Raw genomic sequence first — 72,089 nt, 5'->3', positions numbered from 1 at the left:
GTCAATCGCCAATAACCTTTGCTCAACTGCACGTGCAAGCAAATCAGAAATTTTGTTTCTGCTTGGATCCACAACCTCCAAATCGACCCGCAGATATTATAAAAAAAGGTACATACGTGAGCATGCGTGTGTGTATGTGTGTGTGTGTGTGTGTGTGTGTGTGTGTGTGTGTGTCACATCCCCTCCTAAAACACTGGACAGGTTTCAATTGGGTACACATATCCCTTACTGTCAGACAACAATCGCTGGGGTAAGAACCACCTGCCTACGACAGTTCAGGAGATGTGACGTCATACACAATAAGATTAAGAAAAAATGCCGCACCATGCGTGATGTTTAAATTTATTACGTCTGTGCTGTTAACTCTATCCGCAATACACTGAGCCGCTAAATTCACCTACAAAATTACATCACGGTACCACCAAAGTTCGGGAGACATGACGTCTTCAACACTGAGAGGGTCGGAAAACTACCGCATTGTGCATGACGTTTACGTTTATTACTTCTTTGGTACTAACAATATTTTTAACATTTCTGCAGACAATATTGACATACGCCGCTGAATGTGCCCACAAAGTTATTGCGTTGAATGACACACCACGTTATAAACCCTGATATGCATGAAAAACTACCGCAACATTCATGACGTTTAATTCTATTACTTTCTTTGTACTATTTTTATCCGCAACATATTTCGCAGGTAGTAGCCACATACGCCGATTAATGTAGTTATAGAAATATATCATTGTACGGCACATAATTCAAGAGAATTTGTTCCCTACTACTAAGACACACCTGCAGCCGAGTCGATTAAGGAAATCCCTAACACCTGGCAATGCACTTGACAGCTTTCAACTGCGAAGCGCAAAAGGCTGTAGGCGGAAATGATGGCTGTCTATACAGCTACGAAGAGGCGTTACCATAGCGGCGTTCGAACAATCGCAATGGAGACAGACACGCGAAACAGGTATGCCCAGTGTACAGAAACTTTCAGGGGTCACGATTCTTAATCTGGATACTGTACACATATATTAGTGCATTCTGCGTGTTCCTTTGCATGACTGACTCATAATTTCAAAGTGTTCTCACGAACACATGGAAACGAAATTTTTTCGGTACTTTTCCAGAAACACAATTCACCTTTTTTCTTAGACTCGAATCGAAAATTGGCTAAATGAATGCCCGGGCAATCCTGGGTTTTTCAGCTAGAATTTATAACAGAAAACTTGCTCCATAGTATTCTGTATTGTAAATTTACTTTATTTAAATCATACAATTATCTATTTTCGAGTATAAGTAATTCTCAAGCTCATATGTAATGTTACGTATTAAATGCCAAAATTATCAAATTCTTTTATTTTACTCATGGAAAAGGAGACATCTTATTCCATAATTACACTAGAAATGAATCAACATCATAAACGTTACAATCTCACATGTCACTGCACTCAGAAATAACGGACAGTCACTTGAAATTAATAACAGATGCATGTTTGAGAGAAAAGCGAAATTGGTTTAGGAAATGACGCTTGTGCAGCTACGATATTTTCGTCATCAAGAGCATTTTAGAAAACGACGAGTAGTCAATTTTGAAACACATGTTGCTTTCTTCGACTCTGAGAAAGTCTGTGGCTCGGACGTTAGAAATAGACTGTGGACAATAAAGGCCAAGCGAAGCTGTACCATGCATCTTACCCAGGTGTTCAATACCATTTATAGAAAAATCAGAATAACTATAAATACAGGTCCTTCAAAAACAGACAACGTAATAATAAATTGAGTTGTCACACGAGGATGTAGCATGTCATCGACTTCTTTAACTTTTATACTGAAGACCTCATATGATACTGGAAGGAGACAGTCCATAAATGTATGCAGCTGAAAAGGAAATGCGCTTAGAAAAATATTATAAATTGTACAAATTACATTTATTGATGACCATCTTCAGAACATACTCCGAAGTTTATGTATCGAGAAGGATCGACAGAGAAGAACTGCAGAAGTCTGCAAATGCTGTCAGCTGCGAAGATGGTCCACCACTGAACTGAAACCGCTAAGTAAAAATGTGTTTTGTGGGATGTAAATTGTTTTTCTCCGCACAATTGTGAAAATCGGTCCTGTTTGTCTCCAAAATGTTTTCAAAAATACGTGATGACATGGAACTACGGTCTAAATGCTGCAATACAAAATATAAACGTAGACTTCACAAAACTCTGTGGATAAGTTATAAGAGTTGCGCATAAAATATTACAATCAAATACCTTCTGCAAACTAAAACGAAATTTATGGCCCACTACGAAAATTCCGAGTTCGATATAAGAATGTAGTAAATGAGAAGCACTTACATTACTGTTTTCAAGGGATTTCCTTTCATATGACCATAGATCAGTTACCTTCAAAAATGGCTCTGGGCACTATGGGACTTATCTGCTGTGGTCATTAATCCCCTAGAACTTAGAACTACTCAAGCCTAACTAACCTATGGACATCACACACAAGCATGACCGAGACAGGATTCGAACCTGCGACCGTAGCGGTCACGCGGCTCCAGACTGTAGCGCCTAGAACCGCACTGCAACTCCGGCCGGCTAAGTCAGTTACGGTTTTGTCAGATTTCATGTCAGAGAAGTAAAGAATTATGAAACAGAGTCTTACGATACTTGAAGGGTACTTGGGTAGAATCTGCTTTTTTCTTTATTAGGCGACGCAGTACACTTTCTCGGAAAACAGGCTCCCAGATTAACGTCTTTCATTATTTTCCACAGACGTAACATCTCAGGTAACTTTCAGGCAATACAAGCAAAGCATTTGCCAATGCGTAATCAATACACAGAAATTATGATTAAAACTCATAACAACTCTTTTAAATTTCAACATACATGACGTAGTAAATGGTAGAATCACCGGTAATACTGGTAGCATTGGTATGAAAACATGAATGAATGTGTAATAGAGAAACCGGGAGCCATCGACTTATCTTTGTTTGTTTGTTTGGTCGGCTGTTTGTTTTGCACGTAATGCGAACCGCACAACATTCACTGATTTTATCATTCTGTTTTTCATATCCTTACGTAAGACAATACCTCAGAGAGAAATAACTGTCATAGCAAACTGATGTGCCACATATATGGGTAACAACAAGAACTGTTTTGCAAAATACCACAAAAAGTTAACATCCTTGGTGTACCAGTGGTTTCGTTGTGAAACCTTCATACAGTGAAAATACTGTACAAGCAGAAAGAATTTTCACTCTGCAGCGGAGTGTACGTTGATTTGAAACTTGCTGGTAGTTTAAAACTGTGTCGCACCTGGGACATTCGCCTTTTGTGAGAAAGTGCTCTTGTGACTGTGCTATCTATGCACGAATCGTTCGTTAAGAGTAAGGAAAGGAGATATGTTTGGCATCCTGTGACTAAATATATCATGTATGGAGTTAAATTAACAAAAACTGGACAAATGACTTTTAGCCACAAACCATTGGAACACGTCATTCAGACTGCTGATATAACACGTTTTAAAATGTGTGAAATTTACATTTTTGAAAACAAAGTAGAAACTTGTAGCAATAGCTGCATTTACGCCGTTTATTTTCTCTAACTTCATCCGAAACAAATCTAAATGATATATTAGCAAAAAGAAAATGTTCTGCTTGAAGAACTTGAAAACAGTTTATGTTGTATTTAAATAAATAGTATGTTCTTGTGGATATGAAGGTATACACTCCTTAGTCTGCCCTTTCATACAGTCACACGAGGATGTAGCATGTCATCTACTTCTTTTAACTTTTATACTGAAGACCTCATATGAGACTCGAAGGGGACAATCCATAAATGTGTACAGCCGAAAAGGAAATGAGCTTAGAAAAACATTATAGATTGTAGGCATTAGGAGTAATTTAGAATGGAATGATCATATAAAGATGATCGTCGGTAAAGCAGATGCCGGACTGTGATTCATTGGAAGAATGCAATCCGAAAACAAAGGAAGTAGGTTACAGTACGCTTGTTCGCCCACTGTTTGAATATTGCTCACCAGTGTGGTATCCATACCAGATAGGGTTGATAGAAGAGATAGAGAAGATTCAACGGAAAGCAGCACGCTTCGTTACAGGATCATTTAGTAATCGCGAAAGCGTTACGCAGTTGATAGATAAAATCCAGTGGAAGACTTTGCAGGAGAAACTCTCAGTAGCTCGATAGGGGCTTTTGTTGAAGTTTCGAGAACATACCTTCACCAAGGAGTCAAGCAGTATATTGCTCCCTCCCACGTATATCTCGCGAAGAGACCATGAGGATAAAATCAGAGACATCAGAGCCCACACAGAGGCATACCGACGATCTTTCTTCCCACAAACAATACGAGACTGGAATAGAAGGGAAAACCGATAGAGGTACTCAAAGTACCCTCCGCCACACACCGTCAGGTGGCTTGCGCAGTATGGATGTAGATGTAAATGTAGATTTCTTTATTAATTCATTGTTTAATGTAATTTAAGGACACATTAATGATGGTTGTGCTAAGCATCTCTGTTTGTTAAACATTACATTTCATTTCAGTATATTAAACAGTTAGCTAAAAATAGAAGCATATCTTACTCGGTTGTGAACTTCACTATGTAAGGCAAAGGTCCCAGTTTCGTGTCTTGGTCTGAGACACAATTTTAATCGGTCACGAAGTTTCAGTAATGTTCACCACTTTTTTCTGAAAACATTTGTCTTTATATTAATTCGAAATGTATTTTAATATACCTACATTACTAAAATAATAATACAGCGAAAAATTTTAATTACGAGGTGCATTCAAGTTGTAAGGCCTCCGATTTTTTTTCTCCGGACTGGAAAGAGATAGAAACATATGAATTGTTTTAAAATTAGGCCGCGTTCATTGTCAATACGTCCCAGAGATGGCAGCACCGTACGGCAGATGGAATTTTACCGCCAGCGGCGAGAATGAGAACTGTTTTAAATACTTAAAATGGCGACGTTTTCCTTACTTGAACAGCATGCAATCATTCGTTTTCTGAATTTGCATAGTGTGAAACCAATTGAAATTCATCGACAGTTGAAGGAGACATGCGGTGATGGAATTATGGATGTGTCGAAAGTGCGTTCGTGGGTGCGACAGTTTAATGAAGGCAGAACATCATGTGACAATAAACCGTAACAACCTCGGGCTTGCACAAGCCGGTCTGACAACATGATCGAGAAAGTGGAGAGAATTGTTCTGGGTGATCGCCGAATGACTGTTGAACATATCGCCTCCAGAGTTGGCATTTCTGTGGATTCTGTGCACACAATCCTGCATGACGACATGAAAATGCGAAAAGTGTCATCCAGGTGGGTGCCACGAATGCTGACGGACGACCACATGGCTGCCCGTGTGGCATGTTGTCAAGCAATGTTGACGCACAACGACAGCATGAATGGGGCTCTCTTTTCGCCGGTTGTGACAATGGATGAGACGTGGATGCCATTGTTAAATCCAGAAACAAAGTGCCTCTCAGCTCAATGGAAGCACACAGATTCACCGCCACCAAAAAAATTTCGGGTAACCGCCAGTGCTGAAAAAATTATGGTGTCCATGTTCTGGGACAGCGAGGGCGTAATCCTTACCCATTGCATTCCAAAGGGCACTACGGTAACAGGTGCGTCCTACGAAAATGTTTTGAAGAACAAATTCCTTCCTGCACTGCAACAAAAACGTCCGGGAAGGGCTGCGCGTGTGCTGTTTCACCAAGACAACGCACCCGCACATCGAGCTAACGTTACACAACAGTTTCTTCGTGATAACAACTTTGAAGTGATTCCTCATGCTCCCTACTCACTTGACCTGGCTCCTATTGACTTTTGGCTTTTTCCAACGATGAAAGACACATTCAACAGCCGTGCTGCTATTGCCTCAGAGATTTTCCAGTGGTCAAAACAGACTCCTAAAGAAGCCTTCGTCGCTGCCATGGAATCATGGCGTCAGCATTGTGAAAAATGTGTACGTGTGCAGGGCGATTACGTCGAGAAGTAACGCCAGTTTCATCGATTTCGGGTGAGTAGTTAATTAGAAAAAAAATTGGAGAGCCTTAGAACTTGAATGCACCTCGTACTGCAAACAACTGATTACAGCGATGGTTCCTCCCAATAAAAAACATTGAATTCCCATTTCCCACTCTCGTCCAACCATTCCTTAAACGATAGTCTTCCGTCTCCCTTATTCTAATGCTTTCTCAGTGAGACATGTTCTTTCTTTGAGTGTAGGACATGTTTTGCGGGTAACCTCTGTTCCCCGTGCTGTTCTCCGGATGTCATCCGCGCCCGTCCGTCGCGCCTGCGGTACAAGCTGTCACATCGTGTCTCGGGGGGCCCCTGTCGCAAAATCCAAGCAGCGACAAACCGCTTGCCAAGACCAAAGCAGCTTGCGGGAAGAGCTTCAACTCTCCATCTGATGTGGTCGCACGCCGGGCGTGAATGCTTGGCAGCTGCGGCGCCGAGTGGGTAAAGTTTCTTGTGCAAGTTCTCAGGGATACTCTAATGAACTTCCAGAGCACAAGCTGGAACGCCAAATATACCGGCGAACGATTCGTGTCATCACTTGTCCGAAGTTCGCTGGTATTCAGATGCCACTGGTGTGCAATTACAGTTCTCAGCAAAACGACGAATGCGAGAAGTACGTTCAATGGTCTCTCCACAGACGTTTTTGTTACGTACTGTGCATAAAGAGATAAGATTAAGTAATTGGTATCGATAACAAAACCTAATGTTGTTTCAGTACCTCGACAGTAAATTAAGGCACTGGCAGTTTATTTACATATATATTTTTTTTCATACCGAGTACGGACAGCCGGCCGGAATGGCCGAGCGGTTCTACGCGCTGCCGTCTGGAACCACGCGACTGCTACGGTCACAGGTTCGAATCCTGCCTCGGGCGTGGATGTGTGTGATGTCCTTAGATTAGTTAGGTTTAAGTAGTTCTAAGTTCTAGGGGACTGATGACACAGCAGTTAAGTCCCATAGTGCTCAGAGCCAATTTTCGAGTACGGAAAAGAAATTATTTAGGAACACAGTGATATATGGAAATTACGTTATGTTTTTAGAAACAGTTTTGAATATTCTCGGTAAATGACAACAGCCAAACATTTGCAGGACAAAGATTTATTGAAATCCTTGACCACAGTTACGGTATATCTAAATATACCTTCATCAGGAGCAAAAATACACTAAAATCACATTCTGCAATGGAGACACATAAAACAATCGTGCCAAAGGCGTCGTCAGTAGTTAAAATTAAAATATCACCTCCATCTGTACAGCATAATTATGAAACTACGGTCAAGGATTTCAATAAATCTTTATCCTGGTACTGTTTGGCTGTTATCATTTACCGTGAAGATTTTCAACAGTTGCTGCTTCAGCTATGTTTAAAATTTTGGAATCTTGAGTACAACAACAAATACAAACATAAGGAATGGAAGTGGAAACGAAGTCCCATGCTTCTTGACAGAGCGTAGGGGAACGATGCGGGAGACCCGCACCGCCGTATTCCCTAAAGAAAATAAATAATAATTGTAAAAATACTTTTTGTACTAAACACACGAGCCATTATTATAATTCATTATTCATTCTTAAATCAAAGCACTCATTTTTTTCATAAAATTAAACTTTATGAATAACGGGCAAATTATGGAAAATACGCGTTCCTGAAACAAAAAAAATTAAAAAAGACAAAAAAAATTCTGGTACTGTTTTTATATTTAATATTAACGTTATATGTTGCTGAAACAAGGCGTGTTAATTATAGATTCCAAATGATATTCTGGTTTTAATGCTCCACTTGTGCTTTCTGTATACTGCATAAAATAATAGAACAGATACATTTTAACTCTGATTAAACTAATTGTGAAAATTTATTATCGTACTCTCTATATTCCTGATATTGATACTGATATTTCTTGTGTTATTACGAATTCCTCGAATACGTAGTATCGTTATCATAGATTGCAAAACAAAAGAATTAATAGTTACAGATTTTGCTAACGTCCGAACATTCCAAAGTCATGGGTCGCACTTAGTTTTAGCGTTGTATTACGACTGCGTTATATACGTCAGTTTCAGATCTTCTCGTTGTTTTCGCCATCTGAAGATCACGTCAGTTCGTATCAGGATTGTTTTCCCCGGTCTGCACCCTTGTCCATTATTCTTTCGTTCTCATTTTTTGTGGTGTTCTTCACCCTCCTGTCCATTAAGTTTTTGTCCTAAGTACAAATCTGTCCTACACAAATATGCCAGCCTTATTTCTTTATTTGAAACTTTCCATGTTTATAGGCATCTATATTTCCATTTCTACTTCTGAAACTACACACATGAATAGCAACCCACCCGGCGGTGCCTGACGGAGGGTACATTGTGCCACTGCAAGACATTTCCCTTCCTATTTCAGAGCGAGAGAGAAACGACTGCCTGTATGTCTCTGTACAAGCCATAATTTCTCTTATCTTATGTACGTGGTCCTTATGCGAAATGTACGTTAGGTGCAGTATAATAGTTCTGCAGTCAATCTCAAATGCAGGTCCTTTACATTTACCCAACAGCGTTTCTCTAAAATAACGACACCTTCCCTCCAGACATTACCATTAAGTTCCCGAAGCATCTGTATTATCCTTGAACATACTGGTAACAAATCTAGCACCCTACCTCTGTGTTGCTTCGATGTCTCCCTTTAATCCTACCTGGTGGCGACAACAGCATGGATCGCATTGTTTTCTAAATCTAGTCTCCTTTACAGATGAACCACACTTCGCAGATCTTCGTAAGAAACAACACACTACAATTCGTTTTCCCCACTACAGTCATTACATGATCGTTTCAATTCGTATCGCTTTGAAAATTAAGCCTACAGATTTGATCGACCTGAGTGTGTCAAAGTAGCATATTGCTAACGCTGTATTTGACCATTAAGGGGTTGTATTTCCTATTCATCTGTGTTAACTTTTCTAAATTTAGAGCTAGCTGCCATCCATCGCACCAGCTACAAATTCTGTACACGTCACCTTGTATCCTCTTACTGTCACTCAACGGCGACGTCTTCCCGTACTCCTCGGCAACATCAGCAGATTGCTGCTCACCCTAACCGTCATATCATATATGTATACAGAGGGTAATTGTTCCCTGGGACATTCCTGACGATACCTTTCTCGAACGCTGGCTGCCGAGAACAACGTCCTGTATCCTATCACTTAAGAAGCTTTCAAGACCATCAAATACATGGAAACCTAGTCCATTAAATTTCGGGCATGCAGCCACGCAAATAAAATTTCCTCCACTGATATTTCGGCCGCGTATCGTGCGGCCATCCTCAGAGTGAGTCATAAGACTGACGACAAGATTTTTTTTTTCTTTATTGTTATTTTAATCACCTCATACAAAGGCGGGCTGTCAGCAGCATATTACGCTGCTCTTCAGCCGCGAGTGGTACAATATACATCACATATAGGTGGTACAGATAATACAATTAAAACGGCGGGCAAAAATTGTAGACACGAAAAACAATAAACATGAAGCCTTTCACGCTGGACGAGAAAAAACACTAACACCTGTTGACATGGTGCACAAAACACGGACGACTGCGACGGCACAGGTGAACAGTGGTGGTGTGACGGCGAAAGAACACTAAACACAAAACGAAGGCACACACACGAGACACTGATGTCGATGATCTCCGGCGCGTGAATGTCCACTGATCGTGTACGAGTCCGGGGACCTGCCAAGAGAGGAGGAGGGTTGGGGGTGGGAGAGGGAGAGAGGAGAGCGGAGATTCCACGGGCAGGGGAGACAGGGGGAAGGGAGGAAGGGGGAGGGGAAGCCCGGGGGAAGATGGGTGGAGGAAGGGGATTGGGGGGAAAAGGAGAGAGAAGGGAGGGAGGGTGCCTAAAGGAAAAGACACAGGAAGTGGGGGGAGGATGAAAGTTGATAGGAGGGGTAGATGGAGGGGAGGAGGACATCATCAGGGAAGGGGAGCTGGCAGAAGCCACCTTGGAAGAGGGTAAGGAGGGTGGAGAGATGGAGACCAGGTGGGACATGGGAATACAGGCACGGCAGTGGGCGGGGGTGGGAGAGGATGGGCGATACAAGTGGGTGAGGAGGACCGAGTTTACGGGAGGTGTACAGGATCCGTATCCTTTCAAGGAAAAGGAGGAGGGGGAACGGAATGAGGTCATACAGGATCCGCTTGGGGGAGGGGAGACGGATGCGATAGGCGAGGCAGAGAGCATGGCGTTCAAGGATTTGAAGGGATTTATAAAAGGTAGGGGGGGGGGGGGGGGGGGAGATCCAGGCCGGATGGGCGTAACAAAGGATAGGGCGGATGAGGGATTTATAGGTGTGGAATATGGTGGAGGGGTCCAGACCCCACGTAGACGACATTCGATCCGCTTATCGATGTATCATCAGCATTTTTAAATCGAATAGATTTTCTCCACTTCAAATTCGTGGAGCATTCGATGCAAAACCTAAAATGTAAGTATGTGATGTGGAAGAAGATAGTAATTCCTTCAGATTTACTGCGTTTTTGCCCTATGTGGGTGCTTTTCCTCGAAGATAGGCCATATTCTTGAGGAACACTGTGTTAAGGTGATCTTCCGGTCCCCCACGAAGATTGCAGCTTTACTCGGCTCTGTGAAGGACGATTTACAGCTTTGTAAAGCTGGTGTGTATCAGATTTGTTGCGAAAATTGTGAGAAATCGTACACAGGTCAAAAGAACATGCCCCTTTCATAAGAGGTGTGTGGAGCACCGAAGATACACACGCTTATTACGGCCATTCAAGTCAGCTGTGGCCGAAAATTGTACAGAAACAGGGTATTCCATGAATTACAAAGATGTGAATATTTTAACATCCACCTCTTCTTTTTGGGAATCTGTCTTCAAGGAAGCTATGGAGATTAGATTACCTAATAATTTAATAAATAGAGATAATCGTTTTAATTTGGACAAAGGATGGAATCTGGCTCTTGGGGTAAATAAACTGCAGAGATATCGTCATAGTGTCACCGCCGCCTATCATATATCGATAAGCGAATCTAATGTCTGTACGCCTTCGCCACAAATGGCGCATGTGTAAACGTATTTCTCTGCCGCCGACCAGCACCTGCGAGCCGCATGCGCAGTACCGCCGCGGTGGAGCATATAAGGCCGCGTTTGGCACCTTGTCGTCAGTCTTGTGACTCACTCTGAGGATGGCCACACGTATCGTGCCGAAATATCAGTGCAGGTAATTTTATTTGAGCGGCCGCATGCCCGAAATTTAATGGACTATTCATTAAGCCATGAGAAGTTGAAAATGCATTTCTGGCAGCCTATTTCGTGTGCTCGTATTACTACCTCCGTTAAAAGTCTGTAATGGGGAACCGTCTCGAATGCTTTAGGGAAGTAGAAATATGGGATCTGATTGTTGCCAGTCATCCATAATTCGTAGGATGTCATGGGAGATAAGAGTATTCTGGGTTTCACTTGGACAATGCTTTCTAAAAACATGCTGATAAGTGGACAGAAGCTTTTCTGTCTCAAGGAAACTTATTATAATCAAAGTGAGAATATCTTCAGGACTTCTGCATCAAACCGAAGTTAAGAACATTGATCTGTAATTTTTTTGGGTCAGTTGCTTTGCCACACTTATACACACGTGTCATCTATGCTTTCTTCCAATCGCTTGGGACTTTGCTTTGGGTGAGAGATTCGCGATAAAGGCAAGCTAAGTAGGGGGCCAGTGCCATAGAGTGCTCTTCGTAAAGGCGAACTGCGATTCCATCCGGACCTGGAGACTGATTTATTTTCAACACTTTCAGTTGCTTCTCTATACCAGGATTTCGTATTACTATGTTTTCCAGATGGTAGTCAGTGTGATGTTCAAACGAAAATATGAATGTACAATCCTCCCACGTGAACTATTTCTTAAACGCGAAATTTTAAACTTCAACTTTCATTTTGTTGCTTCTAGTGCTACACCAGATTGATGAATAAGTGGCTGGAAGCAGCCTTCGACCCGCTTAGAGATTTTATGTGGGACTAGTATTTTGTCGGGTTTTTGGTTGGTTCCTTCATTCAAATTACTACTAACCCTTTGCCTGTCGTCATTTGCGTGGTCCTTTTTTGAAACGAGAGTGCTAGAGTTGTTGCTTCCTCGGCACTTCTCTGATTTTTTTGATAAACCACGGTGCGATTTTTCCATTCTTCATCCACTTACTCGGCACATACTTCTCCTGAGAGCAATTTAAAGTGTCTGCCAGCTCCCTTTGCGTCTCTTAGATCCAGAGTACTTTGGGCTCTTGCTAATAGGAAACTGCATTATCTGACATATTGTTCTACCCTGGTCCACTCTAAGGGGACGGCATGCGCAATCCTCTTTACATTTGTGGGGATCAATATAAAAGCATGAAAATTAGCACTGTCAATTGGAACACTTGTGCACACTGGGTACGTAATCATATGAGATCCAGTATATTGACAAACGCAGTCAAATGTTCCCGCACTTGATGTCGGTAATACAGACATCAACGATTCAGGTGGCGGAGGGTGGAACTCGGTATAAAGCAATCGGCTCTGTGCCGTATGTGTGCGTATGTGTGTGTATGTGCCCTTCCAGTAAATAAAAACAGTCACCACTAGTGACAGTGCGTACTGCACACACAAACCACGTTTCTGATGTTGTCACACTGAAAACACATATCATGTGACGACAAAGCAACAATCGGTGTGTAGAACGAAATGAGACGAGCCTCTATAATCGTCAAATTGCCAAGAAGTTGAATCCCTCATGTGCCATGATTTATAATTTCTCAGATTGAACACAAGATATGGACAGAATGGAAAACATGAGCAGAGTAGAAAATTGTCTGGGGCACCGAGGCGGTTACTTTCGCGCACAGCAAGGGCAAAAGAAAGATTGTCTAAACTTTTTGCTGATATACAGTTGCCAGTCTTACGTGTACAACACGTTTTGTCAAATTCCTTTCAAGAGATGACTGAAGTAATTCGTCCTAACACCCAAACATAAACAGGCTAGATTGGAGTTTTGCTGAAAAATGTATGTCATGTACTTCAGAATTGATAAAGTGAGCTTCTGTGATGAGGGGAAGTTCAATTTCGATGGTTCAGATCTATGTCAGTATGATTGGCATAACCTGAGAACAGAATAGCAGAAAAGAATGAGCAGAAATTTTGGTGGTGGAAGTGTTATGATTTGGGGCGGCCTTATGCAGTATATGTAAACCACCCATTGCTTGGATGAACACTACAATGAACTCTAATATAAACACAGAGATCTTCAGACAGAATTGTTTAGAACATATAAGGACCTAAGGGATCGAAAGTCTCATATTTCAACAAAAATGCATGTGTGCATGTTCCTGTTGCACAAAATAGTGGTTTGAAGGTGATGATATCGGTGTCTTGGCCTGGTCTGCACGTAGCCGGGATCTGAGCCCCATGGGAAACTTTTGGGAGTTACTTGCAAGGCTTGCTTGTGGCATTGGTAGGTAATTTGAGGCCGTATGTGAGCTGAAAACTGGGATACGAGAGGGGGGTGGGAGGTAGTTTCACTTAAAAAACCATAAACCCTAGTAAAATCATTGCAGAAGAGATTTATTTTAGGTAATAGGAAAAAACGGAATTTGGACAAAGTACTAACGATGCCATAACATGACAGGACAGTGAGTGCCTTTATTCCAGTTTCCATCCCTGAAATGGGAACCCCTTATTTTGTTACTAGTCTTGTGAAACCAACTATCTAATTCTGTTATGAATCATTATGTATTATATGTCTTAAAGGTATCTACTACTTTTATAATAAGTTCGATACCCGTATCCTTCAGACATTGTATGTATATTACTTTTATAGGAACCCTGTTTTCGTACTGATTTGCACTACTGTATGTAGGCATACAATTCTTGGCTGATCATCTCCTGCTCTTAGAGGTACCAACAACGTCCCGAGAATCTTTTATTCCACAATTTATATCATACGAAGTAGTCCCGTCTAGGTTCAGGTCTGTTCCGTATAGGGCTTCAGAACGGATCGCTATTTTGTAATGTTTTAATTTTGCATTCACCTAAACATTTTCCTTATCGGAGACAAATCAAATATTGCTGCAATAAACTACAACTATTTCCATGATTAGACTGTCGCATTTTTTAATTATTTATATGTTTCGTTCTGAGGAATAAAAACAAATGGAAGTTATCATGTGATTATATTTGCTAAGGCGTTCAGCTGCCTTAATCGACATTTTCATTAATTGCGCTCTTCGTGCGAATTCTGAACCTACAAAAGTAGTTAACTTATCTGTGCCCTCAGGTTCACCGGTAAAAATGATTTTCTCATATTTTTATTTATAAGCCATTCACAGGTGTTAAAATGGAGGAAGTGATAGTTCCTTGACTGTCTTGGGAAACGACAATTCTCTTAATTTCAACAGCAAAGCCTTCAGTGACACGTAACACATCTCTTGTAGCGTCTGACCCTAGATTTGTTTGAATGTCTTGTGATGATCCCCCGTTTACTGAACGAACCAGCTGCGAAACGTGCTGCTCTTCTTTGGATCTACTGTATATCCGGTGTTAATCGTAAGTGCTGAAGTGCCAAGTGGAAACATTTTCTCTGGATAGTTCCCAGGAAGATCCAAACTTGAATGATACACAAAACGTTGCGGTGAAAGCTATTAAAAAACTTCTATTGATAAAACAAAATAATAGGTAACAAGTGGAATAAAATAAATGGAGTAATACAACGTCACTAGAAAAGCTGATACACCTTTAGTGTACTGTGGGGCATCGACAGTATCGGTCACTATTCGCCAGGCTGAGAGAGTTGATATATTCGTTGTTAAATTCATTCTATAATGATTAGGTGACCACCACTGTAAATTTGATTGTAGAAAAAGCTGTCTTATTATCATCTTTTCGAAAATATCGCATATATTTGCACCCAGCCCCTACTGAAACTAATAACGGAGGCTGTCGATTAGTTTGTGCAGGGGGTTCAGACGGAGTTTATTGTCAAGACTTTAGTGGAAATTATTATTAACGGGTATGACTAGAATTCGGACAGTTAGACTGAATCTTCGAATCCCATACTACCTTTATTTTCTAAGGTTATTTTATGGCATACACAGAGATGTTCTGGCGAGAGGTAACCCTTGTCTGATGAGGGTCACCAAACTTGAAACTGGCAAAAGATGAAAAAAACTTATTAAGGCAAATAAAGAAGTACGACAGGAAAGATATGTTTTCTCAGTTTCTCTTAATAACATATATGGACGGTAAAAAGACTGAAACACATTTTTAATAACGGGATTAAGCTTTCGCCACAATAATAAGCTGATTTTTTGCAGCAGTAGACTGATAATACGTAACACAACGAACACCAGAAAAATGGAAATTTCTTTTAAAAATATAGTGAAAGACCGAGGTTCTATAGTGTGTCCAAATCTGGTCAAGTCTAACGATTTTTTACTTGTAACATTTGATAATGGCCAAGGCCTAAATCTAGATTCCGGAATAAAACCTGTTGTACAGTCAAATGGCGGTTAAATATTTCAAAAAGTCTGATCGAAGTGACGAGTCTCATTAGAACTAAGACTGATACAAGTGAAAAAGGATAATACGGAAATTCCGTATTAGGCAGGGAGCAAAATAATTCTCAGCATATACAGCAGAGAACTACAAAACAAATCAACCCACAGTCTTAATAGAACAATAATGACTCCAGTGGCATGATATGCAGCGACATTTAAGTACTTTTAAGGTACGACAAATGAAAAACTACAGAACAAAAATTGTTTCAACTGTCAGATTTGAAGAGATCCGTAATTACAACGCAAACAGTGCGATTGGAAATATCTAGAATACTGTATTAAAAATAGAAAGTAAGTTTCTCCAACAATACAGACATTGTTGTTGTTGTGGTCTTCCGTCCTGGGACTGGACTGATGCAGCTCTCCATGCTACTCTATCCTGTGCAAGCTTCTTCATCTCCCAGTACCTACTGCAACCTACATTCTTATGAATCTGTTTAGTGTATTCATCTCTTGGTCTCCCTCTACGATTTTTACCCTCCACGCTGCCCTCCAATACTACATTGGTGATCCCTCGATGTCTCAGAACATGTCCTACCAACCGATCCCTTCTTCTAGTCAAGTTGTGCCACAAGCTCCTCTTCTCCCCATTTCTATTCAATACCTCCTCATTAGTTATGTGATCAACCCATCTAATCTTCAGCATTCTTCTGTATCACCACATTTCGAAAGCTTCAATTCTCCTCTTGTCTAAGCTATTTATCGTCCACGTTTCACTTCCATACATGGCTACAATCCATACAAATACTTTCAGAAATGACTTCCTGACACTTAAATCAATACTCGATGTTAACAAATTTCTCTTCTTAAGAAACGCTTCCCTTGCCATTGCCAGTCTACATTTTATATCCTCTCTACTTCGACCGTCATCAGTTATTTTGCTCCTCAAATAGCAAAACTCCTATACTACTTTAAGTGTCTCATTTCCTAATCTAATTCCCTCAGCATCACCCAACTTAATTCGACTACATTTCATTATCCTGGTTTTGCTTTTGTTCATGTTCATCTTATATCCTCCTTTCAAGACACTGTCCATTCCGTTCAACTGCTCCTCCAAGTCATTTGCTGTCTCTGACAGAATTACAATGTCATCGGCGAACCTCAAAGTTTTTATTTCTTCTCCATGTATTTTAATACCTACTCCGAACTTTTCTTTTGTTTCCTTTATTGCTTGCTCAATATACGGATTGAATAACATTGGGGATAGGCTACAACCCTGTCTCACTCCCTCCCCAACCACTACTTCCCTTTCATACCCCTCGACTCTTATAACTGCCATCTGCATTCTGTACAAATTGTAAATAGCCTTTCGCTCTCTGTATTTTACCCCTGCCACCTTCAGAATTTGAAAGAGAGTATTCCAATCAACATTGTCAAAAGCTTTCTCTAAGTCTACAAATGCTACAAACGTAGGTTTGCCTTTCCTTAATCTTTCTTCTAAGATAACTCGTAGGGTCAATATTGCCTCACGTGTTCCAACATTTCTACGGAATCCAAGCTGATCTTCCCTGATGTCGGCTTCTATCAGTTTTTCCATTCGTCTGTAAAGAATTCGCGTTAGTGTTTTGCAGCTGTGACTCATTAAACTGATAGTTCGGTAATTTTCACATCTGCCAACACCTGCTTTCTTTGGGATTGGGATTACTATATTCTTCTTGAAGTCTAAGGGAATTTCACCTGTCTCATACATCTTGCTCACCAGATGGTAGAGTTTTGTCAGGACTGGCTCTCTCAAGGTTGTCAGTAGTTCAAATGGAATGTTGTCTACTCCGGGGGCCTTGTTTCGACTCAGGTCTTTCAGGGCTCTGTCAGACTCTTTATGCAATATCATATCTCCCATTTCATCTTCATCTACATCCTTTTCCATTTCCATAATATTGTCCTCAAGCACATCGCCCTTGTATAGGCCCTCTATATACTGTTTCCACCTTTCTGCTTTCCCTTCTTTGCTTAGAACTGGGTTTCCATCTGAACTCTTGATATTCATGCAAGTGGTTCTCCTTTCGCCAAAGGTCTCTTTAATGTTCCTGTAGGCAGTATCTATATTACCCCTAGTGAGATAAGCCTCTACATCGTTACATTTGTCCTCTAGCCATCCCTGCTTAGCCATTTTCCACTTCCTGTCGATATCATTTTTGAGACGTTTGTATTCCTTTTTGCCCGCTTCATTTGCTGCATTTTTATATTTTCTCCTTTCATCAATTAAATTCAATATTTCTTCTGTTACCCAAGGGTTACTACTAGCCCTCGTCTTTTTACCTATTTCATCCTCTGCTGCCTTCACTATTTCATCCCTCAGAGCTACCCATTCGTCTTCTACTGTATTTCTTTCCCCCATTCCTGTCAATTGTTCCCTTATGCTCTCTCTGAAACACTGTACAATCTGTGGTTCTTTCAGTTTATCCAAGTCCCATCTCCTTAAATTCCCACCTTTTAGCAGTTTCTTTAGTTTTAATCTACAGTTAATAACCAATAGATTGTGGTCAGAGTCCACATCTGCCCCTGGAAATGTCTTACAATTTAAAACCTGGTTCCTAAATCTCTGTCTTACCATTGTATAATCTATCGAATACCTTTTAGTGTCTCCAGGGTTCTTCCATGTATACAACCTTCTTTTATGATTCTTAAACCAAGTATTAGCTATGATTAAGTTATGCTCTGCGCAAAATTCTACCAGGCGGCTTCCACTTTCATTTTTTAGCCCCAATCCATATTCACCTACTATGTTACCTTCTCTCCCTTTTTCTACTGATGAATTCCAGTCACCCATGACTATTATTTTTCGTCTCCCTTCACTACCTGAATAATTTCTTTTATCTCATAATACGTATCATCAATTTCTTCATCCTCTGCAGAGCTAGTTGGCGTATAAACTTGTACTACTGTAGTAGGTGTGGGCTTCGTGTCTATCTTGGCCACAATAATGCGTTCAATATGCTGATTGTAGTAGCTTACCCGTACACCTATTTTTTATTCATTATTAAAGTGACTGCTGAGTATTTAATTCATGGAATACTGATGTATTTTAATCCGGACATAATACATTAGTATTCCATGAATTAAATACTCAGCAGTCATGCCAAAGCAGGACGTTTAAAGCTATTTAAAGATGCTAATCTATGGTGTAGTAATATAGTACAAAATCTCACTTTCGTAGATAAATTTGTTTAAAGATCGGTTTCTGGCGAGAAGCATTCATTTACAATTCTTGAGTGGCATCTCATGTTTTTCCACTATTACCGAATTTTTTTTGAGCACAACGCGGTACATGCCATAACACAAGTTTCATGTAGGTATAAAAGCTCCCGAGAATTACAGTAGGATCGAAAACAAAATTCTGCAACTCACAATAGGAAACACTGAGACAGCAGCACACGCTGTGAAGACTAGACAATATTCACAGCTAGTAAATACAGCTCTGTTAAGCGTCAGTTTGATGGTAGCGTGATATGAGTACTTGTTTATAATTTACGTTTTCACTCGCACAGTATGTCTGTCATTCATCAAATGAAGACTCTAAATTATATTCAACGTCTTTGATTGAAATCTTTAGACGATGACTGATTAAGTATTTATCATAATCATCAAACAATCTCATTTCTGTTTTCTTAGTTACGTTCTACTTCTTCTGCACCTAGCTTAGGCGCTTGTTGCTGTTTCGTCTTCACTTTTCACTGTCAGCTCATTCTGTGTCTCCCACGTCCCTTCCTCCTCTTGGCGGGTACAGCATGGTCAACTATGGGATTCTCTCTGCATTCATTCTTCTCAGGTGATGTTTTCATAATGCTTTGTTTTATTCAGGCTTTTCATTAATATCATAAATATGTAGCTCATTCCTAATGTCTTCATTTCTTGTTCTGCCTTCCCCAGTAACACCTCTCACAATCTTAAGAAATCTCATCTCTGCTGCTTGTAGTTTGCTTCTGCCACATTTTTTACGGATTCGTGACTCACTTCCATACAGCAATACTAGTGTAGCTATGGTTTTATAAAGCTTAAATTTTGTTTTCTTCCTTATCTGTTCTGGAACTTTTGTTTATCATTTCGCATATTGATTAATATGAGTTTCCGTATTTTCTATGTCCTTGCCTATGACAGTTTACGTCACATCCAAAAAATTGAAGTAGAAGACCTTCTCAAAAGATATGTTATCTATATCATTATTATTATTATTATTATTATCTATGCTTATGTTAACTATCTAAACTACCTATCGCTACATATGATAAAGCATTGTGCTGTCGCCAAGTGATCTTTCTTAACACACATAAAATTTGTCTGATCAATGTGTTTATTATTCTGTGGCGTGTTTCGGCCACGAGATCAAAATAAAACCTCAAGGATAGATCCAGTGCATTGTAAGAGGTCCGAGCAGATGTAATTTTATGCAAGAGGTCATAGCAGATGTAATACAGATGTAATTTTATGTAAGAGGTACGAGCAGATGTAATTTCGATGTATTGCTCATGCGCTGCCTGCGATATGCAAGGCATAAGAGAATCGCTGACCAGAGAACAGTGTTGACTCAGTACGAACTGTGTAGCTGTAGCAGTAAGTAGTTGCTAGTCTGCGCTAGTCTGGTGTGGAGTCTGCTCTGGTCTGGTCTGGTGTATCGTGTTGGCTGGCCAGGTCGCGCTGCAGCGATGCCGGAGCCTGAGTATTATTGTATAAGATAAAAAGCAGCCTCGCGCATATCTAGTAATGTATCTGAACTCCCATGTAAATCTTTTAAAAATGTCCTAATAATAATCTTTGTCATATAAAGTAATTTCTAACAAGCATTCATTTCAATTTAAAGAATTTACTAATTTCTCCAATCCGTGATCATTCCGATTGTTGCAAAAGAGAAATCAGTTGCTTCCTTTCATAAATGACAAATCTATCGGCCAGGATTGCACAGAGCTGTGCCGGAAAAAGTTATTGTAAGAGCAGATAGTTGGCGACTTCATTGAGGTAAGAGTTTTTGCTTTTTTATTCAGAATGATCTTACAGGGCCATGACGCAGCACTGCTGTCGTCCAAAATTTACCAGGTTACTGAATTTATTTTTTGTTACGAGGTTTAAGAATTTTTCTGTTTCGAGCTTACATTAAATGAGAAAAGAATTTTGTCGGTACATTAATTGAGAAACAAATTTTGTGTGGAGGTTAAATGTGAATGAATTTCTGTAGGGTGGTTATAAATGGGAACCAATGGGAACCAATTTTGTTCTGTGGTTACACTAATATTAGAATCATAATCATACTATTATATATACAATTTTTTGTGGGGAGGTTACACTTGACGACAACCGGCCAGGATCGTACTTCTTTGTGAATCTCTGAGTAGTAGTCATATATCTGCTCTTATTTACGTAAATGTAGTTTGCATCTGGCGCTACGCATTTACTAATTTGTCACTTATTCTTTCACAGATCATCGGCAATTTATTGCTCTTTGTTGTAACTGTTTGCTCCAGTTTTTTGCTTTGTCGTTGTTCCATTTTATGCCTAATTTTGATTTCTGAAAAATGCCGCGGAAAACTCTTAACAGTACATCGCGATGTGCAATGAGTGAAATAGCCGACTCAAATAATTTGACCGATAATAATTGCGACACACAGTGTAATAGTGATAATCGTCTTGTTACAGATAATAAGTGCCTGCCGATCACTAGTATTGAGTTAAATCCTAATGATGAACATACATATTCAATTATGTCCGCAGTAAATGTAACAATTGATGACGTGGCACGTTCCGTTACAATGAACGTTGCCCAGTTTGACACACACGATTTGCAAAATTTGAATTGTGAACAAATAAATTTTTCTCACGAAGATGAACAATGTAGTCAAAATGCGTCAGATTTATTTGATTCCGAGGTATTGACTAATAATGCACATCCAATTGGCGAACCTGTTCAGGAATCAGAGAATGACCAAATGGTTACACAAAACGCGGCAAAAGCAGATACAGCATCACACAGCACAGAGAATACAGTAGCTAATTTTGGCATGGATCGATTTATAGCATTAATGCTACAACTTAATGAAAATTTCAAACAGTCGAAGAGAGAACCAGACAACAATCACAAACAACTTAGTGAAAATCTCAAACAACAAATTAATGAAATTAATGAAAAACATGATAACAATTCCAAACAGTTGAATGAAAATCTTAAACAGTTGAATGAAAAACAAGACAACCTTAATGAAAATTTCAAACAGTTAAATGAAAAACACGACAATCTAATTGAACAGAACAAACAACTTAGTGAACAGATTACAGCCATTGCCGTGCAATGTCACGATCCTACAGAACAATTACGTGCGGAAATTAAGGCTTGTGCTAGGAGCAGTAGTGAAGGAATAAGAACTGTGGCACAAGAATTAAATAATACACATGCAGCTACAACTAAATTACTTATAGACGAAATTAGTGCAGTCGCTAAACAATGTTCTGAGAACGCAACACAGTTACGCGACGAGTTTAAATTAATGTCAGCAGAACTTTCACGCACACTGGATGCGAAAGTAGACGCGAAATTTGACCAACAGAACAGCCAAATTGACGAACGTTTTAATCACCACCTACAAAACAGTGAAACGCGTTACCGTAAATTTATACAGGAACAGAATGAAGCAAAGCAACAAGTCATGGAAGCAATTACTGCACAGAGACAGGAAGATAAGCGTAAATTCTTTACGAAAGCAAAACATACGTAGACAACAATATTGCTACAGTATCAGACGAAATTAATACTATCAAACATTTGAACACCGAATTACATGATGAAATCTCTGATCTTAAAACAAAAACAGACACACACACAGTAGACTTTCAGACAGTGACCAACAGACTTGAACAATTAGAACTAATACAGGATTCCGATGCCATCAAAGCAGACATTAAAAAATTTAACGAAACCACACGTAAAATACAAAAACAAATTAACGCTTGTGATAATAAAAACGATGATCAGGTAAAAGTACTGACTGAAAAATATGATGAATTGGCCAGACGTATTGATGTTATCGGAAGTAATTATGACACCAAATCAGAAGATACTTCACCCATTTCGTTTAATCGAACACCCGAATTCCAAAATTTACAGCAGACTATCAGTGTGAGAGATTCGTCTAATAATACATTACGTAGAAAATTGTCATCTTTACAGCACGAAGTGACGGAGATGAAAGATATTTCAGCCTTTAACACATCACAGCATACGCCACTTTCCGAACATTTGTCAGACTCACACAGCCAGTATAATTTAGGTAATTTACAGAGAGTACGTGAGTTAGATTCCAGTCACAGACAAACAAATTATCATACAATCCTGAACCAATTCAGACATTCAGAGAAGACAATTTTGATTATAAACACTTTTTAACCGTAAAAAAATTTAAGGTACTTAATAATGACAGAACACAGAGTCACGCTTTGGACTGGATACAACAATTTGTTTTCGAATTTTCACCGGCATTGCCTGTAACGCAGAAACTAAAATTTATTTGCAGCGCCTAATTGACCTCAGGGGATTCATTACACTTCGATGAATATGTGCCGTAGCGTGCACAGGGCCCAGAGCCGTAGTAGTGCTATTTCATCTTTAGTTTTCTGCACTGCTGCCTTTTTTCTACTATCCTTTATATCTATCAAAACAGCTCTTCAACTATCGGTCTATCTAGGATTAGAAACGGTAAAGAAATCTGATATGACGAGTTTTACCGAAAGTGACAGTTTTCATTAGACGCTCCAGAAATGACAACCACGAGAACTTTAATACCAGACAAAGATTTAATCATCCGTATGTGTAAAATTATCAGCAACAGTCAACGCATTTTGGCAACAATAGAGGTTTTTCGCCACAACAGCAACAAAACCAGCCGATTAGCATACCTAACCAACAATGTAGTCTGCAGGGTCAACCAAGCATCAATGTTTCGCCGCCTACACGTATAGCGTCGGCTCCGCCAAATAGTAACTCACAGCAACAAGGAAATTACTACGTACTGAAAACACATCATTTCAACTCGTATCGCAACGCGCCGTATAGCAATGATTATCATGACAGACGTAAAAGTAATGAGCACAGTTTTCAGCGTACGTTTAATAACTGTCGGTCTTACCAGCAGCAAAATCATCCGCAACTACAGATTATCATGAATGAACCATACAGTAGATATCATCCCGAACGTAATACGTCAGGAAGAAATAACAGAACAGTACAAATAGTTGAAATGCCACAGCATCCTCCCGCAAATAACAGCACGTCAGAAAGAATTTGACTAGATACAGCACAGGTTGCATCTTCCAGAAACGCAAGCAATACAGTGACAAGCAGAATCTTGTTCACGAAAATGTTATTACTTTTGTCGACATCCGAGACACTCTTCTCCAGGAAAAACCAGTTATTCAAAAAACCATTTCACACCCTATCATTGGATCATCCAAATATTCAGCAGTAATCGATTCTGCATCACCTATGTCAGTTATAAATGAGAAAACTTTCAACGAGTGTAACAAAGAGAATACCTATCCTACGTTACCATCAGGCAAAACTAAAGTAAAAGGAGCAGTATCTGGTAAAGGAGTAGATGTAAAATTACAGACACATTTATCATTTTGTATTGCAGGTCATACATTTCACTCAAATTTTTGGATTGTTCCCTTATTGACAACAGACGTTATTTTTGGTACGAATTTTCTGGTACAACACGACGCAATTATTGACTTTCAAAATTCCTATTTAATGTTAAAGGATGAAAATGTACAACTGACTTTAGAATTTCAGCACTCTTTATCTGCAGAAGAACAAACAATTAATCGTACAGAGGTCATTTCCGCATCACGTAACATAGTCTGTCATTCCACATTGTTCACAGATACGTACGTACACAACTATAATACTCCAGTCGAAGCCGACTATGACGTTATACAAATGATTTCTGATAAAGCTAAACAGAGCAGTGCAAATACAGACGACGAACGCACGCAACTACGCAAAATTCTTTTACAGCAAGCTCCAGTTTTTGACAACGTACCTGGTACTACGTCCGGTTTTATGTATGAATTTCAAGTTAAACAGCACGACGCGTTTAAAGCCAAACATTATCCCATTCCGTATATTCACAGAGAACAAGTTAGGAAAGAATTGCAAGCTATGCTTGACCATGGTATTATTGAACCGGCAGTTAGTCCGTACATAAACCCACTCCATATTGTTAAGAAAAAGGATGGTTCACTTCGTCTCGTACTTGATTCACGTCACATCAACGACATTATTATTAATGAAACAGATCGCCCACAGACTCTAGAAGAACTTCTACAGAAATTTCATGGTACTGCTGTTTACTCCACATTAGATTTGAAATATGGATTTTGGCAAATTCAGCTCCATCCGGACTGCAGAAAGTACACGGCTTTTCTCTGTTTCGGTGACTGTTATCAATTTTGTAAATTACCGTCGGTTTAACTATTTCTTCAGCAGCATTTATTCGCGGATTGAATACTATACTTCCGACAGAACTTAAAGACAGAATCACAACGTATGTAGACGACATTCTTATTGCAGAAGTTAACTGGTCTGAACACAATCTGATTCTTGAACAACTGTTACGAACTTTTCGTGCACGAGGACTCACAGTTAATCTCAGTAAATCGCACTTTGGCAAAACTTCTATAAAATTTCTTGGACATGTAATTTCAGCAGAAGGCATTGCGCCTGAGCCGGAAAAACTTCAAGCTTTACTTGACGTTACTATTCCTACGACGAAGAAATAACTACGCAGCTTTTTGGGTTTAATTAACTTTTTTCGTAAATTTATTCATTACTCTGCTTTAGACACCCCTAGATTATGTCAATTGACGGGTAAAAACACTATTTGGTCCTGGGATAGCCAAGAACATTCTGAATTTGTCAATCTAAAACAAGCTTTGTTAAATGCACCACTTTTATAACATCCAGATCTTACAGGCGTACACATTTTTCAGGAAATTGAAGAATATGGTTGTACAGTAATTAGAAACATCGACTTTGCGAGTCGCATTCTGTCACCTGCTGAACGCAATTATTCTGTTACAGTACTTGAAATATTATGTGTTGTATGGGCATTTACGAGATTTAGGCATTTTCTTTATGGAAGACACACTACCGTTTACACAGATCATAGAGCTATACAATTTTTAGTTTCCGCTAAATTTACACCCGACAGATTAAGCAGATGGAAACTTTATTTACAGGACTTTAATTTTACAATTGTTCAAATTCCTGGTACACAAAATATTGTAGCAGATGCACTATCCCGTTCTCTCAGCAACAATCAGCGAGACATCGCAACCAACTTCTGCCAAGCAAATTTCAGCGTCATGTATATTCAACAAGTTTTATTTGAAAATTTCATTTCGGCATCATTACGAGACATAGCACAAGAGCAGAGTAAAGACAACGTATGGAAAGAAATTAAACACCTTTGGCAAGATAGGAATAATTTTACAATTAGAAACCATTACACTATACGCAATAATATCCTGTTTCGCCGCTCTCACAGTGACAGCAACAATTGGTTACTATGCATTTCTGACGAGCTTGTTAACAAATTAATTTGGTATACTCATTTAAGTTACGCACATTATGGGGCCAGAAAATATTTTCTTATACTGAGACAGAACTGTTATTTTGCCAATATGGAGAAACGTATTCGACGAGTTTTAGCGTCATGTAAAATCTGCCAGAAAGCTAAGTCAGATACGACTTCACATATTCCTCCATTACATCCCATTGCATCTGTTAAATTGAGACACATAGCCGCTGTAGACATTTTTGGTCCGATTCCCAGAACTAATAGAGGTTTTTGCTACATCTTTGTCGCTGTTGAACTCACTTCGAAATCTGTTACCTTCATTCCGTTACGCAAAGCTACTGCTAAATCTGTTTCGAATGCATTTGTAAAACTTTTTTTATTCCATGTAGGGCATGTATTGAAAGTAATTTCCGACAATGGATCACAGTTTCGATCTGCTATATGGACATGTATTTTACGAGCTAGAAACATTTCTCCTATCTATATATCCAAGTACCATGTTTCTTCGAACCCTTGTGAACGACTAATGAAAGAAATTGGTAAACTGTGTATAATATATTTCCATAAAAGACATATTGATTGGGACACACACATACTCTCATTCCAGGATGTAATTAATTCCATACCAAATGAATCTACTATGCTATCTCCGACTGTTATACTGGAAAATGTTGAACACCCAACAAAATTAAAGAATTAGTATCCTTTCCTACCCCCCCCCCCCCCCCATGAACCATGGACCTCGCCGTTGGTGGGGAGGCTTGCGTGCCTCAGCAATACAGCGATACAGATAGCCGTACCGTAGGTGCAACCACAACGGAGGGGTATCTGTTGAGAGGCCAGACAAACGTGTGGTTCCTGAAAAGGGGCAGCAGCCTTTTCAGTATTTGCAAGGGCAACAGTCTGGATGATTGACTGATCTGGCCTTGTAACAATAACCAAAACGGCCTTGCTGTGCTGGTACTGCGAACGGCCGAAAGCAACGGGAAACTACAGCCGTAATTTTTCCCGAGGGTATGCAGCTTTACTGTATGATTACATGATGATGGCGTCCTCTTGGGTAAAATATTCCGGAGGTAATATAGTTCCCCATTCAGATCTCCGGGCGGGGACTTCTCAAGAGGATGTCGTTATCAGGAGAAAGAAAACTGGTGTTCTACGGATCGGAGCGTGGAATGTCAGATCCCTTAATCGGGCAGGTAGGTTAGAAAATTTGAAAAGGGAAATGAATAGGTTGAAGTTAGATATAGTGGGAATTAGTGAAGTTCGGTGGCAGGAGGAACAAGACTTCTGGTCAGGTGACTACAGGGTTATAAACACAAAATCAAATAGGGGTAATGCAGGAGTAGGTTTAATAATGAATAGGAAAATAGGAATGCGGGTAAGCTACTACAAACAGCATAGTGAACGCATTATTGTGGCCAAGATAGATACGAAGCCCACACCTACTACAGTAGTACAAGTTTATATGCCAACTAGCTCTGCAGATGACGAAGAAATTGAAGAAATGTATGATGAAATAAAAGAAATTATTCAGATTGTGAAGGGAGACGAAAATTTATTAGTCGTGGGTGACTGGAATTCGAGTGTATGAAAAGGGAGAGAAGGAAACATAGTAGGTGAATATGGATTGGGGGACAGAAATGAAAGAGGAAGCCGCCTGGTAGAATTTTGCACAGAGCACAACATGATCATAACTAACACTTGGTTTAAGAATCATGAAAGAAGGTTGTATACATGGAAGAACCCTGGAGATACTAAAAGGTATCAGATAGATTATATAATGGTAAGACAGAGATTTCGGAACCAGGTTTTAAATTGTAAGACATTTCCAGGTGCAGATGTGGTCTCTGACCACAATCTATTGGTTATGACCTGTAGATTAAAACTGAAGAAACTGCAAAAAGGTGGGAATTTAAGGAGATGGGACCTGGATAAACTAAAAGAACCAGAGGTTGTACAGAGATTCAGGGAGAGCATAAGGGAGCAATTGACAGGAATGGGGGAAATAAATACAGTAGAAGAAGAATGGGTAGCTTTGAGGGATGAAGTAGTGAAGGCAGCAGAGGATCAAGTAGGTAAAAAGACGAGGGCTAGTAGAAATCCTTGGGTAAGAGAAGAAATATTGAATTTATTTGATGAAAGGAGAAAATATAAAAATGCAGGAAGTGAAGCAGGCAAAAAGGAATACAAACGTCTCAAAAATGCGATCGACAGGAAGTGCAATTTGGCTAAGCAGGGATGGCTAGAGGACAAATGTAAGGATGTAGAGGCCTATCCCACTAGGGGTAAGATAGATACCGCCTACAGGAAACTTAAAGAGACCTTTGGTGATAAGAGAACGACCTGTATGAATATCAAGAGCTGGAAACCCAGTTCTAAGCAAAGAAGGGAAAGCAGAAACGTGAGAGGAGTATATAGTGGGTCTATACAAGGGCGATGTACTTGAGGACAATATTATGGAAATGGAAGAGGATGTAGATGCAGATGAAACGGGAGATATGATACTGCGTGAAGAGTTTGACAGAGCACTGAAAGACCTGAGTCGAAACAAGGCCCCCGGAGTAGACAATATTCCATTGGAACTACTGATGGCCGTGGGAGAACCAGTCCTGACAAAACTCTACCATCTGGTGAGCAAGATGTATGAAACAGGCGAAATACCCTCAGACTTCAAGAAGAATATAATAATTCCAATCCCAAAGAAAGCAAGTGTTGACAGATGTGAAAATTACCGAACTATCAGTTTAATAAGTCACAGCTGCAAAATACTAACACGAATTCTTTACAGACGAATGGAAAAACTAGTAGAAGCCAACCTCGGGGAAGATCAGTTTGGATTCCGTAGAAACACTGGAACACGTGAGGCAATACTGACCTTACGACTTATCTTAGAAGAAAGATTAAGGAAAGGCAAACCTACGTTTCTAGCATTTGTAGACTTAGAGAAAGCTTTTGATAATGTTGACTGGAATACTCTCTTTCAAATTCTAAAGGTGTCAGGGGTAAAATACAGGGAGCGAAAGGCTATTTACAATTTGTACAGAAACCAGATGGCAGTTATAAGAGTCGAGGAACATGAAAGGGAAGCAGTGGTTGGGAAGGGAGTAAGACAGGGTTGTAGCCTCTCCTCGATGTTGTTCAATCTGTATACTGAGCAAGCAGTAAAGGAAACAAAAGAAAAATTCGGAGTAGGTATTAAACTGCATGGAGAAGTAATAAAAACTTTGAGGTTCGCCGATGACATTGTAATTCTGTCAGAGACAGCAAAGGACTTGGAAGAGCAGTTGAATGGAATGGACAGTGTCTTGAAAGGAGGATATAAGATGAACATCAACAAAAGCAAAACAAGGATAAAGTCGGGTGATGCTGAGGGAATTAGATTAGGAAATGAGGCACTTAAAGTAGTAAAGGAGTGTTGCTATTTGGGGAGTAAAATAACTGATGATGGTCGAAGTAGACAGGATATAAAATGTAGGCTGGCAATGGCAAGGAAAGCGTTTCTGAAGAAGAGAAAATTGTTAACATCCAGTACTGATTTAAGTGTCAGGAAGTCATTTCTGAAAGTATTCGTATGGAGTGTAGCCATGTATGGAAGTGAAACATGGACGATAAATAGTTTGGACAAGAAGAGAATAGAAGCTTTCGAAATGTGGTGCTACAGAAGAATGCTGAAGAATAGATGGGTAGATCACATAACTAATGAGGAAGTATTGAATGGGTTTAAGGAGAAGAGACTTTTGTGGCACAACTTGACCAGAAGAAGGGATCGGTTGGTAGGACATGTTCTGAGGCATCAAGGGATCACCAATTTAGTATTGGAGGGCAGCGTGGAGGGTAAAAATCGTAGTGGGAGACCAAGAGATGAATACACTAAGCAGAGTCAGAAGGATGTAGGTTGCAGTAGGTACTGGGAGATGAAAAAGCTTGCACAGGATAGAATAGCGTGGAGAGTTGCATCAAACCAGTCTCAGGACTGAAGACCACAACAACAACAACATCCTTTCCTACATCTCGTCGACTACGACACCATGAAATAATCGACATTGCGCTGAATAACATCAAACGTGCCGCAGAGCGCCGGAGAAGACAGCAAAAACAGGTTTGTACACGCCGTGACTTTCACATTGGACAGAAGATATTAGTACGTACATACTATCTATCCAACAGAGGAAAGAATAGATGCAGTAAATTTGAGCTTCTATACGCAGGTTCATATCGAATTCGCAGCATTCCTCACCCCAATGTATTACACATCGAAACTCTGAGAACCAGAAAAAGCAAAGGCAATCACCATGTCTCCAATATTAAACCCTTTATTGAATGAACATACTTTATGATTTATCACATTGTAATGCCATTTCCTGATTTTTATATGACCACTTATGCAATTATATTTATATGAACACTTACTGATGATTATCGTATTTCTTCTTGGCAAGTGCCCGGCGAGGTAAGGTTAGCAGGTCGCTTTTCTTGTCGTTACACATAAGACCGTGCACATTTTTACAGATAAACTTACATATTTTATGACCAATTATGCAATTCGATCTAGTGACATATTAATTTTATCAAATTCTTTCTCCATTAAAGTCTTCAACTCCCGCCTCTATCAACTACACAACATACAAGCTGAACACAAAGAAAGTCATTTCTTGTCGTTATATATCAGACCGTGCACATTTTCCATTTTTCGTGTATGTATGATTGTTTTCCTGTTTTGTTTGTATGCACTACGAAATCTTTAAGATGTAACAAAGACCAGTTGAGTTTGACATTTTGCTTTATAATATCTCAACATCGTGACTATTTTACATTTTCTACTACTATATTATGATACTCTGTGTACATTTTTTGCACTTGAAAACTATGTTTTTTGACATAATACGTTTTCTGTCATGCTATGCTGTATGCTTAATTATATCACTAGAAACAAGTTTTTATTTAATGGGTATATGATTTAAATGCGAGATATTAATCCCTATTCATCATTTTCAGAAAGCAATAATGTGTAAAAGAAATAAATTAAACAAACCACAATGGATTACTATGAAATGGGAATTTGACCTTCGGAATGAACGAAAGAAAATGGAATACCTAGTGGTGAAGAGTAAATGGATCAGAATTAACAAGCATTAACAATAATATACTATACACATCGTATGATAGCAGTCTTAACTAATTTTTTCTTTGAGAATACGAGGTGATTGATGCAGGCTGTCAGACAAGAACTACACATCTTAGTTTTAGTGATGAAATATGCTAGAAATAAGAAACTCTACACTATGAATACTTATAAGAAGTAAATGGTAATATGAATAATGAATAATGAAGTGTCTTTTTGCAGATGATAATGAATGATGATGAATAGTTATATGAAGAATATGCTAATATGAATAATGAAGTTTTTCTTTGCAGGTGATGATAGTGATAAATTTTATATGGCCACTTAACGCACCACTTTTAAGTTCTTCTTTGCAGATGAGAATAATGATGAAGTTTATATATTAGTTAAGAGATGTTATGTAGTTATTTAAGTATTTATTGCAGTTCGTTTTGACAGTATGTCTTATGTCACATGGTATAATGACTGAATGTTTTGGAAAGGACAGCTAGAGTACATACATATTGAGTACACATTTCATTACCTGTTAATTCGAAGTTTACTACTTTTCAGCATAATATGCATTTCTTCTTTCAGCTTAATAATCCACTTTGTATTTTTTCTAGGAGAAGCTATTCATGAAATTAATGTGCTATAAGCAGTTAGTCATTAAACCTGTTCTAGTACTTGCATTTTTTTTATCCATTTGTGTGTCATTCATGAATGTGATCACATATACTCTACTTGTTTCATAACCTTGCTACAGCTGACTCATGATGAATGATGTTACCTATCCTCATTTGCAGCAATAAGTCAAAAGGAAATATTGTTATGCCCCAGCAATTAATTATCGATCCCAACGCAATGCAATTCTAGCACAAAAAAATGTATTACCAGTCCCAAATAACGCTACCAGTTTAAGAGAGTTCTGAGTAATACTGAATGATGTTTTCTAATCACAGACTTTGAGTAATAGTTACAGTGTGTTATATTTTCAATATGTCCTATGTCATTTGAATGATGAGTTCTGAGTAATGTTTTCTAACCACAGACCTTGAGTAACAGTTACAGTGTGTTACATTTTAAATATGTCTTATGTCACTGAAATGATGAGTTCTGAGTAACAGTGAATGAGGTTTTCTAACCACAGACCTTGAATAATAGTTACAGTGTGTTACATTTTAAATATGTCTCATGTCACTAAAATGATGAGTTGTGAGTAATACTGAATGATGTTTCCTAACCACAGACCTTGAGTAATAGTTACAGTGTGTTATATTTTATAATTACCAGAAATTACATTTTAAATATGTCCTATGTCACTTGAATGATGAGTTCTGAGTAATAGTGAATGATATTTTGTAATAATGCATACATGCTATGCCAATAATGTCTGTAAATAATATTTTTGTTATATTCTATAAATGCTATGCTAATAATTAACTCTCATTTTGAATAATGACTTCTGATGGTTTGTAACTGGCCAATGAATGCCAATAATTATTTTAAATATGTTGTATGTCACTTGAATGATGAAAAATGTTTTGTAATATTCAATACTTGCTATATGTTTAGTAACTGGCCAATGAATGCCACTGTTTCTTATATTTTAAATTTGTATTATGTCACTTAAATGCTATTATATATGAATACCAGTAGCTTGATGCTACACTCATTAGCTCCTGTTTAGAATGATGACTTCTGATGGTTTGTAACTGGCCAATGAGTGCCAATGATTACTATAACTAAATGAATTATGTTAATACTATGCCATTAATTAACTCTTGTTTTGAATGATGACTTCTGATTGAATGCATAAAAATGTTTAGTAACTGGCCACTGAGTGCCAATGTTCACTGTAATCAGATGACTTACGAATAATATTCTGTAATACTTCATACATAGTTCAGAAATGTTTAGTAACTAGGCTATGAGTGCCACCAATTACTCAAATCGGTTGATAGACTAGTGTAATTCTCAATTCTGACTAGCATAAGACTTAATGTCCTTCACCTTCTGACCTAATTACCAGATATTACTGCAATATCCGTTTGTCCTATCTATCCTTATGATCATGGAGCACTATATTTGCTTTTAGCACTAATTCTACGTTTGTGTACCCTGTAGAACTGCGGTGTTGACACATCATGCTGTCCACCACCTTGAACGATGGAGATGTTATTATGGTCCCACTGCTTGGTGTACCTAATGTACTACCAAAATGATAACATTGAATATTAATACGACATTTCAGAGTCTTGTCTACACTGATTAATACTTCAGGGAAGAGAACTTCAGATTATCTCACTTGGTGTTGTACTTCTGTAGAAAGATATGGACTTTCAGTGCAGCTACGTGCAAACTACTGTGCTACATCCATGATGCAATCCTTCCCTTTCCTATCCTGTTGTTGTTGTTGTTTTGTGGTCTTCAGTCCTGAGACTGGTTTGATGCAGCTCTCCATGCTACTCTATCCTGTGCAAGCTTCTTCATCTCCCAGTACCTACTGCAACCTACATCCTTCTGAATCTGCTTAGTGTATTCATCTCTTGGTCTCACTCTACGATTTTTACCCTCCACGCTGCCCTCCAATACTAAATTGGTGATCCCTTGATGCCTCAAAACATGTCCTACCAACCGATCAATTCTTCTAGTCAAGTTGTGCCACAAACTTCTCTTCTCCCCAATCCTATTCAATACCTCCCCATTAGTTACGTGATCTACCCACCTTATCTTCAGCATTCTTCTGTAGCACCACATTTCGAAAGCTACTATTCTCTTCTTGTCCAAACTGGTTATCGTAAATGTTTCACTTCCATACATGGCTACACTCCATACAAATACTTTCAGAAACGACTTCCTGACACTTAAATCTATACTCGATGTTAACAAATTTCTCTTCTTCAGAAACGATTTCCTTGCCATTGCCAGTCTACATTTTATATCCTCTCTACTTCGACCATCATCAGTTATTTTACTCCCTAAATAGCAACACTCCTTTACTACTTTAAGTGTCTCATTTCCTAATCTAATCCCCTCAGCATCACCCAATTTAATTTGACTACGTTCCATTATCCTCGTTTTGCTTTTGTTGATGTTCATCTTATATCCTCCTTTCAAGACACTGTCCATTCCGTTCAACTGCTCTTCCAAGTCCTTTGCTGTCTCTGACAGAATTACAATGTCATCGGCGAACCTCAAAGTTTTTACTTCTTCTCCATGAATTTTAATACCTACTCCGAATTTTTCTTTTGTTTCCTTTACTGCTTGCTCAATATACAGATTGAATAACATCGGGGAGAGGCTACAACCCTGTCTCACTCCTTTCCCAACCACTGCTTCCCTTTCATGCCCCTCGACTCTTATAACTGCCATCTGGTTTCTGTACAAATTGTAAATAGCCTTTCGCTCCCTGTATTTTACCCCTGACACCTTCAGAATTTGAAAGAGAGTGTTCCAGTTAACGTTGTCAAAAGCTTTCTCTAAATCTACAAATGCTAGAAACGTAGGTTTGCCTTTTCTTTATCTTTCTTCTAAGATAAGTCGTAAGGTTAGTATTGCCTCACGTGTTCCAACATTTCTACGGAATCCAAACTGATCTTCCCCGAGGTCCGCTTCTACCAGTCTTTCCATTCGTCTGTAAAGAATTCGCGTTAGTATTTTGCAGCTGTGACTTATTAAACTGATAGTTCGGTAATTTTCACATCTGTCAACACCTGCTTTCTTTGGGATTGGAATTATTATATTCTTCTTGAAGTCTGTGGGTATTTCGCCTGTCTCATACATCTTGCTCACCAGATGGTAGAGTTTTGTCATGACTGGCTCTCCCAAGGCCATCAGTAGTTCTAATGGAATGTTGTCTACTCCCGGGGCCTTGTTTCGACTCAGGTCTTTCAGTACTCTGGCAAACTCTTCATGCAGTATCTTATCTCCCATTTCATCTTCACCTACATCCTCTTCCATTTCCATAATATTGTCCTCAAGTACATCGCCCTTGTATAAACCCTCTATATACTCCTTCCACCTTTCTGCCTTCCCTTCTTTGCTTAGAACTGGGTTGCCATCTGAGCTCTTGATATTCATACAAGTGGTTCTCTTCTCTCCAAAGGTCTCTTTAATTTTCCTGTAGGCAGTATCTATCTTACCCCTAGTGAGACAAGCCTCTACATCCTTACATTTGTCCTCTAGCCATCCCTGCTTAGCCATTTTGCCCTTTCTGTCGATCTCATTTTTGAGACGTTTGTATTCCCTTTTGCCTGCTTCATTTACTGCATTTTTATATTTTCTCCTTTCATCAATTAAATTCAATATTTCTTCTGTTACCCAAGGATATCTATTATCCCTCGTCTTTTTACCTACTTGATCCTGTGCTGCCTTCACTACTTCATCCCTCAGAGCTACCCATTCTTCTTCTACTGTATTTCTTTCCCTCATTCCTGTCAATTGTTCCCTTATGCTCTCCCTGAAACTTTGTACAACCTCTGGTTCTTTCAGTTTATCCAGGTCCCATCTCCTTAAATTCCCACCTTTTTGCAGTTTCTTCAGTTTCAATCTGCAGTTCATAACCAATAGATTGTGGTCAGAATCCACATCTGCCCCTGGAAATGTCTTACAATTTAAAACCTGGTTCCTAAATCTCTGTCTTACCATTATATAATCTATCTGATACCTATTAGTATCTCCAGGATTCTTCCAGGTATACAACCTTCTTTTGTGATTCTTGAACCAAGTGTTAGCTACGATTAAGTTATGCTCGGTGCAAAATTCTACAAGGCAGCTTCCTCTTTCATTTCTTCCCCCCAATCCATATTCACCTACTATGTTTCCTTCTCTCCCTTTTCCTACTGACGAATTCCAGTCACCCATGACTATTAAATTTTCGTCTCCCTTCACTACCTGAATAATTTCTTTTATCTCGTCATACATTTCATCAATTTCTTCATCATCTGCAGAGCTAGTTGGCATATAAACTTGTACTACTGTAGTAGGCATGGGCTTTGTGTCTATCTTGGCCACAATAATGACTATTCCTATCCTAGTTCTTGTAAAATGGTAAAAATATATACAGTGCGTGTGCACTTTATGTCATTTGTTAATATGATTTGTACTCATTGTGTATCCTAGTTCTTGTAAAATGGTAAAAGGTATACAGTGCATGTGCACTTTATGTCATTTGTTAATATGTTTTGTACTCATTGCATGTACATTTTGTGATTTCTTGATATGTTCTGTACTCAGAGCATGTGCACTCTATATCATTTCGTGTTCTGCACTTATATATATATGTATATACTCTGTGACTGTAGACTTAGTTAATTAAGAAAAAATTGTTGCTCATGACAAGTCCAATTGATTCACCATCGCTGCCATATTTTAGCCCCCCCCCCCCGCCCCGCCCCTCCCAGTGGAGGGTTATGTAAGAGGTCCGAGCAGATGTAATTTTATGCAAGAGGTCCGAGCAGATGTAATACAGATGTAATTTTATGTAAGAGGTCCGAGCAGATGTAATTTCGATGTCTTGCTCATGCGCTGCCTGCAATATGCAAGGTATAAGAGAATCGCTGACCAGAGAGCAGTGTTGACTCAGTCGAACTGTGTTACTGTAGCAGTAAGTAGTTGCTAGTCTGCGCTGTTCTGGTGTGGAGTCTGCTCTGGTCTGGTCTGGTGTATCATTTTGGCTGGCCCGGCCACGGTGCAGCGATGCCGGAACCTGAGTATTATTGTATAAGGTGAAAAGCTGTCTCGCGCATATCTAGTAATGTATCTGAACTCCCATGTAAATCTTTTAAAAATGTCCTAATAATAATCTTTGTCATATAAAGTAATTTCTAACAAGCATTCATTTCAATTTAAAGAATTTACTAATTTCTCTAATCCATGATCATTCCGATTGTTGCAAAAGAAAAATCAGTTGCTTCCTTTCATAAATGACAAATCTATCGGCCAGCATTGCACAGAGCTGTGCCGGAAAAAGTTATTGTAAGAGCAGATAGTTGGCGACTTTATTGAGGTAAGAATTTTTGCTTTTTTATTCAGAATGATCTTACAGGGCCATGACGCAGCACTGCTGTCGTCCAAAATTTACCAGGTTACTGAATTTATTTTTTATTACGAGGTTTAAGAATTTTTCTGTTTCGAGCTTACATTAAATGAGAAAAGAATTTTGTCGGTACATTAAATGGGAAACAAATTTTGTGTGGAGGTTAAATGTGAATGAATTTCTGAAGGGAGGTTATTAATGGGAACCAATGGGAACCAATTTTGTTCTGAGGTTACACTAAAATTAGAATCATAATCATATTATTATATATACAATTTTTTGTGGGGAGGTTACAGCATCATGTCATCATCAGTTGTGTACGTCACAGTAACAAATACCAGAGTTCGTGGAATAATACATATGCGATCTTAAAACATTCTGTGTACAAACTTCGTTGATTGGATTGGCGGACAAACTTTTACGAAGGCCGCATAGTAATACCTGTTAATGACTGAAAATTTCTTGGTACCTACATAAGAAGATCCTCAAAACACATGTGAATGTGGCTCCACCATAATAAGGCATCTCTTGATACCACTAACATTGTGACTTAAATTCATTTTTCGCCTACAGAGTTCTCCCACATCATACGAAGTTTTGAGGCGCATTTCTGCCGAATTCTGCTGGAAACTGGAAGAGTGTTTCGCGAAAAGTTGGCAGCATTTAGATAATATCGTTTTCAAATCCCAAGACTTCATTTTATGGAATTCTTTTTAAAGCTCTCAGATGGTATTTTTGTCCTAATTTGTGGTATCAGTGAATGCAATAAAACCTTGCGTCACAAGCAACGTAACATTAATAAGAAACTACCCGATTTCTGACCTGTACCAAGACTGTGCCGTGTCAACGCCTTGAATCATACTACAAGATGTTCCGGACCAAGTAAGGCATTACAAGTGTAAAACAAAGAGCGTTACTTGGAGCAATAAGACTCTGCTGAAGAGGTCAGATGTGTTTCTTGACATATAAACATGCAATTATGAGCGTCGTGCACGTAGAAACGATAGACCAATCAAATGAAGGGCGAGAAGGAACATACATATAGTCTACGGCCTGCTTATTGCATGCTGGAAATATTCCTCAAGGAGTTGCAAGAATAATGGACGAGTGTTAAGTTGATGGGATATTCCTCCTACAGGCAAAGGCGGCAGCTCTATTGGGATTTATGAAGGTATATATGAGAATCGATGTGACTGTGGCAAAATGCACAAAGGACAAACAATATAAACTGTAAGAGAACGTTGTATTGGACACCAGCAAGACACCCGTCTTGTACAGCCCAATAAATCTCTTATGGTTGAGCAGTGCCCCTCCACCGGCCATTCGAAGGATCAGGAAAGTTACAATACTGCCCACTGCCTCATAATACTGGGATCTAGTAGTCAAGGAAGCTGTGGCTGTACAATTAGAAGACGACTTGCTGAGACGATACGAGGATTTTCAGCTGGACAAACCATGGAAACCTCTCATTTCACTTCTGCGCTCCTAAAATAAATACTGTTGTTATTGTTCACTGCATGGCATTCCAACATATACCACCTATAGTAATCAATCAAGCATAGGGGATTCGACGACTTTATCCTAACTTTCTTTTACTCGTAAACGCGTAAAATTTCATCTACGAAAGATGCACAAGTAATCAATAGTGCTATCACTGACGCATGCGTGATTACTATACAGTGTTGTGAAAACTAATTTAAAAAAACTTAGTGTCCACTAACCTTGAGAATGGCTGAAAGGTTGTCAGCCGAAATAAGAGAAAAAAATTAATAATATCCCGGAAGCACGCCCGGAAGGTGAGATGTGATCTGAAAATGGATATTTCATGTCCGAATCCGGAATTAAAAACGATTACTTGGCAAATGAGACTCTGCACTACCTTAATGTGACCATCAGTGATGGCTCCATGCTACTACAGAAAACATTACCCTACTCAGTTAAGCTACATAGTTAACGAAGTTTGATTGGGGATTATGTCTGAATGGTGAAAAGTATGAAGAGGCGGATGCTATCACGAATTACTGTATGTCTAGTAAAGGGCAAGAGTAATATAGTTTGCAAAGCAAATGTTAATGTTTGGAAAATGTAGTACAGATGGTGACCCAGGGGTCGTCAATCCACTGTTAAGAATTATGATCCACCCACCTGACTTAGATACTTCCTTTACAAACATAGGGGCTTAGATATAAGCAAGAAAGGGAATGCTGCTTCGATCAAGTTCAAAGAACGCATTACCAGTTTGGCAGTCTCGGATTTTTATGGTAACTTTCTTTATATAGACATTAAGGGAATGTTTCTACGGCACGTAAGACATAGCATCCCTTTAATATCGTGAACAGATTAAGATGTCCAATCGATGTTTGTGGAATTTGATATTAGACGGGCCCACACTGTTTCTGAATGCTTCAGAATCTTTTACCATGAGAGTTATTGAAGCAATTATGACCTTTTTAATGGAAAGTACACATCTTGTAACGGATTACGAAACATCTTGAAAATAAAACTTAAATCTTGTTAATGCTGGCTTAAAAATGATTTAAATACTTACCCAAGAAAGTGACACGGAATATGGGCTTTAAGATTGCGAATTGACAAACGATGTGTTAATGATTTTTAGAGCAATAAATACTTCGTACAAAACTGCAAACGATTCGTTTAGAGCCCTGTTTCTTGCATGAGCGACGCATATAATGTTCAAGAGCTGATGATTGTTCTTTAGTCAGCATGTGAATTACGCGTCACCAGATGAAACCTTCACTGAGCTGACAACCAATTACGCAAGATGAAGCCTGATGCTACTGTGCATCTCCTGTGGGGATTGTTATTAAATGGATGAGTGTGTATGACTGATTCAATGTAAATGTTGTAATTGGTGTATTGTCTGGCCACACTCATATATACGAGGGCAGTTCAATAAGTAATGCAACACATTTTTTTTTCTGAAACAGGGGTTGTTTTATTCAGCATTGGAATACACCAGGTTATTCCCCAATCTTTTAGCTACACAACACTATTTCTCAACGTAATCTCCATTCAATGCTACGGCCTAACGCCACCTTGAAATGAGGGCCTGTATGCCTGCACGGTATCATTCCACTGGTCGATGTCAGAACCAACGTCGTACTGCATCAATAACTTCTTCATCATCCACGTAGTGCCTCCCACGGATTGCGTCCTTCATTGGGCCAAACATATGGAAATCCGACGGTGTGAGATCGGGGCTGTAGGGTGCACGAGGAAGAACAGTCCACTGAAGTTTTGTGAGCTCCTCTTGGGTGCGAAGACTTGTGTGTGGTCTTGCGTTGTCATGAAGAAGGAGAAGTTCGTTCAGATTTTTGTGCCTACGAACATGCTGAAGTCGTTTCTTCAATTTCTGAAGAGTAGCACAATACACTTCAGAGTTGATCGTTTGACCATGGGGAAGGACATCGAACAGAATAACCCCTTCAGCGTCCCAGAAGACTGTAACCATGACTTTACCGGCTGAGGGTATGGGTTTAAACTTTTTCTTGGTAGGGGAGTGGGTGTGGTGCCACTCCATTGATTGCCGTTTTGTTTCAGGTTCGAAGTGATGAACCCATGTTTCATCGCCTGTAACAATCTTTGACAAGAAATTGTCGCCCTCAGCCACATGACGAGCAAGCAATTCCGCACAGATGGTTCTCCTTTGCTCTTTATGGTGTTCGGTTAGACAACGAGGGACCCAGCGGGAACAAACCTTTGAATATCCCAACCGGTGAACAATTGTGACAGCACTACCAACAGAGATGTCAAGTTGAGCACTGAGTTGTTTGATGGTGATCCGTCGGATCATCTCAAACGAGTGTGTTCGCACGCTCCGCCATTGCAGGAGTCACAGCTGTGCACGGCCGGCCCGCACGCGGGAGATCAGACAGTCTTGCTTGACCTTGCGGCGATGATGACACACGCTTTGCCCAACGACTCACCGTGCTTTTGTCCACTGACAGATCACCGTAGACATTCTGCAAGCGCCTATGAATATCTGAGATGCCCCGGTTTTCCGCCAAAAGAAACTCGATCACTGCCTGTTGTTTGCAATGCACATCCATTACAGACGCCATTTTAACAGCTCCGTACAGCGCTGCCACCTGTCGGAAGTCAATGAAACTATACGAGACGAAGCGGGCATGTTTGAAAATATTCCACAAGAAATTTTCTGTTTTTTCAACCAAAATTGGCCGAGAAAAAAAAAGTGTTGCATTACTTATTGAACTGCCCTCGTATATACGTATGTGTGTGTTTCACAGTGCTTAATGTTTTTGAAAGTGAGGTCAATGATGTGTTCTTAGGTGTTAATAAGTCAAATTGACGTGATTTCAAGGTAGTAGTTGAGTTTTCATATGTTTTGGTTCACACAGAAAAAATTTATTTCATGATGTGTTTTTATTAAGAGCTGCTCAATTAATCTCTCATGTGTTATTTATACTTCGTTCGGAAATTCCTGCTTCTTTCTCATACATGTTGTAGTCATATGTACTGGAATTTACAGAGGTGATATTTTCCTGCATTACTTATTTTTCTGGAATATTATTGCCTGACATTATTTTTTTTTTGCTTTGTTTTGTTTGTTCTGAATGCTACTGGAATCCCTTGCTGTTTCATTATATTTCCATTTCTACGAATTATTTTATTATTATTCGTTATTTGTACCATTTGTTTCCTTTTTAGAAATCGTATGGTCTGCTGTGTTTTCTTTGTTTTCCGACACTTTAGCTATGCATTTGTGTGGCTGGCTACTTTCATTACCTTTCATTTATACCCTGGTGTTCAGCTTGACTATGTTACCTGTTCTTTATTCATTTTTGATACAATTTTTTTGATTATTTTTAATTCGTTTGTATAGTTTTAGATTTGAGAGGTGTTGTTTTCAACCTGTGGAGCCTGTATGTGAAACTGGCTTATTTGTGTGTTTCTGGGTGGTTGGATGTGTTATGGATAACAAAACTGGTGGATACAGTTTTTCTACAATACAGAACACGTGTTGATTGTTGTTTTTTGCTCTTACATAATCCGAGAAATTTAGTTTCAAATTTCTTTCGGTTACCATAGTGAAGTGTATTTTGAAGCATTCCTTGAACAACTCATCTCTTTTCATGTAAAATTGTTTTGAAGTAATTTTCTTGCACCACTGTGCACCCTTTTATTAAGGAAATGTGATAAAACGTTAATAAATTGTAAATTCAGACCAACTGGTTGAAGTTAATAGGAGGAATTATATTTTCATATGTAAGAAAAAGATTTAAAAAAAGCAAGGAGCGATGTTCCTTTAAGAAAAGTGAATTTTTTCCACTTTCCTTGTCTGTATCGAACTGACAAGACATATTTTGTGCAGGAACGTCTCTATAATAGGTGAAGTTATCATTTACAATTAAATACATCAAAAATGGGTTTTTATCATTTGTATCTAATAGTTCCCACGCATTTATTAAGTTCTACATGAATTATGGTTTTGTAATATTTGTTTCAGGAAAACTAGCTGGACTTGTCAGCTTTGGAGATCATTGCATTGCAATAGAATGTGCCGAATGCAATTCAGATTCAACCACTAATTTTATTCTTTTTCGAGCCAAGCGCGTCCCTGAGATTGTTTTCAGAGCATTTAACAATGACTTCCGATTATTTCGTGCAAGCGCAAATTGTAGCCGAAATTAAATTGTTTTTTGCTACTTTATTTAAATACTGGAGCAAAACGCATAATTTTGGATCCCAATGTGGGGTAATATATACGTTAGTCACCAAGTTAAAAAACTGTCACTTGTGCAAACTCAGACAATATCTCATAACTTGACAGCTCGAGCTGAAAAATTTACTCAGACTTCTGAAGAATGAATTTCGGAACAAAACGTAGACGTTATGGAAAACGCGCGAACGGAGTTACGTGCAGCGGTGCAGTACGAGAGTGCAGAAATAGTATCAGAAACAAGAACTAAACTCGAAAATGTTCACATAGGAATAGGTCAAATAATAATGATTTTGTTGGATGAATTACCTGAGTGGTCCAGAGAGGCTGACATCCAGATAACAGACCTAAGACAATAGATCGAGAAAATAAGAAACACACTGCGTGAAACAAGGCACACGCCCACAGACATAACATCAACGTACGGAAATGTGCCACCGTACAACCAGCACATCACGAACGATTCAGGACCTAGTAGCAAATGCGCCAGATGTAGTTATGATTCTGCGGCAGGAGCACCCACATTAACAGTCGTTTTTGTAGAGTAGAAATTTCTGAAGCACCGTAAATTCCAGGTGTATATATCTGAGAAGAAATTCCAGTATTGAGTATTTGTCATTAGCGGTTTTAAAGAACTATTGAAATATGGAATGAAAAGCAATACATCCAGTTCACAACCACATACATCCAAGGGGAACCCGTGCTCTCAGCCGCGGCTGCATCAGACTCCTGTTCAACATTTGAACCCGAGCAAGCACGGGGTGCCGGGTTCCACTCCCGGCGGGATCAGGGATTTTTCCTGCCTCGAGATGACTGGGTGTTGGTGTGTCGTCTTCATGATCATCATTCATCCCCATTACGGTCGGAGGTAGGCAACGGCAAACCACCTCCATTAGGACCTTGCCTAGTAAGGCGGTGCGGGTCTCCCGCATCGTTCCCCTACGCTCTGTAAAGAAGCATGGGACTTCATTTCCATTTTTCCACAAGCAACAACTATTAGTGGTCTCATATTCAGATGCGTTTAAGGATAGAATTGCTTAACCCTGAGATTCATAAAGCAAAACGAGGGACTTTGGGAATTACTTCGAAAAATATGCTATTAGGATAAAGCCATAGTGCATAAAGATGTAACTGGAGTACTAAATTTCCGGTTAGTATTCGAGAAACGGTCATCTATGCACAGCAAGACACCGTGGAAAATTTCCTGTTAGATGTAGAGCCTCTTGGTTTAATTCAAGAAGATAGAAAACGTTCTGATGTCAACGGTGGCTGGACCACGCAGTATTCCAGAAGTCAACACAACAGTGGACTGAATCACGCTAGATGCAGCGGCGTTACGTCACCTCCTCCACACCACAGAAATAACAACTGGCAAAATCTTCACCAAAACGGTTCTGGATATGCACGTAGCAACAAAAATAATCATAACTGGTATCACGATGGATATGAGACTAATTGTTACATCTGTAACCAGGGATAGTGGGGGCAACAACAGAGTAAGGGGAACCAGTGGCAGCCAAGTTTTCGGGGAACATCACCGACAAACTATTTTCAGCCACCTCTCGGCAGGCCGCAACGATAACAACAGCAACAACGCAGTGAACTTGTAGGTTTGATTGAGGTTACGGAAGAGCGACTTCAAGCCACGAATCCGGCGTAAAACTAGAGGTGGTCCTATCGTACTCCGCGATATCAGCCACAGAAGGTGACGGGGGCGAAACGAATGACGCTGTGACGATCATGATTCATTACAATAAAGGTATGGACATAAGAGACGAATAATGTAGTGATCCTAAGTCAACTGTAGAATATTATGAAGAACAAGTACAGGCAGCAGTAAACGTTGTTGCGGCAGGTATACCAACCACAATAGTACTGACACGGGGACGAAATTAATTACTCTACACTCACATTTTTCAGTTAGACATGTGAAGTAAAGAAGGTTCCGACTTGCCAGTGAAAAATAGTATTGTCTCAGGAACTGCTGGCGCACGAACATAAATGGATCGAAAAGGAGACACAGATTAAAGTGTTGTTTGAAAGCGGAGGATAGAATGCAATTTCCCGTAGTTAAAGATTTGTCTGTGCCCTGTATACTCGATTTTTTGACCTTGGGAGTGTAAAATGATATGTAAATATTGAGGGAAATGATTTATTTCGAATATGATTCGCGCTAATGCACGTCAAGGCAAATTTTGCCACAACCTGAAATTACAGATAATAAGTAGGAAATTGGTGAGGGCAGACAGCAATCTTGCTGTCTATGGTAATGTCGAACTCCTGTTAGTTGGTGTACTCTCATATTTAACTGATGGAAGTAAAATTAGCACTGTGGCATACAAATATCAATAGCGAACAAAGAACACCGAGCTGTGTGAAATATTACTAACATTTGCAAATATGTTCCATAAAAACACGGGCGAACTGCCGGATGTCAGTAACGTCCTGCCACGATATTTTGGAGCAGAGTCTTCTGGCCATCTTCAGGTGAGTGCCACTGTAGCAGTACTGGCAAGTACGCGCGGAGGTCCGCTATTTAAAAGCCACACTGAGGTGACATTGCGCATGCGCTACTCATCGTGCGCGTTCATAACAACTCTGTGCACTGCGCCTCGCGCTCTCCGCGATGAAAGCTTGGTGTATCGATATCAGGTAGATTTTCATCTTTATGCAGATAACTTCATCGACTACGAAGTTTGTCTGTAACAGGATTCCAAGCGGAATTTAGCTGATAATCGCTATCACGATTGATGAGAGTCTCGTTGTCAGACAATCTTATTTCCACAGATTAATTGCTAATCGAGCTCCAAAAGTTTGATATATGGACAAAAATTTTTGTGTCGTAATTTATGGAGTGGTCTGTGGAAATACAATGTTCGACGATTGCGGACTTGGTGGGTTGGAGAAGGCGAGTACGCCGTTGGTGTTCCACAATGCGTTCTTGCACAGATTGTGTTGTTATCCTATGCATGATTTGCCGCATTTACACGGAATCTTGTAAACTCCTGATTTACGCAGGCCCAGGTCGTCTTTAACAGATCCCCCACTGATGAAATTTTGTAAGGAGGGCGAAAGATGACTCTCACTTGATACTTTCTCAATATTCTGCCTAACTGTTGAAAGGTGGCTACACTGAGCCACAGCGCCAGAGAGTTTTGTTTCGCCGCCTCCACTGGCAGTGATTATTGAGAAGTAGCGGAGTGCAGTGCTTGTTGAGAACTCATAGTAGGCAGTGCTTGCTGAGATGTCATAGTGAAGAGTGCTTGTCGAGATGTGGCAGTAGTCAGTTCTTGTTGAGATATGATAGTAGCGAGTCGGTGTGGAGATATTGTAATGATTAGAGTGCTTTTCGTCAATATATGAAGGTAAAAGAAAAAAAAATATTTTTTTTCCTTTTCTTTTATTATCTCAATGTCTTAAATAATGAGTCATTACAGGTTCAGTCAACAAAGCATCTGGCTTGTTTTCTTGTATTAGAGTGTAATTCTGCTTTCCTTACGCAATTATAGTATTTCTATTTTTTTATTACTTCAGTATAAATGATATTTAAAATTTCTTGTCTTATTGAAGAAGAACCATGCCAGATGTGTACGTTGAATCACACTTCCACACACAGAACAGCTACACTTGTGCTTTGTTGGCTCCTTAGGTTTTATAGTTGCTGGGGACTTAATTAATTAATTGTGTTAACGAAAATTTTCATTTCATTCTTTGTTGTTGTTCTATGCAGTCAGATTGCGTAATAATACTAGTCAGGGTCAACCGTTTACGAGACTTCGTAATCGGACATACAGCTACTAAAACTTTAAAAATTATTCTCATTTATATAATTAAGCCCCCATGCACGTGGCGACCGCTGCTTCGAATCGTCCCTTGGAAATCTTCTGATTGTAAAAATAGTAGACAGTAGTATTGTTGTAGTAATTTGTAGTTTAGTAATTTTAGTCTATTTTGCATGTGTAGATTTGGTAATTGTCATTCATCTAATGGTATTTTTTTCATAATTTAATTTTGTTGTCTTGTATACGCGTTTGACAATTTAGTGCAATTATTTCAATTGTTCGTTAATCGTGTTTGAGGGAAACATTTCGTGTGAATGGTATTGTTGGAGATAAAGAGTCATGTGTGTAATTTTCGTACAGTGACGAGTTTTGTATGTTTTGTAAATGATTACGCGATCGATGAAAAAGGCAAAAATGATGGATAGTCAGAATGACGAAATTGTTGACATGGCGAACTCGCCAACACAGGAGAACAGTGTGATGAATAATGAAGTGAAAAACAATGTAATAAGTCGGGAAAATAGTCCGGAACCATTTCAAAATTTTTCTCAATCAGAAAATTCACAGAATACGAGATTGACGATAGAAGATTCTGGAATAGTATCGAACACAGATAGCTTTACAGCTATGACGAAGGAAACTGGTTTTGCGGGAAATGTTAGGGGCGAAAAGAATTTCGAACAAGTTAATATGGAGCAGCTGATGAGTGCAATATTAAATTTGAGATCACAGTTACGATCTGAATTAAAAACAGATAGGGGAACAATGGAAACACGGTTAGACTCACTGGGATCACAAATAGGAACAATTAAAATAGAGATAGGAACAATTACAATTGGTATTGGAACAATGGAAACACGGTTAGACTCACAAATAGGAACAATTAGAACTGAGATGGGAACAATGGAAACACGGTTAGATTCACGAATAGGGACGTGCTTCAGAAATATGAAAGATGAATTAAAGAAAGAAATCAGAGAAGAAGTACAACCGATTTTGAATGCTCACAATAATAGATTAATTGCAGTAGAGATTAGACAAAGGGAACAGGATAGAGAACAGGACGAAAGAGATCGCGTGATAGTACAGAAATTTTCAGAGTTAAATTTACAACGTGCAAAAGATAAGGAGGAAATATTTGAGAGAATCGAGGAATCCGTACCAAATGACAGAATAAATAATCTAACACAACAATATGAACAGTTAACTACCAAATGTGTCCATACTGAAACCCAAGTCGCGACACTTACAGAAGACGTAAATAAACAGAAAGAACAATTAGGTGACTTATCGGAAAGAGTTGAGGAGATGTCAGATAAGTTGACAAATCTTAGTTTACATGGGGACAGAGATTCGGATGATACAGCTCCATTACCATTTGCAGAAACCGAAGAGTACCAGAACATAAATAAGCATGTTGAAAATCAGGGAAAATTTAATGAACGCGTCAAAAGGGAATTTGAAGCATTACAAAAGCAAGTCAAAGAAATTGAAGGCGAAATCGTAGGAAAAGACAGCAAAAGAAATTTAGAATCACAGATACCAGAGGGGTTTGAAGAATATAATTTGTTTCATTTACGGGATGCAACAAGAGAGCGCCAGGTGCGTGAATTTAACAATAGTCGTCATTGTGACTGGGACAGACGCGGTAGGTCTTTGTCGCCACGAGGCGAAAACTTTGACTATAAACACTTTTTGACTGTTCGGAAATTGAAGATCTTCCGCAATTCTAAGAATGACATACATCCATGTTCATGGTTAGATCAATTTATGTACGCACTCCCACCAAATTGGCCACTAAGTCACAAACTGGAATTTATGTGTGGATATTTAGAAAACGAACCGGCGACGCGGATGCGCGCACTCATTAGAGATTGTAGTAATCTAAATGATTTTTATCATGCATTTCTATCGGCATATTGGTCCGAAAACACGCAAGACAGAGTCAAATACAGTCTTATTATGCAGCGTAATTTCAAACAGTCTGAGTTCCGCACGCCAGCAGAATATTTTGAAGACATGATTCGAAAGAATCAGTTCCTTTCCAACCCTTATAGCCCGACTGAATTAATTCGCTTTTGTTTAACTAAGCTGCCACAATCCATAAGACAAATTGCTTTAGCCGGAAGATGTAAAGACGACATTGAGACTTTTAAGACTTTGTTGCAAGAACTTGAGTATGACAACGACGACGGGACTTCTTGTAACTTTTTCAGTAACAGTAATTACAATAGATTTTCAGAGAAAAGGGATAGCGATCGGAACGGGCGTTATATGGGTAACTTTGAGAATGACAGACGTAACAGACAGGACAATAGATACCAGCCTTATGACAATAACAGACGTTCTAACAGAAATTACACAGACAGTTATAATAACGGTAATTCCTACCGGAATGATCAATCATACGGAAACAGTAATCGGTATCATCAAGACAGAAATTATTCATACAATAATAGAAATTCTTACTACAGAAATAACCAGGGCAGTAGATCTAACAGTAATTTCAGAAGTGACAGTCGAAATTACACAAGAAGTAGTTATGCACACAGACAGGAAAACAGAAATTTTAATAACAGACACAACCAAGAATTTGCATCTAACAGACAGGAAGGAACTAATTGGCATCCTCCACGTGACAGAACCTCAGAGAGACAAGTGCAAATCGTAGAAATTGATCCGCGAAATGACGCGAATAATCAGAGACGTGACGCAAGCAATCGACAATGACTTGTAGCTTCGGCTTCTGGCAGCAATATAGACGGTTCAGAAAGTAATAACACTACGACTTTACACTACGTACGCCTGGAAGACATGAGAGACATTTTGCTAGACGAAAAGGAAAATAATATAGACGCATTTTTACATCCTGTTATTGAAGTATGTGTCGGTAAGAATAAGTTCACTGCAGTTTTAGATTCTGGGAGCCCATTGAATGTCATTAGTGAATCAGTTTTTCGTATATGTGAAAGAACTATTGCCTGTCCTGTGTTACCTTTTTCTAAAACTACAATTCGAGGAGCGATTTCTGGAAAAAGTGTGGAAGTCAAACAACAGACCAACCTAAATTTCATTTGTCAAGGATACGAATTTTCTGGTAATTTTATTATTGTTCCATTACTCAGTACACAAATTATATTAGGTATGGAGTTTCTTAACTCACATAAGGCAATTTTGAACTTTAAAGAAGGAAGTGTGAATTTGACTGTTGCCGGAATGCCGAAAAGTTTGAAATTTTTCGAGTGTTTAACAAGATCTGAGTCAGATACAAAATGTTTAAGGTTTCTTACTTCTGATGTTTTCGTTGAGCATTATGACGACAGTGTGTTTATTCATGACAATGACAATAGCTACAGAGACGCGATGGATGATATAATTAATAGCGAAGAATTAATTAATGAAAAGGTTAAGAAAGCTGAAGTGCCAGATGACGTAGCAAGAGAAGAGCTGTACCACATTTTGACTTCACATGCTACAGTATTTAGTCATCACACAGGAACTATACAAGGCCTACAATATCTATTTAAAGTAAAAGAACACACACCATTTCGAGGAAAAACGTACGCTATCCCTTTGGCTTACAGAGACAAGGTTAAGGATGAACTTCAGTACATGTTAGATCAGGGCATTATTGAGCCAGCAGTCAGTCCTTATACCAGCCCATTACATGTCGTTCTTAAAAACGATGGGTGAATTCGTTTGGTTCTGGATTCCAGACAGATAAATAATATCATCATTCCTGATACTGACCGTCCACAAAATTTAGATGAACTTCTTCAACATTTCCATGGAATTAAAGTTTTATCCACGATTGATATGCGCTCAAGTTTTTGGCAAATAGAACTCCACCCTGATTGTAGAAAATACACTGCCTTTTTAGCCTTTGGTAACTGTTACCAGTTTCGGAAATTACCGTTTGGACTTACTGTATCTTCAGCATCATTCATTCGTAGCTTAAATGAAATTTTACCTGTTTATCTTCGTGACAATATTACTTCATATGTTGACGACATTCTTATTGCTAAACATTCTTGGAGTGAGCACAACAAAATTTTGGATTCATTATTACGTATTTTTGCAAGAGTTGGCATTACAGTGAACTTAGAAAAATCTGAATTTGGTCGTTCTCAGGTGAAATTTCTCGGTCACATTATTTCTACAGAAGGTATTCTTCCTGATCCAGAGAAACTAGATGCTATTCGTAATTATGCTGTTCCTACCACAAAACGTGATGTTCGTAGTTTCCTTGGTGTCTGTAATTTTCTTAGACGCTTTGTTAGATTGGATAATTTGGCCACACCTCGTTTATGTGAACTATCTGGAAAGAAATCTAATTGGTGTTGGGATGAGGAAGCTCAATCAGAATTTGAACAACTTCGTGATGCTTTAGTTGCAGCTCCACTTCTTTCACATCCGGATTTATCTAAAGATTTTTGTTTGGCGACGGACTCATCATACAAAGGCCTAGGTGCACATTTATTTCAAGAGATAGAAGAAGACGGCGTTGTAGTACAGAAGACTACTGCATTTGGAAGTCGTGTTCTCTCTAAATCAGAAAAGAATTATTCGATTACGGAACTTGAAGCTTTGGATGTTGTATGGGCTTTCACAAAATTTCGGACATTTTTGTTTGGCAGACATACTAAGGTTTACACCGATCACCGAGCTCTGGAATTTCTTATGTCAACAAAATTAACTCACGGCAGATTGTCACGATGTGCGCTGTATCTACAGGAATTTGATTTTAGTATTGTTTACATACAGGGTTCTTCAAATATTGTTGCTGATGCTTTATCAGGTGCACCTGTGGGTTTGAAACAAAGTGCTGAAGAGGACTGCATAGAAAACAATTATTGTTTGATGTATATTCAAGGTGTTGCGTTTGAGAACTTTATTTCGTCTTCGCTCCAGGACATCGCTAAGGAGCAAAATAAGGATCCAATCTGGAAGGACATTAAGGAAAAGTGGAGGAAAAAGGAAAGCGTAGCGATTAGACAGCATTATTTGGTTCGCAATGACATTCTTTTTAAACGAAAATCGGTTGACAACTCTGTTTGGTTAGTTTGTATTCCTGATGAGTGAGTCAAGAAATTGATTTGGTACACACATTTCAGTTATGCACACTTTGGTCCCAGAAAATGCTTTCGTAAATTACGGGAAAATTGCTACTTCAGTAATATGGAAAAACGTGTTCGATCTGTTCTGGCCAAATGCAAATTATGTCAAAAGGCTAAGCCGCCAACAATTTCTCACAGAGCACCGTTGTTTCCTATCATTCCAGCGAAATTAAACGACATGGCTGCAGTCGATTGTTCGGTCCCGTGGTTCATTCTACTAATGGTTTTGCGTACATTTTCGTAGCAGTGGAGTTGACATCAAAATATGTGTGTTTTACACCGTTACGCAAAGCAACAGCTCGTTCAGTATTTAATGCTTTCATCAAACATTTTCTTAAAGAAGTGGGTCATGTTGATGAGGTTATATCAGATAATGGATCACAGTTTCGTTCTAAAATTTGGCTTCGTACTCTACGGCGTCGCAAAATTAAACCAATTTTCATTTCACTTTTTCACCCTCAATCTAACGCTTCAGAGAGCTGGATGAAGGAAATCAATACATTGTGTCGTCTTTATTGTCATCAGAATCACAGAACGTGGGATCAGTATCTTCATATTTTTCAAAACATTCTGAATGAACTTCCTAATGACTCAACTTCTTTACCGCCTATACTGATATTAAAAAACAAAGCACCGACAAATCGCATATCTGAAATCGTTCCTTTTCCACCTTCACGGAAACTGCGGCATTCTGAAGTTGTCAACCTGGCTCTACAAAATATTGCATCTGCGGCTGCTAGAAGAGAGAAATCAGCTAAGCGTCCTGGTCATTTAAAAATCTTGTCAGTTGGTCAAACGGTGTTAATTAAGTCTCATCGTTTGTCTCACAAAGGAAAAGGCTTGTGTCGCAAATTTTTTCTGCTTTATAACGGTCCATATAGAATTCGCAAAATTTTTCATGTTAACACTGTCGAAGTAGAAACTCTTAAATCTCGACGCTCTAAGGGAATACATCATATATCGAACGTTAAAATTTTTGTGGAATGACATACTTTCGAGAAACCAACAGTTTACGTAAACATGCAGAGAATACAAGGATACCGCGCTGTGTTTTGGCGGCGGCACATACTCAAAGCAACAGTCAAGTCTGCGTGCCGCACAAGGCAGTCGTTGACCGCAAACAATTGCTTCCTACGTCACGCGCCTACAGCTGATCGAGCGCTCAGTGCGAATGCACTGACAGTCGTAAACAAATACACAGTCTAATTTCTCCGACTAAATTCAGTATAAAGCTATAGTGACTTGATGAATTATGTTATTAACGTTCAGTATTTTTCAGGATACGGTTGTATAAAATATTTAAGAATTTCAGGTAAATTCTGTGCGTGTCCGACGTTAAGAGGACTTGCTATCGAGAAAATTTCAGAAAGAATGTAATTTCCAAGAAGAAACTAATAAACTAAAAATGTAACTGTTAATTGAGTTCATTTTTTCAGGTAACATATTTCCACTTAGGTACGTACTTCAGACGTAATTTGCTGCTCGCAATTACGTGATTCATACTTTGTGCTAATTTCATGTTCTATGAATTTACTTGTGAAGCGACGTGCTTGCGTACATTTGCTGATTTTTGTCAATGTTTTATTAATGAACAGGGTTGTTATTTGTATATATTATGCATCGCTTGGCTGCACTGCATTTTCACTGATGTAATATTTTTTTATTATGTGTCTGCTGTGCTTATTTATTTAAATTATAATTGTCACCTGGTTAATTGTGCTGACTGTGGTTATGTATGTAAGTTATACTTTGTGATTTATCTGCTTGCGCCTTCATGTTTACTTATTAAGATGACATATGAACATTTATTTGCTTATGCTGATATGATGCTAATGACCTGTTTAGTACGTAAGATATATGTTTGCTGCTATGCGTATGGATTGCATATTTATACATTTCTGTTTGTTGTCATAACTACTCTTTAATTTGGTATATAGAAATGCTGATATACTGTGTACAAACATAGAGTTTAGGTCACACTATTGTATTAATTATAGATTGTTCGCTTGGCAGAGCATCGTTGTAAGAATTGTGCTGCATCCACTTGTTGACATTCTGTTCTCTACTAGTATATTTATTCGCTATTGCATGTTTTGCTTACGCTCAGTGCCTTATATTTTTAAGATAAGAAAATGAACTGCTATAATTCGACGAACGACATTAGTACAAGAAACTTCACAGAAGTCACATGAGCTGGAGGTTTTATGGAAGCTGTATAAATTTATGGTAATAGGAAGGAAGCTAACGACATGACATACCAAAACTAGGTTTAGACCGTTGACAGTTATTACACTGCATTTTTCGTGAGCAATTGAAATAGGAAGTGACACTTGACACAAGAAATACTCCACATGTTTGCTTCTGTTTGCCATAATTCTTGAAGTGGTGTACACACTGTGAAATATTATGATCATTCACACTCCGTAATCGTACTTAATTACTGAGAGTTAATCGAATTAAAGTCTGTTGGAGGTCATGTATGCTTTTCTTTTATCTAATGATGGACAGAAGATTTGGGTCAGATGGATTACACAGAGGTTGTGTGTTGACAGTGTGTCTTCGGATTGTGTGGGATGATGAGGTTTGCATTAGGATTTTATCTGTACTTGTTCGAGGAGACTGACTAGAGGAAAGAGTTGTTATGGAAGTGAAATGATATTGGCGATAAGGTTTATATGTGTCGACGTATTGAAGAGGTATTATTGAGGTATTGAGATTATATGAAGTTGATGATTATTGGAGTTTTTGTGGTCAAGAGGTAAGGTAAATGATATTGATGATAAGATTTATATGTATCGACGTAAGAGGTATTATTGAAGTATTGAGATTATGTGATGCTGATGATTATTGGAGTTTTGGTGGATAAGAGGTAAAGTAAGTGAGGTGCATATTTTTTTTTGTTGGTCTATATGGAACAAGGAGGATGAAGATAGCAGACTAGAACACTCAAGTAGAAGGAAGATTGTCTACACACACTTTGTTAAATCAATAAGCAGTACATATTTTTTTTTTAGAGAGAGTAAGTAATTGCATATCTTGGCTCACTGACAGTTGTTCAGCAACCGTACATTTTGATCTGGCTTGGCAAACATTGGTCTTGACATGATGACTATGACGTTGACTTAACTACACTCCTGGTAATTGAATTCATTGTCTCAGGAAGGGGAAACTTTATTGACACATTCCTGGGGTCAGATACATCACATGATCACACTGACAGAACCACAGGCACGTAGACACAGGCAACAGATCGTGCACAATGTCGGCACTAGTACAGTGTATATCCACCTTTCGCAGCAATGCAGGCTGCTATTCTCCCATGGAGACGATCGTAGAGATGCTGGATGTAGTCCTGTGGAACGGCTTGCCATGCCATTTCCACCTGGCGCCTCAGTTGGACCAGCGTTCGTGCTGGACGTGCAGACCGCTTGAGACGACGCTTCATCCAGTCCCAAACATGCTCAATGGGGGACAGATCCGGAGATCTTGCTGGCCAGGGTAGTTGACTTACACCTTCTAGAGCACGTTGGGTGGCACGGGATACATGCGGACGTGCATTGTCCTGTTGGAACAGCAAGTTCCCTTGCCGGTCTAGGAATGGTAGAACGATGGGTTCGATGACGGTTTGGATGTACCGTGCACTATTCAGTGTCCCCTCGACGATCACCAGTGGTGTACGGCCAGTGTAGGCGATCGCTCCCCACACCATGATGCCGGGTGTTGGCCCTGTGTGCCTCGGTCGTATGCAGTCCTGACTGTGGCGCTCACCTGCACGGCGCCAAACACGCATACGACCATCATTGGCACCAAGGCAGAAGCGCCTCTCATCGCTGAAGACGACACGTCTCCATTCGTCCCTCCATTCACGCCTGTCGCGACACCACTGGAGGCGGGCTGCACGATGTTGGGGCGTGAGCGGAAGATGGCCTAACGGTGTGCGGAACCATAGCCCAGCTTCATGGAGACGGTTGCGAATGGTCCTCGCCGATACCCCAGGAGCAACAGTGTCCCTAATTTGCTGGGAAGTGGCGGTGCTGTCCCCTACGGCACTGCGTAGGATCCTACGGTCTTGGCGTGCATCCGTGCGTCGCTGCAGTCCGGTCCCAGGTCGAAGGGCACGTGCACCTTCCGCCGACCACTGGCGACAACATCGATGTACTGTGGAGACCTCACGCCCCACGTGTTGAGCAATTCGGCGGTACGTCCACCCGGCCTCCCGCATGCCCACTATACGCCCTCGCTCAAAGTCCGTCAACTGCACATACGGTTCACGTCCATGCTGTCGCGGCATGCTACCAGTGTTAAAGACTGCGATGGAGCTCCGTATGCCACGGGAAACTGGCTGACACTGACGGCGGCGGTGCACAAATGCTGCGCAGCTAGCGCCATTCGACGGCCAACACCGCGGTTCCTGGTGTGTCCGCTGTGCCGTGCGTGTGATCATTGCTTGTACAGCCCTCTCGCAGTGTCCGGAGCAAGTATGGTTGGTCTGACACACCGGTGTCAATGTGTTCTTTTTTCCATTTCCAGGAGTGTATTATTGACTGTTATACATTGCTGCCACTACTACTTGATACACATGATGAACATCAAATTTTGACAGAATTGCATTTTCACAGTTAACACTATTCAATTACACAGTAGTACTTAATGTGGATGAAAGATGAGTGAGTGTGTTTTGTGTGTTTTCCTTTCCTAATCCTACGTACCTATCTCCTAAATATTATTTTATTTGTTTGTAATGGCTTGCACTGACACCCATAAATATTATGGGTTTACTGATATTTGAGTATTTGTAATAGTTAATATGACAATTATCTGATATCATTGGTTTGTTTATTAGAATTTGTATGTTTAGTGTAAGAGCATTGAGAATAATTTTGTAAAAGCATTTGTATGTGCATTCAAACTATTGTTCATGCCTGAACTGTCTGGTGAATATTATGAACTGTTACCTGCATTTGTTCAACATTGATGTGTGACACTTAGAAATGTTTAATTTCTGCTGATGAACTGTGTGATTAGTGATAGGGAATATTATGAACTGTTACCTGCACTTGTTCAACATCGATGTGTGACACTTAGAAATGTTTAATTTCTGCTGATGAACTGTGTGATTAGGATAGTGAATATTATGGACTGTTACTTGTACTTTTTCTACATGATTGGTGCCACGAGGACATGTTTAATTTCTGCTTATAAACTCTGATGAACAGTGTGATCAGTGATAGTGCATATTATGGACTGCTGTCTGCACCTGTTCAACATTACTGGGTGTCTCTGATGGACTGCTTCTGCTAAGTGATGTCACTTGTTGGGGTTTGCACCTGTTCAACATTACTGGGTGCCACTGATGAACTGCTTCTACTGAGATAATGTCACTTGTTGCTGTCTGCACCTGTTCAACATTGCTGGGTGCCACTGATGGACTGCTTGTACTGAAATAATGTGACTTGTTGCTGCGTGTACCTGCTCAACATTGCTGGGTGCCACTGATGGACTGCTTGTACTAAAATAATGTGACTTGTTGCTGCGTGTACCTGCTCAACATTACTGGGTGTCACTAATGGACTGCTTCTGCTGAATGATGTCACTTGGGGTCTGCACCTGTTCAACATTACTGGGTGCCACTGATGAACTGCTTCTACTGAAATAATGTCACTTGTTGCTGTCTGCACCTGCTCAACTTTGCTGGGTGCCACTGATGGACTGTTTTTTACTGACATAATGTGACTTGTTGCTGTGTGTACCTGCTCAACATTACTGGGTGTCACTGATGGACTGCTTCTACTGAAATGATGTCACTTGTTGGTATCTGCACCTGTTCAACAATCCTGGGTGCCACTAATGGAACTGCTTCTGCTGAGAAATGTGACTTGTTGCTGTGTGTACCTGTTCAACATTGCTGGGTGCCACTAATGGAACTGCTTCTACTGAAACAATGTCACTTGTTGCTGTCTGCACCTGTTCAACTTTGCTGGGTGCCACTGATGGACTGCTTCTACTGAAATGATGTCACTTGTTGATGTCTGCACCTGTTCAACAATGCTGGGTGCCACTAATGGACCTGCTTCTGCTGAGAAATGTGACTTGTTGCTGTGTGTACCTGTTCAACATTGCTGGGTGCCACTAATGGAACTGCTTCTACTGAAATAATGTCACTTGTTGCTGTCTGCACCTGCTCAACATTACTGCGTGTCACTAATGGACTGCTTTTACTAAAATGATGTCACTTGTTGCTGGGTGCTACTGCTGGAACTATCAATTACTTGTTTTTTTTTTTTTTTGAGTAATTAAAAGTATTTTATGTGAACATTTGTATAAACTGATTTTTTGTGTATTGTGTAAACTATTATGTAAAGCCACATGTATGAAAGAATTTGTATTGCCTACTGTATTTTATATATTAAGTTATTGAAAGGTCTGTGCAAAGCCAAAATTTTATCTAATTATGTGATATTTACGTATTAATATTATCTTTTATTTTTGTCTGTATTTTTTTTGACGAATTTGGTGATATTTTCACCACCAATGCTGGCAAAAATACCGTCAAATTCTAGCCCGTGGAGGAAGGGCATATGAAAGGTGGCTACACTGAGCCACAGCGCCAGAGAGTTTTGTTTCGCCGCCTCCACTGGCAGTGATTATTGAGAAGTAGCGGAGTGCAGTGCTTGTTGAGAACTCATAGTAGGCAGTGCTTGCTGAGATGTCATAGTGAAGAGTGCTTGTCGAGATGTGGCAGTAGTCAGTTCTTGTTGAGATGTGATAGTAGCGAGTCGGTGTGGAGATATTGTAATGATTAGAGTGCTTTTCGTCAATATATGAAGGTAAAAGAAAAAAAAAATATTTTTTTTTTCCTTTTCTTTTATTATCTCAATGTCTTAAATAATGCGTCATTACAGGTTCAGTCAACAAAGCATCTGGCTTGTTTTCTTGTATTAGAGTGTAATTCTGCTTTCCTTACGCAATTATAGTATTTCTATTTTTTAATTACTTCAGTATAAATGATATTTAAAATTTCTTGTCTTATTGAAGAAGAACCATGCCAGATGTGTACGTTGAATCACACTTCCACACACAGAACAGCTACACTTGTGCTTTGTTGGCTCCTTAGGTTTTATAGTTGCTGGGGACTCAATTAATTAATTGTGTTAAAGAAAATTTTCATTTCATTCTTTGTTGTTGTTCTATGCAGTCAGATTGCGTAATAATACTAGTCAAGGCCAACCGTTTACGAGACTTCGTAATCGGACATACAGCTACTAAAAATTTAAAAATTATTCTCATTTATATAATTAAGCCCCCATGCACTGTGAAGAAATATTCCCAATAAATGGTAGATAAGCAGTCGATCCGAAGGCCTCTTCCTATTCCTTGCTCCGTCGTTTGTAGATCTGCATCACTATGTTCACTTGCCTAGTTGAAAAGCCATTCTTCAGAAATACTTTTTTCAGGTGTTCCAGTTCCGCATTAAGACTCTCGGCGTCAGATATGGTATGAGCACCACGGTGGACTAAGGTTTTGAGAACAGACATTGTTTGTGCTGGGTGGGGCAAGTAGTAGTATTATCTTCCAAATGAGCACAGATCTAACTCAACAAGGGGAAACAACATCTACTGATATCGCCCAACCCTTGAGGTAAAAGAGGTATTAAGCACTTGATGGCAGTACACAGTTTGGCAACTAAACACATATGCCTTCTTGTTTTTGTGTTATCGGTCCTCTCACTGTTTTGATGCGGGCTGGGACGAATTCCTTTCCGGCGCCAAACACTTCATCTCACACTAGCACTTGCAGCCCATGTTCTCTCAGTCATTTTCTGGATATATGACACTGTCTTCCTGTACAGTTCTTACCGTCCACAACTCTCGCTAATACCGTGGATGTAGTTCCCTCATTTCTTAACACACGTCCTATTATCATGTTCCTTCTCCTTATCGGTGTCCCAAATACTCCTTTCCTCTCAGATTCTGCGCAGAGCCTCCTCATTTCTTACCTTATGAGTCCATGTAATTTTCAACATTCGTCAGTAGCACTACATTTCAAGTGCTTCGATTCTCTTTCGTTCTGGTTTTTCCACAGTCCATGTTTCACTACCATACAATGCTGTACTCCTGACTACATTCTCAGAAATTTCTTCCTCAAATTAAGGCCAATGTTTCATACTAGTAGACTTCTCTTGGCCGGGAATTCCCTTTTGCCATCGTTAGTCTGCTTTTGATGTCCTCCTTGCTCCGTGCATCACTGATTATTCTTTTGTAAGCTTTTCTTCTACGCCTTCCCCTACAGCTATATTCCAGTCCCCCATGACTATTAGAGTTTCATGTCCCTTTACGTATTGTTTTACCCTTTGATTATCCTCATATGCTTTTTCTATCTAGCTATATTCCAGTCCCCCATGACTACTAGAGTTTCATGTCCCTTTACGTACTGTTTTACCCTTTGATTATCCTCATATACTCTCTCTATCTCTTAGTCTTCAGCTTGCGACGTCGGCATGTATACCAGAACCATTGTTGTCGGTGTTGGTTTGCTATCGACTCTGATAAGAACAACCCTATCACTAAACTGTTCACAGTAAAACACTCTCTCCCCTAACTAAGGAATAATGCTCCCATTACACAATTTTATGCTGCTGTTGATTTTACCCTATACTCATCTGATCAGAAATCTTTGTCTTCTTTCCATTTTACTTCACTGTCCCTTACTATATATACATAGATCCTTTGCATGTCCCTTTTCAGATTTTTTTACCTTCCCTACCATGTGCAAGCTTGTGACATTGCACGCGCCGAATCGTAGAACGTTATACTTTCGTTGATTATTCAAACTTTTTCTCATGGTCACCTACCTCTTGTCAGTCCCCTCCTGAAGATCCGAATGGAGGACTATTCCGGAATCTTTTGCCAATGGAGGGATCATTATGACATTATGCTTATTCAATGAAAATTAAACAGTGGTTGCACTTAATGTGAGGGGGTTGAAATAACACTGCCTCACACGATTCGGAATGCCCAAGGCTATTCTGACAATGCCTCAAATGTTACTAGAAAGACACGGCGAATATTCTTAAAGGAATATGCAATCAAACAAATTTTTATATCTCTCTTTCACCCAGAAACAAACTCCACTAAGAAGATGTTCTGAGCATTATCTGCTTTCTACATACACACTATGTACCTGATTTATAAACTAGATGATTAGAATTGCTCTCTGTCTTTCAACTGATCATAAATGGTCTGCTGCACCTTCCCATAGGTTAGACAAGACGAGCTTATGTTGGACAATTAACAGGGAAATGAATGGGCAGATTCGCTTCCTCAAGTACAAAACAACAGTATATCTTCTCAAAAAAGATTATGTCAAGCTGTCACATCCTTAAATGGGAGTGCATAAACAAGAAACAATGTTTATCACAAACTACTTGGCCGAACTGGAAAATACTCAGTGAGAAATTTGATTCTACTAAAAATCATTCCACACCATCTATACATATACGTAAGAACAAAAATAGCAGTTATTGTACTGCAGTCAATTCTGCCTGAAGGACCATACTGGTCAGTATAACCTAGTTCTAAATTATAAACTGTTTGTACCATCACTGAGACCTAAAAAGATACATCGAGTAAAAAAGTATTTTCCTTAAATAAAGAAACCTGTCAGTGACAGTTAGTTTGTATATATATATATATATATATATATATATATATATATATATATATATATATAACCGTTACTGAAAAGTTTCTTATATATATATATATATATATATATATATATATATATATATTATTGTACTGCAGTCAATTCTGCCTGAAGGACCATACTGGTCAGTATAACCTAGTTCTAAATTATAAACTATTTGTACCATCACTGAGACCTAAAAAGATACATCGAGTAAGAAATTATTTACCTTAAACAAAGAAACTTGTCAGTGACGGTTAGTATATATATACTAGTATATATATACTAGGTTAGTATAACCTAGTTCTAAATTATAAACTGTTTGTTCCATCACTGAGACCTAAAAAGATACATCGAGTAAGAAATTATTTACCTTAAACAAAGAAACTTGTCAGTGACGGTTAGTATATATATATACTAACCGTCACTGACAAGTTCTTTGTTTAAGGTAAATACTTTCTTACTCGATGTATCTTTTTACGTCTCAGTGATGGTATATATATATACTAACCGTCACTGACATGTTTCTTTGTTTAAGGTAAATACTTTCTTATTCGATGTATCTTTTTAGGTCTCAGTGATGGTACAAACAGTTTATAATTTAGAACTAGGTTATACTGACCAGTATGGTCCTTCAGGCAGAATTGACTGCAGTACAATAACTGCTATTTTTGTTCTTACGTATATGTATAGATGGTGTGGAATGATTTTTAGTAGAATCAAATTTCTCACTGAGTATTTTCCAATTCTGCCAAGTAGTTTGTGATACACATTTTTTCTTGTTTATGCACTCCCATTTAAGGATGTGACAGCTTGATGTAATCTTTTTTGAAAAGATATACTGTTGTATTGTACTTGAGGAAGCGAATCTGACCATCCATTCCTCTGCTATTTGTCCAACATAAGCTCGTCTTGTCTAACCTATGGGAAGGTGCAGCAGACCATTTATGATCAGTTCAAAGACAGAGACCAATTCTAATCATCCGGTTTATAAATCAGGTACATAGTGTGTATGTAGAAAGCAGATAATGCTCAGAACATCTTCTTAGTGGAGTTTGTTTCTGGATGAAAGATATATATATATATATATATATATATATATATATATATATATATATAGGTGTGATTTTGTGTGTGTGTAAATTTATTTTAATGCAGTATTATTCATTGTAACGTCCACGAAATCACGTGGCAAAGCAATGTTGGCAAAATGTGTCACATCAACAGAAGGCTGAAAAATCTGAAGTGTAACTCTATGTTTTAACGTGCTGAGTATTTACAAGAAGAATCGCTAGTGATATCAAGAAGTTGGTTTAAAAATGAATACGAATGTACATATCAAGCCCCATTGCAAACTTATCCCTGCAATGAAAATATGCAAGACGAGTGAACCAAAGTAGTGTTGTAGAGGAAATATTTTTTTATATCGTAGATAGAAACCTAGATTTAAGTTTTTCTTACAAGTCATAAGAAATTTCGTAAAAGCAAAGGAATGAAGATCCATAACATGTCAAATTTTTACAATTTGCTTAGTGTTTAAAGACACAGTGCTATGTTCTATACAAAATAAGAAGTCCAGAATTATAAATAAAAACAAGTTCAAATGACAGTGCAAAGAGTTATATCTAACTTCGTAAACTAGTTCGAGTATCTAAGAAACTCAAATGATTATTTTGGCTTAGAGAATATGATATTAAGTTTCCAAGTTTTCACTAATATAGGTTAAGTACAAAGTACGACTGACCCTTTTCCAAGAATTTCATTGCATCTGTTTGTGTATTTGTGTGTATCCGTGGTATCCTAGAAAAAAGAAAGCCATACATTACTTCCATGAAAGGTGAGATTAAGATACACACAGTTTTTCATTTCTCTCCAAGACCGTTGTTGTCATTCGGTTTTCCTGGCATTTTGTCGATTAGACTTTTCTATTTCGTAATGTTGGGAGCCTTTGTACGACCTTATTCGTGAATGTACGGAACTTGGTGTCCTACCCTTTCCCATATAAATAATTCTTGCATGTAGCCTATTGGACCAAGACCAAAGACACATGAGATAAGTGACACCCAATCACCTGATCACGTTCGATGTCCGTGAGTTCCGCGGAGCGTCGCAGTCTGCTCTCTCACGATGTCTAATGACTACATAGGTCGCTGATATGAAGTACCTGGCAGTAGGTGGCTGCAAAATGCGCGTAATATGAAAAATGTATGTCTTCGGGGTGTCTGGGTACTTTTCATCACAAAGTGTATCACAAAGAAGTGAACTGAGTGCGTTGCAGCTACTGATGATATGTTAAACAAAAAATGTTAGGTTGCCAGTGAGTGAAATCCTATTGTCATCGTACCTGAAATGAACACTCCCAATTATTTATCTAGATTTCTACAATATTTTATTCGATTACAAATAAAGACTACCTCTCTCTCCAAGCTTGGCACTACTTTGTGCTGTTTATACTACTTAATATCTTTTCAAACAAAACAGAAAATCATACCTTGTACACCACAACATATACTTCACTACTCTGGTGTAACTCATACCACTCACTGCATAACACTCTTATATTCTTACCTGTACCCAGAATTCCATAGCAGTTCTCTTCACCACGTTTTTTGATCTGTTTTCCACATATATTCCTAAATTCTATATAAAACTTTTACATGTTTGTAACTCTGCTGCATAAAAATGAGTCTTCCTTCAGTAAACTGTTTAAGCCACGTATAACATACATCACACTTCTATATTTCTTCATAACGTTCACTATGTTGTGTTGCATCCCTTTTCCTTGTATCAGATTCAGCAGGTACTATCAGAATTCAATTTTAAAAAATACCGGTGTTCTTAACATTGTGACAATAGACTTGTAGATTCACAAACGTAGATAAGTAACTTCAAATTTATTAGTGCTGTGTTAGTAACACAAACAGCTTCCTTTTGTGAAACAGTGAGAAACAGTTTAGCACAAATTCCTAATACTATTATCAACCATAACAGGTAAGGAAAGTTTACAACATATACTGTCATATAGAATTATGGTTAATACAGAACCTAGTGATTAACAATATTCCACATACATAGCAAATACTTGTAGGCTTATAAAAATGACGCAGAATGAACATACTATAAACATTGGCAAAACATCTTCCGAATTCCTATTTTTCAAGATTAACTGTAATGTCAAATATTCGAAATACCACTGCTGTAACAGTGAGTTTAATACGTATTCGGTTAAGGCCAAGACTATTTTACAGTTAGTACAACGTCAAAGTAAGATCTAACATTTTCCTTCAGCCTGTTCGGTAGGATAGTGTTTAAACCGCACATGAAATCAGGATACGAAATATCAAGGACTAATAGTAAATTTAAAAACTGTCAGTATGGCTAAACGCGATAACAGATGCATGGCCGTCTTTTCAATTGTAATTATAGAAAGGTGTGAACTGGTGATGTCTTTGCCACTACAAAAATGTTTAGATGTGATAGTGCCGTCTTCTATTTTAGATAAATTTTGTTGGCATTCCACGAGGCCAGCGGCTTGCCGGAGCAGCTGCCTCGTTGTCCCGGCAGTGCCCTCTAGCGGAAGAGGAGCGCTGTGCCGCCTTCATTAGGCTCGTGTGTCGGAGGTTCGTTCATTACCCGCTGCGTGTGGGGAACACGCCGTCGGTTCTTGCCGTCACCGGCTGCTCCACACACGACACCCGACACCGCCGCAGGCAGCCCACTGAGCTGCTCTTTCTATGTCCACGTGGCGCACGACATTCAGGACCACTAGCAAACTGATACATTAAAGTTAACAGCACTGTAAGAGCAATGAAATTCCGTTTCCCTTCAGGAACTATATATGCTATCGTACACTGCGGGCCACTAATACGACGGCCATTCCAAAAGTCTGCGGACCGCTGTGGCCGAGCGTTTCTAGGCGCTTCAGTCCGGAACCGCGCTGCCGCTACGGTCGAAGATAACATTACGGTGGGCTGCTCCTTTCCGTGAAGGTCCTGGAAGCACTGCAGATAGCCCATGAAGTGGAAGGCCATCGCCGGCTTGTGTGGCCGAGCGGTTCTAGGCGCTTCAGTATGGAACCGCGCGACCGCTACTGTCGCAGGTTCGAATCCTGACTCGGGCATGGATGTGTGTGATGTCCTTAGATTAGTTTGGTTTAAGTAGTTCCAAGGTCTAGGGGACGGATGACATGTTAAGTCCCATAGTGCTCAGAGCCATTTGAACCATTTGGAAGGCCATCAACTGTAACAGCCGACACCTCCAAGGTAATTGTTAATGACAGTTTGAGAGAGGATCAGCGAAGAACAGGTGAGGAACTTTCATATGAGACCAGAATGCCTGTCGCTTTAGTTTACAGAATAATAGCTGAAATGCTAAAAATGAGAAAAGTATTAGCCAGACGGTATCCGCATGATATCAATGAAGAATGGAAAGCAGGTCATAAAATAATCGTCGAAGAATTGAATCAACGTTATCAAAGAGAAGAACAGTTTCTGAAAAGGACTGTTGCGCCTTATGAAAGCTGGATACGAGATTCTGAGCCAGGACTGAAGTCTCAGTCGTCACAATGGAAAAGTTCCAACTCTCCACGCCCGAAAATGTTCCGTCGCCAGCATTCAAAGGTGATACTGATAATGGTCTTTGTGTATGACGTGAATGGAGTCATAGCTGCATACAGCGTGTTCCAGGCGCGTACTACAAGCTGTTTTAGTGAAATGTTTTTCCCCCAAAATTCGTCAAAGAAGGCCTCACGTGCTTACAGCTGGCGTCCTCACTCTGCACGATGCAAGAGTGCTTATTGCCCCATCCGTGAGAGACACGCTTGACAAACATGTATATGAAATACTTTCCCAACCACTATGTAGTCCTGATTGAGCCCGACCAGACTTCGATCTGTTTCCCAAATTGAAGAAACAACTCCTTGGAAAATATTTTGATACCGTAGGTGAAGCTTTCAGTTGTGTGACTCGAGTAATCACACAACCCAAAAATGGTTCAATTGGCTCCAAGCACTACTAAGGTAATCAGTCCCCTAGATTGTGAACTAGTTAAACCTTTAAGACGTATGCATTACCGGCGATGGGCGAGGCATGGCAGAATCTCTGACCAGAGAGTAGTATCTAGTTAGTTGTTGCTTGTCGCTAGTCGGCGCTGGTCCGCGCTAGTCCATAGTAGTGGTCAGTCGGCTTTAGTCTTCAGTCCGTGCTAGTAAGCTGTAGTATGCAGTGGTCGGCGCGTGCCCGCGCGTGTCGGCAGTCTGCTCTGGTCGGGACTCTGGAGGATGAGTATTGTTGTAGAAGGTAAAGAAGCAGCCTTGCGCATATTTAATAATGTATGTTAATTGTCATTTAATTTGTTCCAAAAAAATGCCCCAATAATAATTTTTACAATATAAAGTAATTTTTTAAAGAAAAGCATTCATTTCAATTTAAATAATATTTCCAATGCATGATCATTCTTTCCAAGAATCAGAGAAAAGCATACGCCAGCATTGCACGAAGCTGTGTCAAAAAAAGTTTCTACATAAGAGCAGATATATTCCCAGTTTTTATTGAGGTAAGAATTTTTTTTTATTCAGAATACAGGGCCGAAGGGCAGCGCTGCTGTCCTCATAAAATTTACGAGGTTACTAATTTTTTTTATTATTTTGGTGTTTAGGAATTTTTCTGTTTCGAACTTAACATTAAATGAGAAAAGAATTTTGTGGTTACATTAAATGTGAATGCATTTCTGCACGGAAACTATAAATGGGAAGCAATTTTGTTCAGAGGTTACATTAAAATTAATTTTGATCAGAGGTTACAATATAATTAAAATTCATTTAATAATTATTATTTTTGTGGGAGGTTAGGCTTGGTATATGGTTCATGGTTCATTTCATTATTTTTGTGCGGAGGTTTCTGGTTCATGGTTCTTGGTTTCTAATTTAAATATTTCTGTGGGGAGGTTACACTTGGCGACATCCGGCCAGGATCGTATTTCTTTGTGAATCTTCTGAGAAGTAGTCATATATCTGCTCTTATTTACTTAAACGTAGTGTGCATCAGGCGCAATGCATTTACTAATTTGTCACTCTTTCTTTCACAGATCATCGGCAATTTGTTGCTCTTTCTTGTAATTGTGTTTGTTGCATTTTGCATTGTCCTTGTCTCATTTGTGCTTAATTCTGATTAGTGAAAAATGCCGCGAAAAACTGTTAACAGTACATCGCGATGTACAATGAGTGAATTAGCCGACTCGAATAATTTGACCGATAGTATTTGCGACACTCAGTGTAATAGTGATAATTCCCTATTTACAGACAATCAGTGTGTGCGGGTTATTAGTAATGATTTTAATCCTAGTGATAAGCAAATAAATTCAATTGTGTCATCTGTTAATTTAAGGACAATTGATGACGCGGCACGTTCTGTTACAATGAACGCTGCCCAGTTTGACACACCCGGTTTGCAAAACTTACGTAACGAACAGATAAATTTTTCTAACGAAAATGAACAGTGTAATCAGAATACGTCAGATTTATTTAATTCCGGTGTAGTGAATAACAGTGCACATCCAAGTGGCGAAGCTTTTCAAGAATCAGAGAATGACCAACTGGTTACACAAAACTCGACAAAAGCAGATACACTATCACACAGCACAGAGAATAGAGTAGGTAATACTGCCTCGGATCAGGCTATAGCATTATTTCTACAATACAAGAAAGAACAAGAAGACCTTCTCAAACAGCAAATTATTGAAAAAAATAAAAAAACAAGACGACAATTACAAACGACTCAATGAATCGAACAAACTAATTCATGAAAGTCTCAAACAGCGGAATGAAATACTAGATAATCACTTCAAACAACCTACTGAACCGCGCAAACAACTTAATGAAAATTTCAAACAAATTAATGAAAAACACGACAACCTTAACGAACAGAACAAACAAGTTAGTGAACAGATTACAGCTGTTACCGTGCAACGTCACGACACGAAAGAACAATTATGTGAGGAAAGTAAGGCTCTTGCTAGGAATTGTAATGAAGAAATTACATCTGTTGTACAAGAATTAAGTGGTACAACAGAATCACTTAGAGATGATATTAATGCAGTCGCTGAACAATGCTCTGAAAATGCAACACAGTTACGCGACGAGTTTAATTTAAAGTCACCAGAACTTTCACACACTGTGGATACGGAAGTCGATAAGAAATGTGAACAGCAGAACAGCCAAATTGACGAACGTATTAAAGCGACAGAAATGAAAAATGTTTCAGTCACTAACACGTCACAGCATACGGCACATTCCGAACATTTGTTATACTCACATAGCCAGTATCATTTCGGCAATTTACAGAGACTACGCGACTTAAAATCCGAAAAGCTACGCGACTTAAAATCCGAAAAGACACAGACAAACATATTCTTATGCAATCGTGAACCTATTCACACATTCAGAGACGATATCGTTGATTACGAGCAATTTTTATCCGTGAGAAAATTTAAGGTATTTAATAATGAGAGAACACAGAGACACGCTTAGAACTGTATACAACAATTTATTTTTGTACTTTCATCAGCATTGCCTGTAACGCAGAAACTAGAATTGGCATGGATACAACAATTTGTTTCTGAATTTTCACCGGCATTGCCTGTAACGCAAAAACTTAAATTTATTTGGAGCGTGTAATTGGCCTCAGGGGATTCATTACGCTTTAATGAATATGTGCCGTAGTGTGCACAGGGCCCCGAGCCGTAGTAGTGCTATTTCATCTTTAGTTTTCTGCACTGCTGCCTTGTCTTCTACTATCCTGTATATCTATCAAAACAGCTATTTAACTATCGCCCTATCTAGAATTAAGAATGAGTAAAGAAAACCTGATAAGACAAGTTATACCGAAAGTGACAGTTTACATTAGACGCTCTAGAAATTATAACCATGAGAACCTTTAATACCTGACAAAAATTAATCATCAGTATGTGTAAAATTTTCAGCAGTCGCGAACATATTTTTTGGTAACAACAGACGCTTTTCACCGCAACAGCATCAAAGCCAGCCGGTTAGCATACCTAACCAACAATGTAGTCTGCAAGGTCAACCAAGCTTTAATGTTTCGCCGCCTGCACGTATACCTTCAGCCCCAATAAACAGTAACACACAGCAACAAGGGAATCAGTACGTACAGAAAACTCACCATTTCAATTGCTATCGCAATGCACCGTATAGAAATGACTATCATGACAGACGCAAAAATAATGAGCACAATTTTCAGCGTACGTTTAATAACAGTTGGTGTTATCTGCAGCAAAATCATCCGCAACAACAAATTATTATGAATGAACCAGACAGTAGGTACCATCCCGAACGTAATACGTCAGGAAGAAATAACAGAACAGTTCTAATGGTAGAAATGCCACAGCATCCTCTCGAAAATAATAGCACGTTAGATAGAATTTGACTAAATACAGTACAGGTTGCATCTTCCAGTAACGTAAGCAATACTTTTCACAGAGAATCTTGTACACGAAAATGTTATTACCTCTGACGACATCTGAGACATACTTTTACATGAAAAACCAATTGTCTGAATTAGTGAACCTGAAAGAAGCCTTGTTGAATGCACCACTTTTATCACACCCAGATCTCACAAGAAATTTTTCCATTGCCACCGACAGTTCTAACACCGCTTTAGGCGTACACATTTTTCAGGAAATTGAAGAAGATGGGACTACAGTAATTTTCAGGAAATTGAAGAAGATGGGACTACAGTAATTAAAAACATTGCCTTTGCGAGTCGCATTCTGTCACCTGCTGAACGCAACTATTCTGTTACAGAGCTTGAAACATTATGTGTTGTATGGGCATTTACGAGATTTAGGCATTTTCTTTATGGAAGACATACCACCGTTTACACAGACCATAGGGCGATACAGTTTTTACTTTCGGCTAAATTTACACACGACAGATCAAGTAGATGGAAACTTTATTTACAAGAATTTAATTTTACAATTGTTCACATTCCCGGTACTCAAAATATTGTAGCAGACGCACTATCCCGTTCTCTCAGCAACAATCAGCAAGACATCGCAACCAACTTCTGCAAAGCAAATTTCAGCGTCATGTACATTCAACAAGTTGCATTTGAAAATTTCATTTCGTCGTCATTACAAGACATAGCACAAGAGCAGAGTAAAGACAACGTGTGGAAAGAGATTAAACACCTTTGGCAAGATAGGAATAATGTTACCATTATAAACCATTACACTGTACGCAATAACATTCTGTTTCGCCGATCTCACCCTGACAGCAACAATTGGTTATTATGCATTCCTGACGAACTTGTTAACAAGTTAATCTGGTATACTCATTTAAGTTACGCACATTACGGAGCCAGAAAATGTTTTCCTATACTGAGACAGAACTGTTATTTTACCAACATAGAGAAACGTATTCGACGAGTTTTAGCGTCATGTAAAATCTGCCAGAAAGCTAAGTCAGATACGACTTCACATAGTCAACAATTACATCCCATTGTACCTGGTAAATTGAGACACATGGCTGCTGTAGACATTTTTGGTCCGATTCCCAGAACTAATAGAGGTTTTTGCTACATCTTTGTCGCTGTTGAACTCACTTCAAAATTTGTTACGTTCACTCCGTTACGCAAAGCTACTGCTAAAACTGTTTCGAAAGCATCTGTAAAACATCTTCCATTTCATGTAGGGCATGTATTGAAAGTAATTTCCGACAATGGACCACAGTTTCGATCTGCTATTTGGACACGCATGTTACGAGCTAGAAACATTTCTCTGATCTATATATCCAGGTACCGTGCTTCTTCGAACCCTTGTGAACGATTAATCAAATAAATTGGTAAACTGTGTAGAATATACTGCCATAAAAAACATATTGATTGGTACATACTCTCATTCCAGGATGTAATTAATTCCATACCAAATGAATGTACTATGATATCTCCGTCTGTTATACTGAAAAATGTTGAACCACCTAACAAAATTAAAGAATTAGTAACCTTTCCTACATTTCGTCGACTGCGACACCTTGAAATAATTGACAATGCGCTGAACAACATCAAACGTGCCGCAGAGCACTGGAGAAGACAGCAAAAACAGGTTTGTACACGCCGTGACTTTCACATTTGACAGAAGATATTAGTACGCACACATTATTTATCTAACAAAGAAAAAAGTAGATGTAGTAAATTTGAGCTTCTGTACGCAGGTCCATATCGAATTAGTAGCATTCCTCACCCCAATGTAGTACACGTCGAAACTTTGAGAACCATAAAAACCAAAGGCAATCACCATATCTCCAACATCAAACCCTTTATTGAATGAACATACTTTATGATTTATCACACTGTAATGCCATTTCCTAATATTTTTATGACCACTTATGCAATTACACTCCTGGAAATTGAAATAAGTACACCGTGAATTCATTGTCCCAGAAGGGGAAACTTTATTGACACACTCCTGA

Source organism: Schistocerca serialis, chromosome 6 (assembly GCF_023864345.2).
Source record: "Schistocerca serialis cubense isolate TAMUIC-IGC-003099 chromosome 6, iqSchSeri2.2, whole genome shotgun sequence".
NCBI lineage: Eukaryota > Metazoa > Arthropoda > Insecta > Orthoptera > Acrididae > Schistocerca > Schistocerca serialis.
The sequence above is the reverse complement of the archived record's forward strand: the minus strand, read 5'-3'. Positions refer to the sequence as shown.